The sequence below is a fragment of the Carex rostrata genome, chromosome 24 (genome assembly GCF_964058835.1).
Source record: "Carex rostrata chromosome 24, lpCarRost1.2, whole genome shotgun sequence".
Taxonomy (NCBI): domain Eukaryota; kingdom Viridiplantae; phylum Streptophyta; class Magnoliopsida; order Poales; family Cyperaceae; genus Carex; species Carex rostrata.
The window spans coordinates 3,380,138-3,448,906 of record NC_135941.1 but is presented as its reverse complement, the minus strand read 5'-3'; the positions used below and the strand labels follow the sequence as shown (position 1 = coordinate 3,448,906).

Sequence of the window (68,769 nt, the reverse complement as noted above, 5' to 3'; positions counted from 1 at the left end):
AAAACATAGAATAATGATAATTAGTTCAAATTTCCTTTTGGTTATGCTTTTTATTGTCCAGTTAATTGCTTCAGCAATTCAGCTTACCCAAAACATATACAAAAGAAAACTAACAACATATACCTTCCTAAAGGGTATATCACCACCAAGTTTCATCCCAAGCATAACCATGCGGGCCACCCAAAAGAACAAAATGTCATGACCTGTTTCCAAAACTGAGGTGGGGTAGAAAACCCTAAAATCAACAGTATCATCTGGCCAACCAAGAGTTGTTAAGGGAAACAGTCCAGAAGAGAACCAGGTATCCAAAACATCAGGGTCTTGTGCTATCTTAAATTCTTGCCCATGAAATTTTGCTTTTGCCTCAGAGAGTGCATCCGTTTCATTGCGGGCCACCACCCAGTGGTCATTATAAAAGCCCATGTCTTTTATTGGGTCGTCTTCTAGGGTCACATACCAGGCTGGTGTTCTATGGCCCCACCATAGCTGCCTTGATACACACCAATCACGTATGTTATTTAGCCACCTGTTAAGATAATAGTAAGGTTACTGATTGATGCAAATAAATTATTATCAGTTACATTCCTTGAAAATGGAAAATTACCACACATGCATCTCATCTAATTTCTTCAAAACATACCCAAACTATCCAAACTTCCTCTTTACATTGGAGAAGCATGGAAGAAAGGTGTCTTTCCATATTTTAAGGCCATGGTACTTATAAAATGTTAAGGAACTTTAGGTGTCTTTTACCTTTTCCAATCCTTTCTAACTATAATTAGGAAGGGAAATATAACTAGAAATCAACTGTTATTGTTACCTAAACCAATCATCTTGGTACTGCTGAGGAATGATCTCAATTTTCTTTGACTTGACAGCTTCCACAGCTGCTCTTGCCATTTCATCACAGCTAACAAACCACTGTGGCTTTAACATAGGCTCAACCACTTCATTACTTCTTGAGCAGAATCCCAGATTCATTTCATTCTTCTGACAATCTCTATAAAGCCCCTGGTTTTAACAAAATTCTTCAATTAGCCCAAAATTGCATCTCCGTATTGGAAGATTATACTTCCAGTTCAGCTCAGCTAAGGATAAATCAAACAATTAATTCCACATATCACCTATACCAAATCAACTCTCAATTTACTTTCAAGGACACAGCAAAGCAACAAAAAAACCAGGGTAGAAACTATAAACATGTAAAATGAGGCCAACCAAAAGGATTTCATGCCAGTATGGTAATATAATGCACTAGGGGATTCTAGTTGAAAGAAATACTATCACTTGCTAAATATAAGATCACAGCAAAAGAGAATTAAAAAAACGAAAGACAAGGGTACAAAGAGAAGTACCAATGCATCAAGTGCCTTAATAACTTCTTCACGGGCCGTGAAACGAAGCATTCCCTCAAATTTTGGGCCACCATTTACATTTATCTTTCCATCATCAGTGAAAATATTAATGAACTCCAGCTTATGCCGCTTCCCAACCTCAAAATCATTCGGATCATGTGCTGGAGTAATCTAAAAGCAAGAGGATAAAGCAATAAAAGAGAATGGAAATTAGCAGTCAATAAATGTTAGAGAAAATAAGCTTTCCCTGGTAAAAACAAGGGCCAAAAAGAGTATCTGGGCATGTCACATTGCACATAGGACCGCTGAGCACTCTACACCGAGTTTATCTGCAGTTGCTGTAGAATTTTTCTGCAAATAGTGATTTTAGCTTCCTAACTAATATCTGGCTATTTATATTTTAGTAGTCTGCCATATCAAGGGGAAGGGAGATGCCATCCAGAATTTCTTTGGTCCATTTATTTTTGAAATATAATGCAACAGGAATAAAATCATCATTGTATGCTAGTACAACTTGGCTAAAATGCCATTCTCATTCTTATACATACAAAGAAGGCACCTTAACCTAATTATTCAAAATAGAGCCAATTGAAACAACTTGTTGTGACCAAAAGATGTTACCTTGACTGCACCGGTTCCAAAACTAGGGTCCACCAACACATCATCACATATAATGGGTAGCCGCCGCCCATTGAAAGGATGCACAGCGTATTTTCCATGGAGGTGCTTGTACCTCTCGTCTTTTGAATGAATTGCAATTGCCACATCACCAAGCATGGTCTCTATTCGAGTAGTTGCCACAACAATCTCACCAAGACCTCCCTCCAACTGATATGCAAAGGAATGTATAACCCCAAACTGTACTGGCTTGGAGTAGCCAGGAACCTTTAGGAAAGTTTCTTCCTTTATTTCTTTATATTCAACCTGTAAAGAAAGCATTTAAGTTTAAGCATCACCAAAGCTGCCCCTTCTAGGTTTCTTGGTTCTCCTTTAATATGGAGACATAGGTTACCTGTTTTATATAACAATAAATTGGTAGTACTGGTATTTTATTGTGTGCTTCGGAAGTCTTTTCTCTCTTTTGATTTTTTTTTTCTACTTGTTTTTTTGTGAATGCATGTGTTTGCATATCAATGTAAGACCTCCAAAGAATCACACATTAAATCCATAAACACAATTAAAGAAACAGAACTTGATCAAAACCAACTCATATGTTAATAGTCAATGGCTTGACACAATGGACCAGGATGCCAAAAATCCAAGACCAATGGAAAATTTTGCATTGTAAATAATTGTATATTGCTTTATTGAACTCGATATGGTATGTCATACCTCAATATCTGATATTGCAGTGCGCAAGGTGCAATCCCAATTCACCAGGCGGTTATCCCTAAAAATTAGATGAAAGACAGAATGCTTCATTCGCATTGTCATTAACAAAAGTATAAAAGCAAATATGCTAAGTAAAAACAAAAGAAATGGGCATGGAAAATAACAGTTGAGCAAATCTGACCTATAAATTAAGCCTTCTTTGTGTAGTCTTACAAATGCCTCAGTCACAGCAATAGATCTCTTCTCATCCATTGTGAAGCACTGGAATTAATATATTATGGTTCATTTAAATTCTTAGCATACAACTAAAAATAGCACAACGAAGGAGCTACTAAATTGATAAAAAAATGAACCTCTCGTGACCAGTCAAGCGAAGCTCCAAGGCGACGCTCTTGAGTTAGAATAGTGCCTCCATACTGATTTTTCCATTTCCATACCTGTAAAAGCAATAGTTTCCAAAGAGAACAAAAAAAAATCCATTTTGAAAGAACACAAAAGCCAAACGGCAGATGAAAGACAATAATGTTTACATTTATATTTTTAAAAGAAAACATTAGTACTTACTTCTGACACAAACTCCTCCCTGCCAATGTCATGCCTGGATAGTTTTCTTTCACGCATCAACTTCTTCTCCACAACCACCTAAGATCATTATTTTTCTAACTTTAATTAGTGCAACAAGAAGTCAAAATGGCGGAATTTAGGAAGGTGGTCATCTTAAGGGGAGAAAAATTGTCAATTGAAGTTGCAAAAGAGTATGCACCTGAGTAGCAATACCAGCATGATCCATTCCTGGGATCCACAATGCATTGTAACCAGACATTCTCCTCCAACGAATAATTGCATCCTAAATTATAGACAATGCCATGGGAAAAATTGGGAATTGAAAGTAGTTACATGCACGCATCAAAAAATTAGAACTCCTAAATCAATTAAAATGAAAAAAATGTACACTTCAAGAGATCAAATTAGAATTATTAACAAGTGAGCCAGGATTTAGTAGACCAAGCGTTGATGGTTTCAGAAAAGAAAGAGACAAGGTTGTAAGGGATATTTCTAGTTTTCTACGTTTATTCTGAAGAGCTCAGTTGACAGATTACTCATGTTGCAGGGCTATACGAGGTAATTTGAGGACATGGAGGGGCATACAAGTAATTCTCCTTGTATGAAAAGGAGATGCCTGATAACAAAACTAGCATATACAGTTAAGTCGGAGAATTAAAAACTGCTAACCTGAATAGCAGCAGTAAGAGCATGACCGATGTGAAGTGCACCAGTCACATTTGGGGGTGGCAGAACCTATACAAATAAACAACAACAAAAAATTCTCTATTGTTTAGATCTATAATTATTTCCATCTAAGACATGTATATTGATATTTTCCACTCAAGGCAAAATCGCACAACGCACTTACTATGACAAAAGGTGGTTTAGAGCTGTTCTCATCAGCTACAAAGAATTTTGACTTCTCCCACCATCCATACCATCTGAAATAATTGAAAACAGTAACAAAGATTTTAAAAAGTACAGCTATTAAAATATGAATCATATGTATGTAACCTATTGGTGCTGTATGAGCCCCTAAGTTGTACTAATCTTTTGTATCGTTCTTCTTGTGGAGTTAATAATTCTTCTTCTTGCATAGGGCTTATGTAACATCTTATAAGAAAACCAATAGACAAAATAGAGGCACTAATTTCATCCCACAAAATAGCAGAAAATGTAGCTACTCGATACCAAAAAACATTTAAATTAGAGTTTATCTCTAATACCATAGTTAGTAATCACCAGTGAGAAAAGTAACAAAACAAAGAAAAATCTCATACGATTTTTCCACTATATTGGGATTGTATTGTTTGGCCATCTGAGAAGAGAGCTGCTTCTTCTCTCCATCAGGTGTCACAGGATCGACAAAATCCTCAGGATTCTCATCCTCTGTGCCCCTCTTTTTAACTTTCTTTTCCTTTTTCGACCCATCAGATGCAGTTGCTTGTGCCTGCATATCAAAATAGATCAAGCATGAGCGAGATCACTTTTGCATATTTAAATTACATTCTGGTGAATGTGATACTCATCCCCTAATTAAAGTTACATAGAGATCCTTCATACACCGTCAATGACAAATGGAAGAAGAAAGACATCAGAAAACATGGTGAAGTAAACAATGTGACCTTAATCATAAAAGGCACAAGCTTATCGGTGAGCAAGCTTTAAAGGTGAAGCCCTTTCATAAAAACTTTGGTTGACACTTGAAATTATTCTAGCAAAACAGCAATAGCACAATTGAAATGCAGAAAACAATAAACAATAAGGAATACTTTGCAAGTACGGTACTGCTTACATTACCTGGAACTTCTTTGCCTTTTCTTGAGCCTTAAGCTTTTTCTCTTCCTTCTCCTTAGCCTATCAAGGAAGGATTAAACAACCAATAGGTAAAGAAAATGTTGATAATAAGCATGTCAGAAAAGTATAGTTATACAAAACAGTTTGGCTGCAATCATATTAACCAAAACTTTGAAAAAAAAATATATAAAAACATTACTTTTTGGGCCTTCTTCATCTTCCTTTCTAGTTCTTTCTCATCAAGCTGCATTTGCAAGAAAAAAAACTATAGTCAGATATGCCAATTACATGAAATATATTTCAATTCTTACAAGTACTTAGATCTATGAGGAAGAGTTGTACTGAATTTGTACCTATACAAGAATTTTGTTTCATTTGTGTGCAATTGAGGATGTGAGGGACATAGCACACCTTAGTAAGGTCATAGTGTGATGCTCTACCTAGAATTCAACTAGGATCATGCTATGCTAGTTAAAAATAGATACTGGCCAACCTATTTGTTGCAACCTAATTTGCATCGTATCTAAATTGCACCATCTATAAATATTATACGATTAAAACAAAAAGGACATTGACAGTAAGTAACTAAAAGCACGCACCATTTCATCCATTTTCAAGACAAGATCAGTTGGCGTGCGAATTCGTTGGCCGCTCTTTCACCCACCAAATTCCGATCGGGAAAATCGCACTTCCTTGCCCTACTTCCCGCTTGGACGTTAGTGATATCGTTCCGATCAGTTTACTGCCTTTCGATCCCCGATTTAGTAACGGCGCGATAATGTAGAGAACTAGAGATGAGTGAGTTTAATGTAGTCGCCAATCGTACTGCGCGCTCTGGATAGAGAGAATAAAGGAGGAGGTCAGGAGGCCGGGTTAGAGATGATTAAAAAAATGGTCCAGTTAGGGTTTTTGTTAGGCTTTAAGACTTTTTACTGACTCGCTGAAAATAGGACCCACAGTCTAGGCTTTATCGTTCAAAAATTTTAGGGAAAACTTTTTTAATGCCACTCAAAAAAAAAAAAATTTATGAATTTGCACCTCAAAACTTTAAATTAACTAATTTCTACTCTAAAATCATTATATTTAACAAATTATCACAATTATACATATAATTCAGATATTTAATTAAATTTTGATGAAAAGTAGTGTATAATAAAACGTATTTTTATATTTCCAAAATTACCCTTTTGAACCAAAGAAAGGGTAAACAAGAAGAACTAAAAAGGGATAAAATAACGCAAAAAAGATGAAGAAAAATAGGAATTCAAACTCAGATAGATGCATATGGTAATCAGAGACAAAATCCCATACGTCCAGACATTGAAATTGAGCACCTTCATCATAGTCAACTATCTAACACGATCTGAAACTGTACGAGTTATAAACAGAAACAAATTTGCAAGAAAAGAAAAAATTTATCTCAGACAAATTGCATTCCTCCTGGAGGAAGCGAGTTGCAGACAATCAACACGGCAACAGATTCAGACCGCCCGTCTGCTTGTATTTCATCATCGAAACAACAATTTTGAAATTCCATTATAGAAAAATTCAGAAACGCTACGTACCTTTCTTACAAAAGAGGGTCGTGCTATCAAGCGCTAATGCGATAAGGCGGCCGTGTTGCATTAGGTCTGAATCTCAGGGCAATCCCATCTTCAGCGGGGCTATTTTGGTCACTATAAAATTTGTTGAATTTTCAGAAAAAAAATTAATTAAATATCTGAATTATATGTATAATTGTGACAATTTACGAAATATAATAATTTTGGAGTGATAATTAGCTAATTTAAGGTTTTAGAGTGACAAATTCTTAAATTTCATATTTTGAAGTGGTATAAAAAACAAATGTCTCAAAATTTTAATCAGACTGGTGAAATATATCAGCCTACAATTGTTAAATGGGCCTAAGCTGAAGAGTTTCAACTCAATACAGGCCTAAGTCCGTCTAAATTAAAATGTCTGGCCTACTAGTTAGTTGATTAGGAATAATAATTAGATCTTTTTCCTCTCTCTCTTTTTTTTACCAAGAGAAAAAAAATCTTTGAATAAGCAGCTTCTCTTTAATATAAAATATTATTTTACAAATAATAATTATGTCTGGTGGAAAATTATATCAATGTAATTTTTTATTTTTTATTTATTAAGAAGGATCCAATAGAGCCTACTATTGCATCACTAAAATACAAACATTATTACTTAATTAAAAGTTAATTACGTACAGAAATTATGTAAAGACTTACAGGAGTATTATCAGGTACCGCACTTGGTAGAATGAGCTCTCAGCCGAACAATTGGAATTCAGACCTATTTAGATTATAGGAAGATCTGCTTTAAGATTTGTAATAGATTAAAACTGACGACTCATATTTCATTCTACCGGTCAGGTATTGCACTGGGTCTGAATTCGAGTTAGAGGTAGTAACCTGATTCGATGATCTCGTTGTCTAGTAGTTAGACTCTTTGAATATTTATGCAAAAGTATAATTTGGTTTAAAGTCGGAATAAGCTGCGATGCGTATATATTTACAAGGATAGTTAAGATCTTGGAAACTTGGGCGCTCCGTTAGCAAAGCAGAAACTTGCCGCTCAAGTGATTAGCGTGCTAATTTTTTTTTTGTTTTCTTTTGGTTTACGAATGAGTAATGACGTCGTACTTTGCTTTCTGACTTTATTTCCAAAAAAGAAACAGAGAAATATCTATTAAGAAGGATGAATTTTTTAAAAGAGAAAAGGTTTTTGTCCACAGCCTTCTGTCCACTATTTGTCCACAGCGCTATCCACCCCATGTTTAACTAATTTTAACGGACACCGGTCCCCACTTCTAACCACTTACTCCACCTATTTAACCTTCCTTCCGTGCCTCTATTCCCTTTTGTGAATCTCATTTTCAAAATATTTCTTCTCCGATCAACTTGTTTCCTTTCTGAGGCGATTTCTTTCCGATATTACTTTTTTACTTTACGGAGATAAAAATTTCTGAATCTAAAAATCGATCGATATCTGAAAAATGATTTCTTCTCCGATATCTTAAATTTCTGAGGCGATTTCTTCTCCGTAAAGCTGAGGCGATTTCCTTTCTGAGGCGATTTCAATCGGTAACTTTTTTCTCTGATCTCTTATTCTTTACTCAAAAAAGGATTGGAACTTTTTTCTTCAAACAAACTCGCTCTTTTTCTATCGGCAAACAAAAAATATTTTTCTCTTCTTCCTTTTTTTATTTGACAGAGAGAAACAGATCGGATGCCGGTGCCGCAAGTTCAAGCTTTTTGAGGAGAAGTCTGGTGTGATGGCCGCAATCCCTGCTGAGATCATGGGAAGGATTCGATGCTGCTCCATTTTGAATTTTCGATTCTCGACTCTTCATCTAAATATCACTTTTGTTGATCAGAGAATATATCTTTCGAATCAGGTACGTGATCCATCGTAGGTTTCCATAGGTGTTTCTTGTAAATAATGATTTATTCCTCGTTTGATTTTGATGCGAGGCTTCAACTATGAAATTAAGGAAATTATGGTTTTGTTGTTTTCTCAATTCTCCTGATCGGTAGTTTTTCTTAGCTCATCTCCTATTTATTACCCCGAGAAAGTATTAATTGATCTGTTAATTTTACTGTATTGCCCCGTTAATTTTACAATATTCATCTTGCCATTTTACAGTATTCATCTTGTGGAAATTTGGAAGAAATAGATGATAGAGAGGCGATATGGAGTATTAATCTGTTAATTTTACAGTATTTCCTTGTTAATTTTACAGTATTCATCTTGTCATTTTACAGTATTCATCTTGTGAAAATCTGAAAGAAAGAGATGATAGAGAGGCAATATGGAGTATTGATCTGTTAATTTTATAGTATTGCCCCGTTAATTTTACAGTATTCATCTTGTCATTTTATAGTATTCATCTTGTGGAAATCTGAAGGAAAGAGATGATAGAAAGGCGATATGGAGTATTGATTTGTTAATTTTACAGTATTTATCTTGTAATTTTACAGTATTCATAGTGTAATTTTACAGTATTCATCTTGTGAAAATCTGGAAGAAAAAGATGATAGACATGCTTCTTACTCATCCGAACAATATTCAATTGAAAATTCTACTGTATACAAGATTCAATTTTACAGTTCTGCTGATTCAATTTTACAGTATACAAGATTCAATTTTACAGTATACAAGATTCAATTGAAAATTTTACTGTATACAAGATTTAATTTTACAGTATACAATATTCAATTTTACAGTATACAATATTCAATTTTACAGTATACAAGATTCAACCCAGTGCTAATAACCGCTAATAACTAACTCTAACTGCCAATAACTTCCTATAACTGTAATTTCCGAAAGTACAGTTTGAAAGTACATTTATTTTGTCCTGTTGTGCAAGTTGCAATCTTTTTTTAACTATCATGGGATCACTTCAAATAGTTGCTGGATGTTTTGTGATTAAGTGATATATTTTATGTGATATATTGTATAATTATACAGCATGTAGAAGTAATTTTACAGTATTCACACAAGTCAAAGCTGTGGACAAATGGTGGACAAAAGGCTGTGGACAATTAGACGCCTCCTTTTTAAAATGAGATAATTTCTAAAAAAAAATTGTATTGAAGTATTAAGTACATTTTCTTTTCAAATGTCAAAAAATATATATAATAAGAGTATAATTAGGGTGTTCTTAAGCTTGCCAAGGTTTTTGGTGAATTTAACTCTAAAATTTATTTGATTGATTCTAAACGACGAAATTCAAACCGTTAAAACTCATTTACTTCACAAGCGACGAGTTATGCATTCAGATGTAAATTTATAAAATTTTAAATGTAGTATGAATTCAAGCAGTAAAAAAAAAGATTTATCAGTTAATTTTAGTTCACTCATTTTTCATAAAACTTTTACCGCTTAACTTTATACTAAATTAATTTGAAAATTTATAAATTTTACGTCTAAACATATTACTCGTGATCGATGTAGATTGATTTAGACTGTTTGGATTAGTTGATTGAAGCTAATACAATAGGTTTTAGAGTTAAGCTCATGATTTTGAAAGTCCAAATTTCTAAAATGTAAAATTACTGAGGTATGAACTTTTACGTAAATTGACAATGTTTTACTATTAATTACCTCAATGGAATAAGGACAAATCGTTCCACAAACATCCTTACACCAATCAGACAACTTCTTAATTATGTTTCTGCTCTTACTGATTTTCAAATAAATTATGAAAGAACAATGAAAATTGAAATTCCGATTGATTGAAGATACAAAAGTTCAAACCGACAAGCAAATCTTGCTAAACTCTGTTATTAATCAGATAACAGATTACAAATATTTAATATTTACACAGTAAATTCTGCAAGACCAGACAATTGAGTAAAGAGGATTGTTGGTATACCCATTGAAATATTCTAAATTGCCCATTACCCCGTCATAACATTCAAATTTCTCATTTCACCATTTTATATTAGGATAATTGTTTGTCATGCCCATAAAAAACTTCTAATATCCAAATTCCCCATCAAAACTTAATTTCCCCAATAAAAACAAATAACATTTCTCATTTCCCCTTCTTTAACCTAAATTTACAGCCGTCCCACTGTTTTTTCTCTCTTAGGAGAGGAGGGGCCTTCCAGGAGGATGGTAGTATTTCTGGCCATATGGCTCTGCAATGGCCTGTATGCTGTCTATTTACTTCATAGGGTCAATAAACTCATGATGTCAATATAGAATAGAACATGTGAGCTAAAACACGCAGTAAATGTAAAACGAAAAGTAAGATAAATAACCTCTTCTTTAGGGTGAAACACAAGATCAGCTTCATCAAGTATAGGTCTGCATGATCTGTCAGGTCTACATCTTGCCTACAGGGCAGACCCATGTACATCCGGGGGATGCCCCCTTCTGGATTTCGAGTTTTAGTAGAGATTTGGATGTTTTGATCGACTTTGCTCTCCTTTGAAATTTTTCTTGCCCTCTGAATGTTTTATTTGTAATTCGGGTTAAATTTAGAGTTAAAACTAAAATAAATTTATTGAATTATAATTGGTAATTAGAATTATAGGTTAGAAAATTAGAAATTACAAATGAGAGTATTGGAAAGTATAAATTAAAGAGAAAAGGTAATGTCCCCCGGGCTACAGTCCCCCAAAAATCCCCGTGTATAAAAGTCTTCCCTTTTTAGCTTAATTCTGACACGTTTTTAACTGTCATAACTGTCATAACTGCCATAATTTCAACTGCTATAATTTTAAGTACACTGTATGTTTACAAAATTATATGTGTATGTTTATAGGATAATATGTGTATGTCTACAGGATAATATGTGTATGTTTACATGATATTTCAACTGCTATAATTTTAAGTACACTATGTATGTTTACAGAATTATATGTGTATGTTTATAGGATAATATGTGTATGTTTACAGGATAATATGTGTATGTTTACAGGATATTATGTATATGTTCACAGAAGGTGATCCCCAACAGCTGTCACTCGTTTTCGACAGCTGTCACGCGTTTTCAACAGCTGTCACGCGTTTTTAACCGCTTTCACGCGTTTTTAACAGCTTTCACGCGTTTTTATGTTTACAGGATTTGTTGAATTAGTTTACAGGATTTAGTATTGATGTTTACAGGATTTAGTATTGATGTTTACAGAATTAGTTGAAAATCTCTGGGGATTTTTGGGGGACTGGAGTTGGGGGACTGTTAGCTGCTTCCCACATGACGAAAATTCTGAGTCCGCTTCTGACAACCTACTCAATATTTGTACACGAGGAAACCATAAACACTCAAGAACAAATAGAAGAACAAGAAAGAGAAAAATATTAACCATAGAACCTGGACCTTTTTGGCTGATAATTAAATATGGTACAATGCTGGAGAGTGGTTTAGATAATCAAATTAAATAAATGGAACAAATTGGACTGTGGAGACCGAGCACGACTGATGCCATAAACAGAAAACAAATTTTAATTTTGAAAAACAAAAGCCATAATAATAAAAATGACCCCAAACGCACCCCTAAATTTCTAATTTCACAGAAAAAATAACAAGAAACGAAACCTGATCTGGTATGTCTTCGTCCTCAGAGTCAGAGATAGTATAGGTCTCATTGTAATTAACCCATGGTCTATCACGAAGCGACTTCCTCAATTTGTCACTATTTGCATGAACAGACAGCACTGGAGCTGTACAGTAGTGTCCTTTTGGACCATCTGCAGAGTGAAAGAAATGGCATGTCATCTATCATTGCTGAAGAATGAAAAAAATAATAATAAAGTGATGAAAATATCATACAGAACTTTTTTGGCAGAGAAAAGTTGCCAAAGCATCCTCATGCATGTTTGAACGGTCTATGTGCCAGAGTATGTTCTTATTGATATACAAAAAGGATACTTCATAAAATGATCATGAGTAGAAAATAACTCACAATTTTAAACAAATTAAAAAAATATGTAGGATGTCATAAAAAAAATGCAAATGAAATGTGCAACGAAAGAAAGAATCATGCTTAATCGTAATAATAACTACTAATCAGACAATGTTATATCGCCTCTTTAAATAGCACAATTTAAATATTGCAGGAGATACATGTCATCTAGCCTGTAGTATTTAAGAGGTATGGCTATTTTGGTTTATGATGTCTCTGTCTTTGGAACGCATGCATAAACATTTACTAAATGTGATTGTGTAGGTGCCAAACATGATAATGGATCAGAGACTGCTGGGGAGTTCTTTTTCTTTTTTGAAGGTTCGAAGCAATTGCTCCAACATTTCGATATATCCTCCTATGCGGCTGCAAATGGCAATCACGCCTGGAACAAGAACTTGGTCTCTAGAGAAAGCGGTACAAAATGGATTGCACCATGATTTAACCATCAGAAAGCGGTACAACAAGAACTTTTTAGTTTACGATTCACTGGTCCTTCTATTTGTAAAATGCTAACGAAATATTTTCCCATCAGAAACTTTAGAATTCCTTTCATTTTGGAAAATTTACTATTTTTCATAAGACGGGCATCAATCGTTTTCCCCAAAAAAAAAATAACTCTGCTAATGTCAAGTAACTTAATTACATGAAGATTATCCTCTTTTAGAGAAATCGAAAAAGGTTATAAGCTCCTTTTTTACATAAATTACGGTCTCTGTATTTTAAATCTGTAATCTCTCATATGGGTGATATTATTTTAACCACTAGATATTAGACGTAATTTTTACTTTTTACATGAAATTGTTAAGCTGAATTTGGATATATACAATTTGTAAATTAGAAAGCACAAGTAAAACGAGTTAATTTATTAAGTCATCGATCTGTAATGTACGCATCAGAGAGAGAAAAAAAGAAGCCTAAACATCCTCTCTCTCTTTTTAAATCTTGAAAGTGATTATCAAGTATTCATCTCTCTTAATATTCTTCTTCTCATTATTATACTGGGAGATATCTCTAGCTAACAATTAATTACAATTTTTCTCCAAGCTGAATATAATATCCACTTTAAATCTTAATTAATTATTTTAATTTGCTTCTCAAGAATTTTGCCGCTCAGAACACATAAAATTAAGAAGGGTGCACACTAGAAGAAAAAAAAATAATAATATAAGAAGAAGAAGAAGAAAGCAAGATATAGCAAGCAGCAACCTCAATCTAGCTATAATACAACTAAATAAAAATGCATCTTGCATTTTCCTCATGCAATTATCTTGCTCTTAATAACTACTTAAACACCAATTATGAGACTAGTACTTCCTTTGCACACACCTCCAACAGGTTTTGTTTTCTTGTATATGGAATCCAAAGAGCGATACCGCTTCCTTTTGGCTGCATTAATCAATGGTGTTTCGCATTCAATCTCCTCTACCTTTCTTTTTGAACTCAAATTCACCCTATTTTCCTCCAGCATATCGTTGCAAACAAGCTTAATAATGTTCTTCAATGGCGAATTAGAAGGATTATCTTCTCCTTCTTCCCCTCTGCCACTTAATTGCATGAGTCGCTGCGCCGCAATCATGTCAGGTAAACTAAGTTCCTCCATTTTTGCACACTCAAACATTTCTGGGAAGGTTGAAGAAATTAATGGAGCAAGCGAGGCACTTTTATGTGCAGTTCGCGCGTAAATAAATATATACACGAAGCGTTTGGGAAGCGCGTGTGCGTCATTTTAAGGTTTTCATAGAAAAAAATAAGAAAGTTAAACGCGTGATTTTGCTTTTGGGGGTGGGGCAGGGGGGACAGAGAAAGAGGTAGGTTTGTTGTTGATTATTTAAATAAGATAAAAAAAAAAATAAGACATTTATTGTTATTTATTTACTTTTTAAATGAAACATTGAGAAAGAGCGACGCGTGGAAGGAGGTAGGAAGGCGCCACGAGTTTTTGAAGCATCGATCCTTCGTTCCAGGGCGGATCTAATGTAGCACAGGGTAGCAGCCGTCTCTCCTGAGTTTCGAAATTTAGTAGTAATTTATTAGTATTGATTGACTTTGTTCTATTTTGAAAAAAATTTGTCTTTTTTTGGATGTTTGATTTGTAATTTGGATTAAATTTAATGTTAAAATAAAAATAAAGTTTTTGAATTATGATTGGTAATATTAATTATAAGTTATAGATCAGAAATTATAAGTCAGTGTATTAAAAAATATAAGTCAAAATATTATTTTTTTATCGAGTAGCCAATTAGTTAATGGATTTAAATCTGATAAGCTATTTAAACCCAATTCGATATTTTTTTACCCTCCTCTGACTAAAATCCTGAGTCCGCCCCTACTTCATTTTCTTCATTTTGTTAGGCACCATGAGTTTTTGAAGCATCGATCCTTCATTTTTCTTCATTTTGTTAGGCACCACGAGTTTTTGAAGCATCGATCCTTCATTTTCTGCATTTTGTTCTGAAACACGCATCCGTGATGCGTCTTGTACGTATTTGACTCGCAATATAATCGCCTAGGGTCGTACGATTAAGAAAACAAAAAGAAAAGGAGGACTAGCGGTAGACATGCTATTAAAATGGACGGCGACCGTCTTATTAATTTTAAAAATTATATGTCTTAAAGACTCGTAATATATAATCTTACGAAAAAGTAAGGATATGGTATTATACATGACGATTTTTGGTATATACTATGAATTAATATTTTTATTTTTAGAATTTAAATAATAGATCTGAATCGTTAAAAATGATATTTATATAAAAATATAATTGTAAATCAAATTTTATATATTTTTAAATGGTTTCACAATTTTTAAGATAATAAGAAAATTACTCGATCTAAAGATTCAATATCATTCAAAAAGTTGTGAATTTCCTCCAATAAAAAATATAAAAATAAAAATATAAAATTCAGTCTGCAAGTACAGTTTCATATACAAAAAAAATCATATTGAATAATTCAAATTGACTATTTGATTTGAAAATAAAAATATTGAACCGTAGTAAAGACCAATCTACGCTATGCATACTACCATAGTCTCACTCTATTACCAAAAATGTATTAAGTCAACCCTCTCTAAATTTTGAGTATTTAAATTTAAAGGTTTATTTTAGACACTGTACTCGTGCTATATATTGGCCATCTCTGAAGTTTGGTTCAAATTTTATTGTGCATCAAACAAAGAAACAAACATATCCACACAACTCTAGCTATGTGATTTCCAAAATAGTCCCTTATTGGTTTTCACAAGACAAAAAAAAATAGAGTATTAAAGGTTAAAACCTCGTGACAAAATAAAATAAAACAATGAGTTAATAAATGGCAAAGATATAAAATAGCAGAATTCCGGTTACATTCATGAAATTAGACTAAAATTAGAATACAAATATCTTAATTAGTTTAAAGTTTATTTCAAAAGCACTTCACTTAATTTTGATTACTTTTAGTTTTCAGAAAATGAAAAATAATTTCTCATATATCTAAGAAATTAATTTTTGAGAAGATGTTTTAAAAATAATTTTATCAAACATATTTATATTATAAAATTATCATTCATATCTGAAACTAGTATCATACCCATTCGTTGTAACGGAGATATATTATAAGAAACAAATATATCAATGAAAATAATAATTATCTAAAAATTAAGACACATGCTAATAGAAAATTAATATGATTATATATTTTGAATTAACTTTAATCGTGATCTCTAATAACAATTTGATGATGTGATGATTCTTTATTTTTAAGTATCAATAATATCAAATAATAGCTCGATTCGAATATAATATCAAATATCATACAACAATTCAATATCGACATAAAATATGATATAAAAAAAACATAAATAAAAAGTGTTATCGTGTGTATGTATAGGATATATATACACACACATATTATAGGGAAATATATATTCACACACACGTTCTAATTTATATTATTCTTTGTTTTCAATTTATATTATTCTTCTTCTTTGTTTCCAATTTATAATATATACACACACATTGATATATTCTATATTGGAAATATATTCTAAATTGCCCACACCAATATGTATAGAAACAAATAAAGAGAAATAAGGAAATAAAAAAATTTAATTTTCATTGTGATCCATATATAAACTAAGAAGAAGTAAGGAAACAAAGAAATAAGAAAACGAAAGGTGAAGTCTTCTCAATTGAAGAGGAGAAATATGGAAATAAAGAAATAAGGAAACAAATAAATATATCGCTAAATTTCATAATTTGTTCAATTTTAATTGCAATGTATCATGTGGTGAATATGTTTTACTAAATTTAGACTTTTGTACATAAAACATATGCATTTAATCAAAAGAAGACAAATTATGTAATTGAAGGACTGAGATTAAATCCGAAGTTTCATCTTTCAATCGTAGCCGTTGGCGGATCAGACACCCAAGTGCTTAATAATAGAATAAAGATTATAAATGAAATTGTCATCTTAAATTTGAAATTGGAATGAAATTATCAATGTTGATGCTTTTGTAGAGTCAGTTACACCATGATAAAATAATATCAAAAGGAAAAGTGGGCGTAACTTCCACCAAAACCAAAATAGTAAACGGAGAGCCAGTACGGCTTTGCACCTGAATTACACGCTAATTGCGTAGCTTACAAGTCAGGATCGTCTATGGTCATCCCGATAGTAATATGGTGTGGTTAACAATCATTTTCCTAGTATTATATTAGAAATGGAGTTGGTTCTCTGTCATTAAAAGTTTGCTATCAGCCTATCAGTGCATCCAGCTCGTCTCTTGTTTCTCCTATTGGAATTTGAAGAATTCAGATCCAGTGAAGTAAAATCCAATCTTTGAGTTTTAATGGGGACTGTCCGATTCGAATCTCCAATAATCTATCCGAAGTGGAGCACATATATTCCGAGAGATGAATTCAAATCACAAAGCAATTTCGAGTGAAGGATTTTAATCGGATGGCTCCGATCCAAAACCCAAAGATTGAGTTACTTTAGGTGATCCGAACTCGAATCTGAATCGGTAGAATCAACTAGAAAAAAAGAAAAAAAAAACATATATATGTACTCATCATAACTTTTTCATTTAGATATTTTCATTAAAATTTTAAAATTAACTATTTCTTCATCTAAACTCACTTGTATGTTATTAATGTGATAATATTCTTGATTATTTCACAACAAACATTGTTTCTCAATGTCAAGTCAACATGTAGTTTTTTTTAATGAGAGAGTTGGAGAGTCAAACTATTCAATACTCTTTTCAAATTCTTCTTATTACAATAAATAATTTTTTCATCCGAATTTTAAACTCATAACTTCATACATAAGAGGACATATGTCTTTGCAACTAGATCAAACATTCTAGCCACCTTTTTCAAACCCTTGTTATTGTAATATTTACATACAAATATTATAATATTGTAGAAATTGAGATTAAGTGGCACTGATTAAGCTGCCAAAAACCAATCTAAGTAACGATGTACTTTGTATATTATTAGATAAAATACAAACCAGCAGCTTTCTTTAGAAAATATATGAAAAACATACTATATTCTAATAATTATTTATCTGATAATACAGTACAGGTATAACACGGTACTTAAAAAAAAGAATATTATTGGCATAATTCAAATTAATCCCTCTTTTATTAACAAGTTAATCTCAGCTCTTGTAACATTGAATGCAGATAACCTATACACTATGGAACTATTTGAACTTTTATATATCCGCATGCTTTCTGTTCTTTCAATTATTTCCAAGAATTTCAAAATTGGTAACTTCTATACCTCGCTACATCATTTGGGGTGGAAATTTACATGATAGCCTAACCAACTGCATATTACATTAATACTTTTAGGGTTTAGGAGTAACCTACTCAAGTGTTGACCATAAAGTTGAAGTCAAGTGATGTTATTACATGAATTGAAAAATATCAATTCCTTCAAATTGTACTTCAAAGAATTCAGTGAAGTCAAGTGATGTTATTACATGAATTGAAAAATATCAATTCCTTCAAATTGTACTTCAAAGAATTCAGTGAAGTCAAGTGATGAATTCTAGATTTTTTGGCTATTTAATTGAGTTAATTCAACTATGTCCTCGGTTTGCTGGCTTTTATTTTCAAACTTCAAGTAGAAGCTCTCATAACCAAATCAATTTCAATTCTAATGGAATTGAAGAATAAGTCCTTAAGGCTATTCATAACATCAATTGACCGGTGTGTCGGCTATAAATCTCAAATTGTAATATTATAGTGATCAATTGAAACTGCTTGATTTGATTTACGTATTGAAATATTATGTAATACCAAAATAGCACCAGTTTACTATTTGTTTAGAGGAATAAAAACTATTAGTTTTAACAGTTCAGGCCGCTTAATAAGAATATTTGTTTTTTCCGTATGGAAAAACTAGTGAATTTTTTTTTTCCGAAAATATATTGTAAAATTTGATTTACTATAATTTATAATATTTGAAAGGGGAGGTAGCACAATTGGCTAAGAAGATGTCCTAGAGTTGTTATACCCAAAGGTCGAGAGTTCGATTCCCCCTCACGAACCTTGGTAGTTACTACCAAGTTTTCAAAAAAAAAAAAAATTTATAATATCTAGATTTAATATAAAATACCGTCAAGTCGTCATTCGTCAACTTCCTCAGGATTGACTTGATTGTCAAGAGTCCAACGGTGGTCCAGATTGACTTCTAAGCTGCTTGTCTAATAACGTGTTCAAAAGGCAAATTATTGTTTTTTTTATTATTTTATTTTATTTTAAGATTTTAAATCAGTTACAAAATATTAGGATATCAGAATGAAATAGGAAACCCAAGTCTATACCGTATTACAGAAATAAACATGACAGATGTCGAAAACAATGTTATAATTTTCCATTGAATTGGGCGTTGCGCTAAAACAAAAGAACAAAAGTAAGGCTGAACACAGTGCTTAGCATATTGTATATATCATCGTATTGTCGCGTACAATCCAAAATGAATACAAAATAACCTCAATTTTAATAGAATTTTACAACTTTCCCATATCTCCATTTCTATCAACCAACTTTATCCGGAAATTCAAAATCCTCGATAAAACCATTCTACATGGCACGAGAAGTCACAGAACAGAGATAAAGACTACAAAAATAACTAACATGTAGTGTCATGTAGCATATTTTCACAATTACCTCAAACTTAACTCATATTCATAGAAGCCAATCTAATATAACTACAAAACTTAAGAAACTTTTCTAACCCAAAATAAGCCCCATTTCTTTATTACTACCAATGGCAACAAGGAAATTATCCAGCAGAGTGGCAATGATAATATAACAAAGACTGGATAAAAGGCAATTTCCTTGGACCTAGCATATAATGCCGACTAATTTTTTTTTTTTTTGTAAAACCAATATGTTGAGCGGAATTCATGACAAAACCTGTGTAAGAAATTCAAACTCATCCCAATTTCCACTGCAACTTTTACGCCCAAATTCAAACCTACAACTCTACAAAAGGACTTCACCTAACACCATCATCTAACCATGTCAGGGGAAAAGCTAATAACAGTGTTACCAGGCTACAATTCATAGAAAACTAATGTACAAATCGACCTCCGAAGAGTCCCAATCAATGGCAATGATGAAAAAACAAACCTGTACATGAGAAAGACAAGATGGCCTTGCGCCTAGGGTTTACAGCTGCACTCATAAAAGGGTATGCTGCCCAAGAGCTCCAAGCAAGTGTCATTCCAACAACAACTATTTTAAGGATAACATTGTCTTTGAGCATGCAAATAACAGTACATATGTCAAACGGGAAGAGGCAATAACCAAGCAGACTCAAGCTTTGGAAGAATATTATGTGACCTCCCTACAAGTAATCATATAAAAAGATAATTCATACTTGTTGCCAGAAAAAACTGGTAAAGGACATTACCTAACTGGTACAACTAAGATTTTTGTATTTTTTTAATCATGTAATCCTATTTTACCAGAAGGCAGAAATTCTTTTAAAAAAATGTTCGAGGATGTATGTTTCAAAACAAATTAACCAAAAAACTAAACAGAAAGATAAAGAAGGAAAAGGAGGTGAGAAGAGGAAATACCAGGAGAAGAACATTTAGAGCGAGAATAACAGCTCCAGTACTAAGCACCACAAAAGCAACCACAAATACTTCAGACTAAAACAAACAAAAAACAGAAACATAATACATGTCGATTAAGTATATATGTATCACTCGGTGCCCAACTTTAAGAATACATCAGTGGCAAAAATCAGCATTCGGTCAACCCAAACCATTAATTGAACCAATTGCTTAACAATAGTTCAATTGACACAAAAAGGTAGAACTTGCACAATTCAGCCTAAAGTTGTCAAGAAGCTTGATAATCATATCCACAGCTCGTACACTGCCATGCCATTTAATGAACTTCAACTACTCTGAATGCCTATTCAATTTCACCCTTCTTGATTATGCAGCCCATTCATAAGAGTCCTATAGGTGACGACATCAGGGTCATACCCTTTGGATATCATGACATCTAGAAAATTCAATGCCTTGTCAATTTCACCATTCTTGCACAGCCCATCTATAAGAGAGCTGTAGGTCATGACATTAGGCTCATGCCCTTTGGAAATCATGACATCTACAAAATTCATTGCCTTCTCAATTTCACAATTCTTGCACAATCCTTTTATAAGAGTGTTGTAGGTCACGACATTAGGCTCATGCCCTTTGGAAATCATGACATCTACAAAATCAATTGCCTTCTCATTTTCACCCATCTTGCACAGCCCATTTATAAGAGTGGTATAGGTGATGACATCAGCCTCATGCCCTTTGGAAATCATCACATCTACAAAATCCATTGCCTTTTCAATTTCACCTTTCTTGCACATCCCATCTATAAGAGTGTTGTAGGTCACGACATCAGGCTCATGCTCTTTAGAAATCATGACATCTACAAAATCCATTGCTTTATCAATTTCACCATTCTTGCACAACCCTTTTATAAGAGTGTTGTAGGTCACGACATTAGGCTCACTCCCTTTGGAAAACATGACATCTATAAAATCAATTGCTTTCTCAATTTCACCCATCTTGCACAGCCCATCTATAAGAGTGGTATAGGTGATGACATCAGGCTCATGCCCTTTGGAAATCATCACATCTACAAAATCCATTGCCTTTTCAATTTCACCTTTCTTGCACAGCCCATCTATGAGAGTGCTATAGGTCACGACATCAGGCTCAAGCCCTTTGGAAATCATGACATCTACAAAATCCTTTGCCTTCTCAATTTCACCATTTTTGCACAGCCCTTTTATAAGAGTATTGTAGGTCATAACTACAGGCTCAATCCCTTTGGAAATCATGACATCTACAAAATCCATTGCCTTCTCAATTTCACCTTTCTTGCACAGCCCATCTATAAGGGTGTTGTAGGTCACGACATCAGGCTCATGCCCTTTAGAAATCATGACATCTACAAAATCCATTGCCTTATCAATTTCACCATTCTTGCACAACCCTTTTATAAGAGTGTTGTAGGTCACGACATTAGCCTCACTCCCTTTGGAAATCATGACATCTACAAAATCAATTGCCTTCTCAATTTCACCCATCTTGCACAGCCCATCTATAAGAGTGGTATAGGTGATGACATCAGGCTCATGCCCTTTGGAAATCATCACATCTACAAAATCCATTGCCTTTTCAATATCACCTTTCTTGCACATCCCATCTATAAGAGTGCTATAGGTCACGACATCAGGCTCAAGCCCTTTGGAAATCATGACATCTACAAAATCCATTGCCTTCTCAATTTCACCATTCTTGCACAGCCCTTTTATAAGAGTATTGTAGGTCACAACATTAGGTTCAATCCCTTTGGAAATCATGACATCTACAAAATCCATTGCCTTCTCAATTTCACCTTTCTTGCACAGCCCATCTATAAGAGTGCTGAAGGTCACGACATCAAGCTCATGCCCTTTGGAAATCATGACATCTACAAAATCCATTGCCTTCTCAATTTCACCTTTCTTGCACAGCCCATCTATAAGAGTGTTGTAAGTCACAACATTAGGCTCATGCCATTTGGAAATCATGACATCTAGAAAATCTAATGCCTTATCAGTTTCACCATTCTCGCACAACCCTTTTATAAGAGTGGTATAGGTGATGACATCAGGGTCATACCCTTCGGAAATCATGACATTAACAATATCCATTGCTTTGTCAATTTCACCTTTCTTGCACAGCCCATTTATAAGAATGCTATACGATACTACATTGGGTATACATCCTAACTTACACATTTTGTAGAGCACTATAGTAGCGGCCTCATCAGTTCGTTTCTCCCAACAGAGGCCTTTGAGTATAGGACTGAAGATCATGGCATTAGCTCTGCGACCCTCTTTGAGAAACCGTCCCAAAAAACCAAATATTAGGTTGAGCTGATTCATTCTTGCACAATAGTCCATCAAGATCTCATAGGTATATCCATTAGGACTGATTTCTTCGGCTTGGTTTAAGCGGGTGAAGAGAGAAAAGACGGTGGGGTGAGGGTTGCTTGCGATTTTGATGTAGTCCTTGAGGTATTGATTGATTTGACGGAGGTTCTTGACAGCCAACAGCTGTTCAAACTGGTGAAACGCTTCTTGGTCAGAAATGACATCCGCCTTCCAGCGCCACCTTTTCTCCTCCTTGTCCTGCTTACCCTTCCAACGCGGCTGACGCCATGGATTTGGTCTGTCGGGTTGAGACTGGGGGAACGCATAGCAGACAAAGCAGAGGCCTCGGCGAGAAGCACCTGGGGATTGGGATTGGGGAGCTGAAGGTGAAGGTGAAAAGAAGGGGGTAAGAGATAAGGTTGACGCCATTTGATTCTTGTTTGGTTTGGTTACAGTATCCTTTTTCGCTTCGCTTCGCTTCCAGGTGCAAGCGTTCAACTACTGCCTTAGCAAGTAGGGGGAATTTCGTGTATACCCCTCAAAAACGTTGAAATTACGTATTTCTCCCTCTAAAATTCATAATATCATATTTACCCTTCTAAACTTTGAAAATTGACATATTTACCCTTTGCAATTTTAATATATATCAAATATACCTAAAATTTGAATTAATCATGTTTAATATTTTAAAAAGTATAATTAATCACATAACTCAGTTTCTAACCTCTCTTTTGTCATGTTTGAACTCTATTTTTATGTTTGACTCATGTTTTCTTTCGTCGTCTCTTTGTTGCTTCGCTTGTTCTTTTTCTTTTTGTTCTATTTCCATTGTTCTTCTCTGTTTTCACTTTGGGTCTCATCAACAGAGTATGAGAGCTTGCAAAATAGTATGATTGGCTTTAGCGTACTATTTGGTTCATGTAGCATAGTGTATGGAAGGTATTAATGAAGGTAGGTAGCAATGTCATGTATAGAAAGGTTTTGAGAAGAAGATAGTAAAGGAGAAGAGTAGAGAAAGGTGAGGGTTGATAGTCCCGGTTTCATAGAGCAGGGAAGGAATGGTCGGACATTTCAGCGAACAGGTGGTATGCATTCCTCTCAATCGACCTGGTGAATTTCAAAGGCAACGATTTCAGCAGGCTTGCTTCTCCGGGTTTCTAGCATGAAAATGTCACGTGAATTTTCACCCAAGGCACGTACAGTTTTAGCGTCAAAGAAATCGTAATATTAATTAAGTGATTAATTAATCATATTCTATAGAAGATTAACATAATTAAGCTGGGTTTTAAGTAAATTGGGTATATTTGTGAGTTTTGTAAGTTTAGAAGGGTAAATATGATATTATGAATTTTAGAGGGGGGAATACGTAATTTCAACATTTTTGAAGGGTATACACGAAATTCCCCCTAGCAAGTAATACAGAGAGAAATGTAACCGAGAATACGGACTCATTGACTTGAAATGACAAGGGAGTGCCAGTGCCCCCACTGACTCTTGAGCGAGGGAAATAAAATTGAAGGGCACTGAAATTGCGATAAAACAAAATGAGAAATCAGAAAATCAACAAAATATCTATTTTCAACGCCGTATCATCACGAGGGTAACTTAATTTCTTTTTCAATAATTTGTCTCAAAAAAAAAAAAAAAATTTCCATAACGATCCAAAATATCTATTTCCTCCAACAGGTCAGGAGGCCCAAAATAGATTCAGACATTAGGCATCAAAACGGGTCGATTTACTAAGCAAAGTAGTCTTTCATTGCTCCGAGATTTTCATTAATACACCTTATTGATAAGATTTCGAAAACTGTTTAGACAGCATATTTATTTTGCGGTTTTAGACCGAATTATCGCAGATTAATTCTCCAGTATTGGAATTCTAGAACTGAGAAATAAATTTCCGATTTTAAGTTTTTTAATTAAATAAAAATGTTATAATTTATTTATTTTTTGTATTGAAGTATTAGAATTATTTTATATATTTCTTTGAAAATAGATAAAATACTATATGATTTCATTTATTAGAAAGACTGCGACAAATAACTTGGATTAACATTTTTCAGGCCAGATTTTTATGGTTGTAAGAAAAATTAAAATATTCCTTTGTGTTATTGAAAAAAAAAATGTCTTGAATGTGAGTTATTGATCTTGGTTCAAAAGTCACTTATAGGTAAATACAAAAAATATTGTTATCATTCAATTTTTGAAAAAAAAAATGTGAGAAAATGTTTTCCAATGAAAATTTTGTCAAAACTGTTATGTCAAAGAATTTTTTATCATTTCGAAAATAGAAGGATTACAATATTTTATATATTTATCTAGAAGTGACTTTTGAACAGAAATCAATAACTCCAATTCAAAACATTTTTATTTTTTCAATAATACACGAAAACATATTTTAATTTTTCTTACCGCCATAAAAAATCTGTTCTGAGAAATGATGATCATTAAATAATTGTTTGAAATGCATCAAAATCTGGGCCGAAATAAAGTTTCTGTTTATTGGTTTTGTAAAGCTTGAATATGTGCGTACTCGTATCATGTTATCATTGAATAGATATCGGGGGTTTTTTGTTGCTGGGCCGATCTCTATCATTTCATCCTCATACAAATTATTGACGCTGGCCCATTTAAAAGTAGCTGATTATACTTTCAGGCCGAAAAGAAACTCGCCAATATAAACCTTAAAAATAAAAATAAAACTCGCAAATAGCTGAAAAAAAATCTCCATTTATAATGACTTAAGCCAAGATATTTTTATCAAATGCACCAAAGATCATGTAAACTAACTCAAATTTTTAGTTTAGGTCGGACAGTTCGATCTTCTTTGGCATAAAAAATGGCCCGTGCACATTACCACCGGATTGGTCTGAATTTGATCGGACGTCCCGATCTAAATACAAATTTTGAGTTACTTTAGGGTTCTGAACCGCTATTCACACAAAACACGCCAAAATGGAATTGGTGTAGGTTTAATGTCCATCAGATCTAATTTGATTCCAATGAGCAGCATTCACCGTGGACTCCATGAAAGGCAGATTTAACAGTGTGGCAATTTAACTAATCAAATCTAAACATATTTGATTTTATTCGATTCTTAAACCCGTTAACCACTAAAAATCCCAATGCCCAATTCCTCGCCTCATCTCTCTCGCTCTTTCCCAATTCCCACGCAGGTGGGGTCTCCTCTCTCCCTTCACGAGTGACTGACAGTGCAAGAGTGACAATCAATTTGGGGCGAGTGTTAATTATTGGACGAGATAGGTTGGAGATGACACGTGCTAACTTTGCCAATTGGTGTTCACAGTACCCATAGAGGTGCTATCGGGTCGGGTCCGGATACTATTATATTTGGACCCGTACCCTAAAAGTGTTCGGGTCCAAATTTTGATCCATATACTTATTTGTTTCAAATCGAGTCGAGTCTGAATCCGGATACCTATCTACCCGTAGATATTTCGGGTCCAGTGTTTCGGTTCCGGGTAGATAGATATTCATAACTTATTTGTAGATTATCGGGTCCGATTCTAATACGGGGCGGTTCCGAATCCGTAGCGGGTATATGTCACAAAAAAAATCAGAAGGATGGAGAGAAAATAACTTTTGAAAATAAAAATATTGAAGAAGAGATATAATTTTTTGAAAGTAAAACATTGGAGATGAGGATTTCCTTTTCTATGGTTTAAAAAATCTATGAATGAAATACTAATAATTTGTAGAAATGACATATCAACAAGAGCAATAAATTTTCATTATTAATTAATGTGGCTATTATGGAAGGAATAAATTTGGCATTCATCCGTGTGTATAAACATAGCGAATATATTAATATGCAAAGTTGTATTTTTTATATATTAATAGTAATTAATATATGTTTCATCGGATATTTATACGGGTATCGGGTCAGGTTCGATTATGGGTCGGATAATTAAATGAAATCCATATCCTACCCATTAGAGTATCAGTTTCGGTTCGGATCCAGATCAGATATTAAATTATTAATTTTGTAACCGTACCCATAATTTAACCGGTTATATTTTTTAAACCATACCCTATCCAAATTAATCGGATCCGGGTCAGTTTCGGATCGGATCCGGGTAATCGGGCAAAAGTAGCACCTCTAAGTACCCATTTGGAGCAATTTCGGGTACTTAATATAAACTTCATTTTTTCTATCTTCTTTTTTTTTTTTGATGTTTGATTGTGAGTGTTTGAATTGAACTCCCAATTTGGTTCTAGCTTTGAAACTGTGAGAATTGTAATTACAATACTCATTTATGATGCTTCACTGTGAGCACTTGCTCACGGCACCTACTTGAACTCAGCAAAAGAGGAACAATTTTGGTCCCCCAACTTTAATACTAGAAATGGAAGTTCATATATAATTTTTTATCCAAATATTATGGATTATAATTTTATTTATAATTAAAGTGGTGATAAAAATTATAACACTATATTTTTCACTTTATTTTTTATCAAATGTATCTCAGTGCAACACACAAGTACTTCTCTGACAACAAATGAGAAATATGACTCAAATGTTCAGACTGACACAAAAACATTCCTTAATCAAATCATGCTAGAGGTATTTGACTAATATGTTAATTTTGTTTCTTCGTGAGTGTTGATAGTGCAAGAGCTTCAAAATGAGGTGGTAGCAGCAGCGGGGCGTGTGACTCAGGCTGCCGGCTCTCTTTCGTGCACCATGCAACTCAGTCCGAGAGGTGATAGTTCACCGTGCTTTGCCACATCGATGCCTACACTGTCTGGGTTGTTGTCTTCCATGATTCCATTCCAAATCCAATCAATCGTTTCCAATTCCGTTGTATGCTTAAAACCTTAACATCTCCTTTTCAATCACTGATAATTGATTTCAAGTTTAATACCAATCATTATCCCATAGTTTTTATGAATTATTTTAAAAAATTGGAGGGAGAGAGAAAAGAGATTATTAATCATGCATTTTCATCAGTAGTTGTCATGAGTTGGGTGGCTTTTTTAGTAATTTTTTTTTATAACCTTATCAAGCCTGTTAAACTAAAATTTATCTTTCTGTATTTTTTTTTAAAGCACTTGCCTCTGTAAGTGCTCAAAAGTAATGGTGAAACTTGCAAAATGAGATGTCTCATGTATACCCTCCTAAACATGGAATATCTGCATTTGTTTCTATACTCTGTAGTTCCTTTACCACAAATTGTCTCTGTTTTCTGACATACATGGACAGAAGCTGGGAGGAATATAGTTTATTTTTGGGTGCCTTTTGAATGAATATGTAGAGATTTAGGATTTTGGTTCTAATACAACAATTTTTGGATCACAAGTAATTTTGTATAGCATGTGCATGCATGTTCATAAATTAGTCTCTAGGTTTTGCTGGCATAGATATATGCATTTGTGTCTTTTATTTTTACTTGTGTTAAAAGTTTTCTGATTATTGATCCGAAGATATCATCTTGACTATTAATTACACTTGTGGAGGTTCAACAGAGCTTCTATTGCACCTTCGGTTGCATTCTAATGTTAATTTGTCTGGTCACAGGTTGAGGCACCTATGGATCCTACAAAGGAGCTGGCTCGATTGATATCTAAGAGGAAATGTAAGGAGGCATTTAACGCAACGCTGCAATTGACTGACGTTCTTGGTTATGCTCCCAGATAAGAAGAATCTTAATCAACTGATGATATGCTGATATGACTGTCATGCCTAACAGCTAACCTATGACATGGCCAATGGTACTGCACAAAATGCCACATTGATGACAGATGTGGCCGTCATGATCAATCCAAGTGACCCGATAATAACAGTGCACTCGATCAGGTATACAAGATAGTCTCTAATCATTGAGCTGCCTCGGCCCCTTATGCTGCCAATATTAAGCTTGTTATCTATGTAATCAATTCAATTCTTGTGGGCTTTAAATGATTGTCCAATTTCTATGTTTTGGATTTTGTCGAAACTTCCTTAAAAAATTCATGTGTCTAGAGGTCAGCAATTGTTTTGTCTATGAATGTTGTACATATTGCTCTCTTTTCAATATATGTTGATGAAATTTAGTTATATGTAAATTTACAAGTCAATGTTATCACCGGTTTTACTAATGTACCAATGTTATTACTTTTTGTGTTAGTGTACCAATGTATTTTGCAAATGCATCAATTTCAATGTTATCACTTTCATTTTTTTAGATATGTTGTCATTTGTTAGTTGTATAACAAATCAAAGAAATTGTATTAGAATAATGTGAACATTAAAGATGATAAACAATTCTTGTATTTTTTTTTATAAAATTGATATTATGTACTGCAGAACAACTTCTTGATAAACTACTGAAAGTTTGAAACAACTTGTAATCAATTCTGAAATCATATTATTACTGAGAGAATTAACTTGCTAAGCATTATTTTTAACATAATTTGAAATAAAATATTTCAACAGTATTTCCTTTTCATCAGGGCAACAACATTCAATAGACATCAATCATCATTTAACTAGGAACACTCAAAATAGTTTAACCTTTCAACATGAGATGGGATCATGTACAACTTGAGAATGTTATACATTTGGTAAATTTTATCTAAAGACCAAAAAGTTTAATATAATTACAAAGAAATAAGAACCAAAAAGCATACCAAAGGGTAGTAAAGGAAAAAAATATACAGGAGGGGTTTTTGTTTCACTGAAACAAGATTAGGCCCGTACTTCAAAACAAAGGGAGGCCTCAACCCTTTTTCAAATGAAAAAAATGATGGTTCCAGTTAGCTGTGAATTCAAACAAATTATAAAGCCAACTCTTCATAAAATTAACAGAATTGTAAACTCAGCATTTGATAGGAGTTGTAAATTGTACCAACAGTGGTACAATACTAGTGATGGTACCGTACCAACAGTAATGTTGAGTTTGATAATCATATCTACAGTATTGTAAGAAAGATGGATGTAACACCCCTGATCATAATACAATCACAGAGTGATAAAATTTAACAACAACAAAACTATTCAAATCAAATTTCACTACTTTATAAAATTGGATACAAAAATGGTGAAATAGCCAAGTTTAGGTGGAACTCTTACAATTACTCAATAATTCGCTCCATTGACTTCACAGTTACATTCTTTATTTATACACATGCTAACACAACAAGAATCACTAAATTTTATTAACTACATCTCTTTATTCACTCGTGGCGTGCCAACTCTGCAGACAAATCACCAACAGACTACACGAGTTGCTCTCCAATTACCCTTGTATTGGCTTCTCCCAGTGCTAACGACACGGGCCCCTTGTTCAGTGGTACATTGCTCCAATATTGATGAAGTTTTTGCGAATCCAATCTAAAGGTAAAATGATCTCAAACTTACTGAGGAAATAGTTATCTCATGAATATCAAACCAAGAGGGCATTATGACACCATCCGCATTGTGAAATAAATAAAATTGTAAGTAAGATCCTTGAGTATTGAATTAGGAGTTTAACCTAGTGCTTCTGATGCCTATATAAAATATCAAGTGTTGAGTTTGTTATTATTGCGAGCCATCATATCAGGTATGGGTACAACGGCCTAATTGGCATATCAGAATGACAATAAAATCACTCTATATGCATCGCTATCATGATAAGTATAAAACAAAAAACAAAATTAACATATCAATCAAATTACCTCTAACAAAATTTGATTAAGGAATGTTTTTGTGTCAGTCTGAACATCTGAGTCATATTTCTCATTTGTTGTTAGAGAAGCACTTTTGTGTTGCACTAAGATACATTTGATAAAAAATAAAGTGAAAATATAGTGTTATAATTTTTATCACCACTTTAATTATAAATAAAATTATAACCCATAGTTTTTTGATAAAAAAATATATATGAACTTTCATTTCTAGTATCAAAATTGGGGGACTAATATTGCTCCTCTTTTACTGAGTTCAAATGGGTGTCGTGATAGGGTGGAAATCAATGCTAATAATATTTATAACCCTAATTGTCTATTTTACAATCGATTCACAAGCGCATGAATCTATCGTATAGTATAGATCGAGGTGTCAATCCGTATGGATAGTGTATTAAGAGATCTAGGTGCAAGCTAAGTCTAGGTTATGGTTCTTTTAGGTTGGTTGGTTGTGGTTGATTGATTGATTGTTGGTTGTTTTGGTTGTAATGTTGAGTTACAACAGTGAAGTAGTATTGGATTAAGTGTCCAGAGAATGGGCTTTTAGGGGATCAGACAGTCTATCATTCAAACTAGTTTAATTTTGGTTCTAGATAACATAACAATTGCATATGGCCTGTCACCAACTGCATGCTACTGCTAATACCTGTCAATGTAAAGTCACTCAGTAGCATGCGGTTCTGTCACCATCCACACACAACGGGGTAAACCGTACAAGGGCTGGTTTCTACTCTAGTCGAAATCACACACGGTTTGATCAGAATCATACACGATCTATACTGGTATCAATTGCAATCTGAGAGTTTCTAATCCTGTTCTGGTGTTGATTACTGGTCAGTCTCACAACACCCTAATTGAGTTTGAGTAAGTCCTAGTTGAGTACTTAGTACAATTGCATGAAAATTTATGATAAGTCCTAACTACTAATATTTTAAAAGGGTCAAGTTCACAGTTACGTCCTTTCTATATACCTTTCATAATAATAACAATTAAGATTACTCCACGATTAGTCATAGGATGTGACGTTCGTCTACTAAACTATATCCTAATAGGTTTCTAACTGAAGTTCGAATACAAGTGGTCACCCTTTTGATCTATTCTACTTGTATCTTAGATACTTATATTCTTTGGTTATTGGTTAACCCTCCCCAAAGGTATACAAGGAGCGTACGTCTCAATGCATATGAGGTCACTTTAAGCACACAATAAGTAAGAACGTAAGGAGTAAATCTCAGTAAGAATTCAGATCATAGTGCAATGACAAATATAAATAAACAACTAAATTAAACTCATAAGAATTCAAGATTACATGTCTTCACCCTAGAAAAGGGTTGTTCAGCCGCTCATGGCGGGCTCAACAACAAAAGAGACAAAAGACATTAAGAAAGAGAGCAATAAAGAGAGAGAGATGGAAGGTGGACACCTATGCTACCTCTTCTCTAATGTACGTTGTCTTCTTGTCTTGTCTCTACTTATTTCTTCTAATGCAGACCTTGTTATCCTATTGATCTCTCCTTAGCATAGCCTCCATAAGATAAACCCTAAGTGCTCTCAATGTAAAATGTCTCTTTGTGGCTTCAGAGATTCGAGAGTTGGGAGAGATGTTCTTTCCTGGGAAGTTATATCTATAACTGTTGTTCTGACAGTTTCTACGTGCGGATGGCCAAGTCACATGCGATTTGGAGTTAAATCACACGGAGGCATAACTTCCTGCGGTGGCTGATCTGGGTAGCATGCGAATGAGGGCATCCGAATGGCTGAGGCTGAGTGTCAGAATTGCTTCATTTTATGCCTGTTTTAACTCGAATATCATCAAAATCTACAATTCTCTTAGATCAAGTAAAATAACAAAAATGAATCTGATTCTTTAAAAAGTAGACAATTGTAACTCGATAAATAACAATATTTCAGACTAAGTGATAGGGAAAATAACGACTTATTTCACCCCTAACATGTAGTTGTAACCCTAATAAAATACTCAAATTGAAGGTGTTTGGAGCACTCTAGTAGTGTCTCCAGATGGCAAGATAATAGAGCATCTACAACTCTAATACAATACTCCAATTAAAGGTGTTCGGAGCAGTCTAGTAGTGTCTCTATATGGCAAAATAATAGAGCATTTACAACCCTAATACAACACTCCAATTGAAGGTGTTTGGAGCACTATAGTAATGTCTCTATATGGCAAGAGAAGAGAGTAGTTGCAACCCAAATACAACACTCCAATTAAAAGTCTTTGCAGCACTCTAGTAGTGTCTCCATATGGCAACATAAGAGGGTAGTTGTAACCCTAATAAAACACTCCAATTGAAGGTGTTTGGAGCACTCTAGTAGTGTCTCCATATGGCAATATAATGAGGCATTTACAACCCTAATACAACACTCCAATTGAAGGTGTTTAGAGCATACTAATAGTGTCTCTAAATGACAAGATAATAATGCATTTACAATCCTAATATAACACTCCAATTGAAAGTATTTGGAGCACTCTAGTAGTGTCTCTATATGGCAAGACAATATGACATTTACAACCCTAATAGAACACACCAATTGAAGGTATTTGGAGCACTCTAGTAGTGTCTTTATATCGCAAGATAATAGGGCATTTACAACCCTAATGCAACACTCCAATTAAAGGTGTTTTGAGCACTCTAGTAGTGTCTCCAGATGGCAAGATAATAGGGTATTTACAACCCTAATACAACACTCCAATTGAAGGTGTTTGGAGCACTCATGTAGTGTATCTATATGGCAAGATAATATGACATTTACAACCCTAATACAGTACTCCAATTGAAGGTGTTTCGAGCACTCTAGTAGTTTCTCTATATGACAAGATAATAGGGCATTTACAACCCTAATACAACACTCCAATTGAAGTTATTTCGAGCACTCTAGTGATGGCTCTATATGGCAAGATAATAGGCCATTTACAATCTTGAAATATTAAATTTTCACAAGGGTTAATTTGCAAAATTTGTAAGATTAGATCTCATTCTTTCATTCATTGGTTTTTAGATACGAAAGATTTTGCTTATTTTGAAAATTATTTCATAAGGAATTCAACTTCAATGATGGTCATGCTCTTTAGTACTTTATGTAGATGTCATCTAGTAATTTTAATTCAATAATGTTATATCTATACGTCTAACTCTATCATAATTGGAATATAGCACATGCATGTAATTGAAATTATAGCACATGCATCATTTTAATGGTTCAAATATTTTATTTGAATATACTTAATCAACCATATCTATTTAGATATATACTAGTCAAGATTATTAGCACATGCCTTGAATTTATCTCCCCCTCAAGAATTTTGAAATTGGAATTTATTGGGGAGACAATTTGACCATCTAGTTATTCTTTTCTAGATTTAGGCATCCAAACAACATTCGACATATTGTTCTTCTTCCTAAACCTACACTCTAATGAAGTATGTCCAATCTTACAACAATAATTGTAAAATGTAAGAGAGGGTTTGAGAGGTGTTGAGGGGTAAGGTAAGTTCAAGGTTGAAAGTGATGTTGAAAGTGACACTTTAATTCTTGAGTTTGTTTTCAAGGTTCATTTTGACTCCAATTCACTATTTTAGGTGAAACATTTTTATTTTAGTAGGATATAACTTTATTATGATGTTGGAAAATATTCCTAATTGAATTCTTAGTTTGAACTTTATTTTGTGAGATATTTTTATCTTTTAAATCATGAACCTATTGATTTGATCTTTTAAAATAATCCTTGTTTGATCATTGTGAATTGTCGGGTACCCTATTATCCTTATAACTTTTATTATTATATCTATACTTAAATGCATAGTTATGTGACTTTTGATTATTATTAACCTCTGAGTTTAGTGTATGTTTCTCTCCTTCTTTAGTGCTCTTGGTATTTTTGCAATTCATGGTCAAATTACCTACCTTGTCTTCCTCAAGATTAATTAAATTTCTAAACTTGTTACATGATTTTAAAGTCTTATTTTTGGTTTCTAAGGTTTGTATTCTAACTTTTAAAATCTCTATTTCACTCAATTGTGATTGACAATTGTTACTTTTACTAGTCATTTCCAACTCTCCAATTTTGGATTCATAACATTTTATTTATAACATTAGTTGCTTTTAAGGTTCTATTCTCATCTTGTAATTGATTTGCTCTTATTCTCACCGATTCTAATTCGTCTAAGTGTAATCTACAATTGTGTGATTCAAGGGTCATTGACTCAAATTTATTTACCTTAGATTCTAGATCAACAATCTTAGACCTCAAATTTTGTATAATTTCTTCTTTCCTAAGTAAGGTCTTATATGATTTATCAAGAAGAAATCTCAATTTAATTTCATTCCTATGTGTTTGATTCTTATCCAAAGAGCTACTTGTATCATCAATTTCTACACATACATTTATCAATTCAATTTTTGACTCACGATTATTATTGTCGAGTGCTAGAGTTACCTCATTGGCGGAGCTTGTTGATACTTCACTTGAATCATCCGAGTCCATCTTCTTGTTATTGGTTGTGGCAATGTTTGTTGGACCCTTAATGGTTTTCTTGTTGGTGATGTTCTTGCTTGTGATAATCGAGTTGACATTCACCATCATTAATCTTTCATTGCCCTTTGACATCAACGCAAAGTTGAGATCTTGACCATTCGACTTTGTCTCACTCCTTTTAATCTGAGTATTTACTTCATACCGATTTATTCGACCCTCTCATAATTCATGGGCACTATCCACATCTTTAAGTAATGAAAAGACAGGACCACTAACCGAATTAATTATATAATTTATTGCATAAATGTTATCCTTCCTTTCAAGTTTGGATTCTATAGTCAATTCATTATTTTCATCAAATTTCGGTATATAACCATTTTCTACAATATCTCAAACCTCATTGGTTTTGAAAAAATAAATCATGTGCTTTTTCCAATGGCTAAAGTTATTTGTCTCTTGACCAAAGATTGGAGGTTCCTTAACATGTCTTGGTAATATTGGTGCCATTTAAAGATCCAAATAAAAATTTCAAACTAAGTGTGCCTTAATTTGAATTTCCTGCTCTGATACCACTTGCTGTTCCCAAAGGCACCTAGAAGGGGGATGAATAGGGCATTTTTAAATTTTAATCTAAGTTATAAAGTTCGGGTGTGTCCTAAAGTTATTCTTGGCGGAAACTTAGAATAACTTTGTCCTAAACTAAAAGTATGAAATAAATAAAGTAAAGAGTAGAGTTTAGAGACACTTGACACAAGAGTTGTTTACCGAGTTCGGCACTAACACCTACATCTCCGGGGCCCGTGACCTTCAAGATGGCGTGTCTTTCTTAACCCAATGAGAAAGGATTACAAAGTGGAACCAGTGAGCCCTTACAATCTTCTGTGAAGTCACACGGCCTGAACAAGGAGCACTAAAGGCTCAAGAAAGACAATCTGATTCGCGAGGACTCAAGGATTACTGGGTGAGCACAAAGGCTCAAAGTAGTAAATGGTTTGATCACGCATGATCACTCTAGGAGTTGTGTCATTGATTGAATAAGCTTGAGATTGATTGTGAGTATTGAAGTTTAAGCACACAAGCAACAATGGCTTTATCTAGATCTATAAATATGAAATATTTAAGTTGGGGGCGACTAGAGTGTCAATCCAAACCTTGGAATAGCTTCTATATATAGAGAGCTATCAAAAAGGAAGTAAGTGGTCCTGACCGTTGTAACGTTACATGGACCGTTACAACGGTAGGGTAGTTCGAACAGGTTTGGATATGCAATGGTCAAGGATCGTTGTAACGGTCTCCATAACGGAAGTCTCTATCTCAACCCGGCTGGAGTCGCTTAATTTGATTTAATATGGCATCGTCATTTCTGCGACCTGATTTATTCCGTTGCAATGGTTCCTGGACCGTTGCAACGACAGGCCTCACTTAGTTCAGTCTCAAGCTTATTTTACCAATTTTACAGATTAATTGTCCTTAATCTCCATTCTATTATTAAGCACGTTGGGTGTCCGATCCGCCAACGGCTACGATTGAAAGTTGAAATTTCAGATTTAATCTCAACCATTCAATTACATAATCTGTCTTTTTTTATTAAATCCATCTGAATAATGTGTAGAAGTCTAAATTTAACTAAAAAATACTCGCCACACGTACCGCCACACGATACATTACAATTAAAATTAAATAAACTCTGAAATTTAGCAATATAATATGTTTCCTTATTTCATTCATTTCTTATTTTCTTCCTCTCCAATTTAGCGATATAATTATGTTTCCTTATTTCTTTCATTCCTTATTTCTCTTCTATGTTTCTATAGCTATTGCCGTGAAAAATCTAGAAATATTATCAAATTTTTTTTCTATACATATCATGATATTTGATAACAAGTTATCTGGCTTTTAGCGATTTTTTTCTTTGTTTTCTTGTTTCTCCTCTTCAGAATTCAAATATCTACATGCATCTCTTGCACCTTTTATTTGTATGAGAATACATTGGCATATTCTTTTATTGTTGAATCATTATTTTTTATTAGTCTATTTTTCATAAAAATATGTCATTTTGTATGAGGTTTTTTTTCTCTTATAATATATTCCATTGCAACGCACGGGAATGATACTAGTTTTGACTTATGCTTTTGCTATCCAACTCTTGTATCTCCAATTGTCATGAACCTGCACATGTCTCAAGAAGGAAAGCTGTAAAATGTAATTATGTATGTTACTATAATTAAATGAATTTGCAGCACTCTAGTAGTGGAGGCAAGATAATAACAGATTTACAACCCTAATACAACACTCCAATTGAAGGTGTTTGGAGCACTCAAGTAGTGTCTCCAGATAGCAAATTAATAGGACATTTCCAAAGCTAATACAGTACCCTAGTTGAGGTGTTTGGAGCACTATAGTAGTGTCTCCATATGGCAAGATAATAGGGCATTTACAACCCTAATTCCACACTCTAATAAAAGGTGTGGGGAGCACTGTAGTAGTGTCTCAAGATGGCAAGATAGTAAGGGAATTTACAACCCTAATACAACACTCTAATTGAAAGTATTTTTAGCACTCTAATAGTGTCACTAAAATACGGCATGTACTACCCCAATACAACAATCCAATTAAAGGAGTTTCGAGCACTCCAGTAGTGTCTCCAGATGGCAAGATAATAAGACATTTACAACCCTAATACAACACTCCAATTGAAGGTGTTTAGAGCACTCTTGTAGTGTCTCTATATAGCAAGATAATATGACATTTACAAAATTAATACCACACTCCAATTGAATGTGTTTGGAGCACTCTAGTAATGTCTCTATATGACAAGATAATAGGGTATTTACAAACCTAATACAAGACTCCAATTGAAGGTGTTTGGAGCACTCTAGAAGTGTCTCCAGATAGCAAGATAATAAGGCATTTACAACCTTAATACAACACTCCAATTGAAGGTGTTTGGAGCACTCTAGTAATGTCTCTATATGGCAAGATAATATGGCATTTACAACCCTAATACAACACTCCAATTGAAGGTGTTTGGAGCACTCTAATAGTGTCTCTATATGGCAAGATAATAGGGCATTTACAACCTCTAATACAACACTTCAATTGAAGTTGGTTGGACCACTCTAGTCGTGTCTCTATATGGCAATATAATAGGGCATTTACAACCCTAATAAAACACGCCAATTAAAGGTGTTTGGAGCACTCTAGCAGTGTCTCTAGATGGCAAGTTAGTAGGGCATTTACAACCCTAATACAACACTCCAATTGAAGGTGTTTGAAGCACTATAGTAGTCTTTCCAGATGGCAAGATAAGAAGGCATTTACAACCCAAATTCAACAATCCAATTGAAGGTGTTATAATCAAACTAGTAGTGTCTCAAGATGGCAATATAATTAGGGCATTTATAACCCAAATACAACAATCCAATTGAAGATCTTTGCAGCACTCTAATAGTGTCTCTAAATGGCAAGATAATATGACATTTACAACTCCAATTGAAGGTGTTTGGAGTACTCTTGTAGTGTCACTATATGGCATATAAAACCCTAATACAACACTCCAATTGAAGGTGTTTGGAGCACTCTAATAGTGTCTCTATATGACAAGATAATAGGTTATTTACAAAATACAACACTCCAATTGAATGTATTTAGAGCACTCTAGTGATGGCTCTATATGACAAGATAATAGGGCATTTACAACCCTAATACAACACTTCAATTGATGGTGTTTGGAGCACTCTACTAGTTTCTCTATATGGCAACATAATAGGGCATTTATAACCTATTAAAACACTCCAATTAAAGATGTTTGGAGGACTCTAGTAGTGTCTCCAAAAGGCAAGACGATTGGGCATTTCCAACCCTAAAACATCATCCAATTGAAAGTGATTTGAGCACTCTAATAGTGTCTCTATATGGCAAGATAATAAGGCATTTACAACCCTAATACAAAGTGAAGGTATATTTGGAGCACTCTAGTAGTGTCTCCGTATAGCAAGATAATATTGCATTTATAACCCTAATACAACACTCCAATTGAAGGTCTTTGGAGCACTCTAGTTGTGTCTCTATATGACAAGATAATAGAGCATTTACAACCCTAATAAAATACTCCAATTAAAGGTGTTTGGAGCACTCTAGTAGTGTCTCCAGTTGGCAAGATAATAGGACATTTACAACCCTAATACAACTATCCAATTGAAGGTGTTTGAAACACAATAGTAGTGTCTCCAGATAGCTAGATAATATTGCATTTATTACCCCAACAAAACACTCCAATTGAAGGTGTTTGAAGCACTCTAGTAGTGTCTCTAATTGGCATGATAATACGGCATGTACAACCTCAATAGAACACTCCAATAGAAGGTGTTTGAAGCACTATAGTAGTGTCTCCAGATAGCAAGATAATATGGCATCTACAACCCTAATGCAACACTCCAACAGAAGCTGTTTGGAGAACTCTAGTAGTGTCTCTAGATGCCAAGATAATAGGGTATTTACAACCCTAATACAACCCTCCAATTGAAGGTGTTTGGAGCACTCTAGTGATGGCTCTATATGGCAATATAATAGGGCATTTACAAACCTAACACAACACTTCAATTGAAGGTGTTTGGAGCACTCTAGTAGTGTCTTTATATGGAAAGATAATATGGCAGTTACAACCCTAATACAATACTCCAATTAAAGGTTCTTAGAGCACTCTAATAGTGTCTCTATAGGGCAAGATAATAGGGTACTTACAATGCTCATAAAACAGTCCAATTAAAGGTATTTCGAGCACTCTAGTATTGTCTCCATATGGCAAGATAATTGGTCATTTGCAACCCTAATACAACACTCCGATTGAAGGTGTTTGGAGCATCTAGTAGTTTGCAACCCTAATACAACACTCCGAGTGTTTGGAGCTATATAAGGTTAGATAATAGGGCATTTACAACCCTAATAAAACACTCCAATTGAAAGTGTTTCGAGCACAAAAGTAATGTCTCTATATGACAAGAGGAGATGGTACTTGCAACCCTAAAACAACACTCCAATTAAAAGTCTTGGCAGCACTCTAGTAGTGTCTCCAGATGACAACGTAAGAGAGTAGTTGTAACCCTAATAAAACACTCCAATTGAAGGTGTTTCGAGCACTCTAGTAGTGTCTCCAGATGGCAAGATAATAAGGCATTTACAACCCTAATACAACACTCCAATTGAAGGTATTTGAAGCACTCTAGATGTGTCTCTAGATGGCAAGATAATAGGGCATTTACAACCTAATACAACACTCCAATTGAAGGTGTTTGCAGCACTCTAGTGGTGTCTCTATATGGCAAGATAGTAGGGCATTTACAACCCTTATACAACACTCCAATTAAAGGTGTTTGGAGCACTCTAGTAGTGTCTCCAGATGGCAAGATAATAGGACATTTACAACCCTAATGCAACACTCCAACAAAAGCTGTTTGGAGCACTCTAGTAGTGTAGAGACACCAAAATAATAAGGTATTTACAACCCTAATACAACACTCCAGTTGAAGGTGTTTGGAGCACTCTTGTAGCGTCTCTACATGGCACGATAACATAGCATTCACAACCCTAATACCACACTTCAATTGAAGGTGTTTGGAGCACTCCAGTAGTGTCTCTATATGGCAAGATAATACGACATTTACAACCCTAATACAACACTCTAGATTAAGGTATTTAAAGCGCACTAGTAGTGTCTCTATATAACAAGATAATATTGCATTTATAACACTTATAAAACACTCCAACTGATGGTGTTTGGATAACAATAGTAGTGTCTTGAGATAGGAAGATAATAGGGCATTTACAACCCAAATACAACATTCCAATTGAAGTTGTTTGGAGCACTCTAGTAGTGTCTCAAGATGGCATGATAATACAGCATTTACAACCCCAATAAAACACACCAATTGAAAGTGTTGGAAGCACTCTAGTAGTGTCTCCAGATGGCAAGATAATAGGGCATCAACAACCCTTATTCAACACTCGAATTGAAGGTGTTTGGAGCACTCTTATAGTATCTCTGTATGGCAAGATAATAGAGCATTTACAACCCTAATACAACACTCCAAATCAAGGTGTTTGGAGCACTCTAGCAGTGTCTTTATATAACAAGATAACAGGGCATTTACAACCGAAATACAATACTCCAATTAAAGGAGTTTGCAGCTCTCTAGTAGTGTCTCCAGATGGCAACATAAGAAGGTAGTTGTAACCCTAATAAAACACTCCAATTGACGGTGTTTGGAACACTCTAGTAGTGTCTCCAGATAGCAAGATAATATTTCATTTATTACCCCAATACAACAATCCAATTGAAAGTGTTTGAAGCAATGTAGTAGTGTCTCTAATTGGCATGAAAATACGGCATTTACAACCGTAATGTAACACTCCAATAGAAGGTGTTTGAAGAAGCACTCTAGTAGTGTCTCCAGATGGCAAGATAATAGGGCATTTACAACCCTAATACAACACTCCAACTGAAGGTGTTTGGAGCACTCTAGTAGTGTCTCTAGATGCCAAGATAATAGGGCATTTACAACCCTAATACAACCCTCCAATTGAAGGTGTTTGGCGCACTCTAGTGAGGGCTCTATATGGCAATATAATATGGCATTTACAATCCAAATACAACACTCCAATTGAAGGTGTTTGGAGCACTCTGGTAGTGTCTCTAAATGACATGATAATACGGCATTTACAACCCCAATACAACACTCCAATTGAAGGTGTTTGGAGCACTCTAGTAGTGTCTTTATATGGAAAGATAATAGGGCAGTTACAACCCTAATACAACACTTCAATTAAAAGTCTCTGCAGCACTCTAGTAGTGTCTCCATATGGCAACATAAGAGGGTAGTTGTAACCCTAATAAAACACTCCAATTGAAGGTGTTTGGAGCACTCTAATACTGTCTCCATATGGCAAGATAATGGGTCACTTGTAACTCTAATACAACACTCCAATTGAAAGTGTTTGGAGCACGATAGTAATGTCTCTATATGACAAGAGGAGATGCTACTTGCAACCCTAAAATAACACTCCAATTAAAAGTCTTGGCAGCACTCTAATAGTGTCTCCAGATGACAACGTAAGAGAGTAGTTCTAACCCTAATAAAACACTCCAATTGAAGGTGTTTCGAGAACACTAGTAGTGTCTCCAGATGGCAAGATAATAAGACATTTACAACACCAATACAACCCTCCAATTGAAGGTATTTGGAGCACTCTAGTAGTGTCTCCGGATAGCAAGATAATATTGCATTTATAACCCTAATAGAATACTCCAATTGACGGTGTTTGGAGCACTCTAATAGTGTCTCTATATGGAAAGATAATAGAGTATTTACAACCCTATTAAAACACTCGAATTAAAGGTGTTTGCAGCACTATAGTAGTGTCTCCAAATGACAAGATAATATGGCATTTACAACCCTAATACAACACTCCAATTGAAGGTGTTTGAAGCACTCTAGAAGTGTCTCAAGATGGCAAGATAATAATTGCATTTATAACCCTAACACAACACTCCAATTGAAGGTGTTTGCAGCACTCCAATAGTGTCTCAAAATGGCATGATAATACGGCATTTACAATCCCAATACAATACTCCAATTGAAGGTGTTTGGAGCACTCTAGTGTTGTCTCCAGATAGTAAGATAGTAGGGCATTTACGGTCCTAATAAAACACTACAATTGAAGGTGTTTGGAACACTCTAGTAATGTCTCCAGGTGGCAAGATAATAAGGCATTTACAACCCTAATGCAACACTCCAACAGAAGCTGTTTGGAGAACTATAGTAGTGTCTCCAGATGCCAAAATAATAGGGAATTTACAACCCTAATACAGCCCTCCAATTGAAGGTGTTTGGAGCACTGTAGTGATGGCTCTTTATGGCAATATAATATGGCATTAACAATCCAAATACAACACTCCAATTGAAGGTGTTTGGAGCACTCTAGTAGTGTCTTTATATGGATAGATAATAGGGCAGTTACAACCCATGTAAAACACTCCAATTAAATGTGTTTGGCGCACTCTAGTAGTGTCTCCAGATAGCAAGATTATTGGGCATTTACAACCCTAATGCAACACTCTAATTAAAGGTGTTTGCAGCACTCTCGTAGTGTTTCAAGATGGCAAGAAGATGATGGCATTTATAATACAACACTCCAATTGATGGTGTTTGGAGCACTATAATAGTGTCTCTGAATGGCATGATAATATGACATTTACAACCCCAATACAACACTCCAATTGAAGATGTTTGGAGTACTCTAGTAGTGTCTCCAGATGGCAAGATCATAGGGCATTTACAACCCTAATACAACACTCCAATTGAAGGTGTTTGGAGCACTCTTGTAGCGTCTCTACATGGCACGATAACATCACATTCACAACACTAATACCAAACTTCAACTGAACGTGTTTGGAGCACTTCAGTAGTGTTTCTATATGGCAAGATAATACGGCATTTACAACCCTAATACAACACTCTAGATGAAGGTATTTAAAGCGCACTAGTAGTGTCTCTATATAGCAAGATAATATTGCATTTATAACCCTTATAAAACACTCCAACTGAAGGTGTTTGGATAACAATTGTAGTGTCTCGAGATAGGAAGATAATAGTGCATTTACAACCCTAATACAACAATCCAATTGAAGTTGTTTGGAGCACTCTAGTAGTGTCTCAAGATGGCATGATAATACGGCATTTACAACCCCAATAAAACACACCAATTGAAAGTGTTGTTAGCACTCTAGTAGTGTCTCTAGCTGGCAAGATAATAGGGCATCAACAACCCTTATTCAACACTCGAATTGAAGGTGTTTGGAGCACTCTTATAGTATCTCTGTCTGGCAAGATAATAGAGCATTTACAACCCTAATACAACACTCCAAATCAAGGTGTTTGGAGCACTCTAGCAGTGTCTTTATGTGACAAGATAACAAGGCATTTACAACCCAAATACAACACTCCAATTAAAGGAGTTTCCACTCTATAACTGTCTCCATATGGCAAGATAATGGGTCATTTGTAACCCTAATAAAACACTCCAATTGAAGGTGTGCACTCTAGTAGAGTCTCCAGATGGCAACATAATAAGGCATTTATAACCCCAATACAACCCTCCAATTAAAGGTAGTTGGAGCACTCTAGTAGTGTCTCCGGATAGCAAGATAATATTGCATTTATAACCCTAATACAACACTCCAATTGAGGGTGCTTGGAGCACTATAATAGTGTCTCTCTATATGGCAAGATAATAGAGTATTTACAACCCTAATAAAACACTCGAATTAAAGGTGTTTGGAGCACTCTAGTAGTGTCTCCAGATGACAACATAATAGTGCATTTATAACCCTAATTCAACACTCCAATTGAAGGTGTTTCCAGCACTCCAATAGTATCTCAAAATGGCATGATACTTCATTTACAACCCCAATACAACACTCCAATTGAAGGTGTTTGGAGCACTCTTGTGGTGTCTCCAGAAACCAAGATAGTAGGGCATTTACGACCCTAATAAAACACTCCAATTGAAGGTGTTTGGAGCACCCTAGTAATGTCTCCATATGGCAAGATAATAGGGGCATTTACAACCCTAATGCAACACTCCAATAGAAGTTGTTTGGAGCACTCTAGTAGTGTCTCCAGATGCCAAAATAATAGGGCATTTTCAACCCTAATACAGCCCTCCAATTGAAGGTGTTTGGAGCACTGTAGTGATGGCAATATAATATGGCATTAACAATCCAAATACAACACTCCAATTGAAGGTGTTTGGAGCACTCTAGTAGTGTCTTTATATGGATAGATAATGGGGCAGTTACAACCCTTGTAAAACACTCCAATTAAATGTGTTTGGCGCACTCTAGTAGTGTCTCCAGATAGCAAGATTATTGGGCATTTACAACCCTAATGCAACACTCTAATTGAAGGTGTTTGCAGCACTCTAGTAGTGTTTCAAGATGGCAAGAAGATGATGGCATTTATAACCCTAATACAACACTCCAATTGATGGTGTTTGGAGCACTATAATAGTGTCTCTGAATGGCATGATAATATGGCCTTTACATCCCCTATACAACACTCCAATTGAAGATGTTTGGAGTACTCTAGTAGTGTCTCCAGATGGCAAGATAATAGGGCATTTACAACCCTAATACACCACTCCAGTTGAAGGTGTTTGGAGCACTCTTGTAGCGTCTCTACATGGCAGGATAACATAGCATTCACAACACTAATACCACACTTCAATTGATGGTGTTTAGAGCACTCCAGTAGTGTTTTTATATGGCAAGATAATACGGCATTTACAACCCTAATACAACAGTCTAGATGAAGGTATTTAAAGCGCACTAGTAGTGCCTCTGTATAGCAACATAATATTGCATTTTATTACCCTTATAAAACACTCCAACTGAAGGTGTTTGGATAACAATATTAGTGTCTCGAGATAGGAAGGTAATAGTGCATTTACAACCCTAATACAACATTCCAATTGAAGTTGTTTGGAGCACTCTAGTAGTGTCTCAAGAAGGCATGATAACACGGCATTCACTACCCTAATAAAACACACCAATTGAAAGTGTTGGAAGCACTCTAGTAATGTCTCTAGATGGCAAGATAATAGGGCATCAACAACCCTTATTCAACACTCCAATTGAAGGTGTTTGGAGCACTCTTGTAGTATCTCTGTATGGCAAGATAATAGAGCATTTACAACCCTAATACAACACTCCAAATCAAGGTGTTTGGAGCACTCTAGCAGTGTCTTTATATGACAAGATAACAGGACATTTACAACCCAAATACAACACTCCAATTAAAGGAGTTTGCAGCTCTCTAGTAGTGTCTCCAGATGGCAACATAGGAGGGTAGTTGTAACCCTAATAAAACACTCCAATTCAAGGTGTTTCGGCCACTCTAGTAGCATCTCCATATGCAAGATAATAGGGCATTTACAACCCTCATACAACCCTCCAATTGACGGTGTTTGGAACACTCTAGTAGTGTCTCCGGATAGCAAGATAATATTGCATTTATTACCCCAGTACAACACTCCAATTGAAGGTGTTTGAAGCACTATAGTAGTGTCTCTAATTGGCATGAAAATACGGCATTTACAACCCTAATACAACACTCCAATAGAAGATGTTTGAAACACTCTAATTGTGTCTCCAGATGGCAAGATAATAGGGCATTTACAACCCTAATACAACACTCCAACAGAAGCTATTTGGAGCACTCTAGTAGTGTCTGTAGATGCGAAGATAATAGGGCATTTACATCCCTAATACAACTCTCCAATTGAAATTGTTTGGAGCACTCTAGTGATGGCTCTATATGACAAGATAATATGGCATTTACAATCCAAATACAACAATCCAATTGAAGGTGTTTGGAGCACTCTCTGGTAGTGTCTCTATATAGCTAGATAATATTGCATTTACAACCCTTATAAAACACTCCAATTAAAGGTGTTTGGATAATTCTAGTAGTGTCTCGAGATAGCAAGATAATAGGGCATTTACAACCATAATACAACACTCCAATTTAAGTTGTTTGGAGTACTCTAATACAACACTCCAGTTGAAGGTGTTTGGACCACTCTAATAGTGTCTCTAAATGGCATGATAATACGGTATTTACAGCCCCAATACAACACTCCAATTGAAGGTGTTTGGAGCACTCTAGTAGTGTCATTATATGGCAAGATAATAGGGCATTTACAACCCTAATACAACACTCCAATTAAAGGTTCTTTGAGCACTCTAATAGTGTCTCTATAGGGCAAGATAATGGGGCATTCACAATGCTCATAAAACCGTCCAGTTAAAGGTATTTGGAGCACTCTATAACTGTCACCATATGGCAAGATAATGGGTCATTTGCAACCCTAATACAACACTCCGATTGAAGGTGTTTGGAGCTTCTAGTAGTTGCTCTATAAGGCTAGATAATAGGGCATTTATAACCCTAATAAAACACTCCAATTAAAAGTGTTTAGAGCACGATAGTAATGTCTCTATATGACAAGAGGAGATAGTACTTGCAATCCTAAAACAACACTCCAATTAAAAGTCTTGGCAGCAACTCTAGTAGTGTCTCCAGATGACAACGTAAGAGAGTAGTTGTAAGCCTAATAAAACACTCCAATTGAAGGTGTTTTGAGCACTCTAGTAGTCTCTCCAGATGTCAAGATAATAAGGCATTTATAACCCCAATACAACCCTCCAATTGAAGGTATTTGGAACACTCTAGTAGTGTCTCCGGAAAGCAAGATAATATTACATTTATAACCCTAATACAACACTCCAATTGAAGGTGCTTGGACACTCTATTAGTGTCTCTATATGGCAAGATAATAGAGTATTTACAACCCTTATAAAACACTCGAATTAAAGGTGTTCGGAGCACTCTAGTAGTGTCTCCAGATGACAAGATAATAGGGCATTTACAACCCTAATACAACACTCCAATTGAAGGTGTTTGAAGCACTCTAGAAGTGTCTCAAGATGGCAAGATAATAATGGCATTTATAACCCTAACACAACACTCCAATTGAAGGTGTTTGCAGCACTCCAATAGTGTCTCAAAATGGCATGATAATACGGCATTTACAATTCCAATACAACACTCCAATTGAAGGTGTTTGGAGCACTCTAGTGGTGTCTCCAGATAGCAAGATAGTTGGGTATTTACGACCCTAATAAAACACTCCAATTGAAGGTGTTTGGAACACTCTTGTAGCGTCTCTAGATGGCACGATAACATAGCATTCACAACATTAATACCACACTTCAATTGATGGTGTTTGGAGCACTCCAGTAGTGTTTCTATATGGCAAGATAATACAGCATTTACAACTCTAATACAACAGTCTAGATGAAGGTATTTAAAGCGCACTAGTAGTGTCTCTGTATAGCAACATAATATTGCATTTATAACCCTTATAAAACACTCCAGCTGAAGGTGTTTGGATAACAATATTAGTGTCTCGAGATAGGAAGCTAATAGTGTATTTACAACCCTAATACAACATTCCAATTGATGTTGTTTGGAGCACTCTAGTAGTGTCTCAAGATGGCATGATAATACGGCATTTACAACCCCAATAAAACACACCAATTGAAAATGTTGGAAGCACTATAGTAGTGTCTCTAGATGGCAAGATAATAGGGCATCAACAACCCTTATTCAACACTCCAATTGAAGGTGTTTGGAGCACTCTTGTAGTATCTCTGTATGGCAAGATAATAGAGCATTTACAACCTTAATACAACACTCCAAATCAAGGTGTTTGGAGCACTCTAGCAGTTTCTTTATATGACAAGATAACAGGGCATTTACAACCCAAATACAACACTCCAATTAAAGGAGTTTGCAGCTCTCTAGTAGTGTCTCCAGATGGCAACATAGGAGGGTAGTTGTAACCCTAAGAAAACACTCCAATTCAAGGTGTTTCGACCACTCTAGTAGCATCTCCATATGGCAAGATAATAGGGCATTTACAACCCTAATACAACCCTCCAATTGACGGTGTTTGGAACACTCTTGTAGTGTCTCCGGATAGCAAGACAATATTGCATTTATTACCCCAATACAACACTCCAATTGAAGGTGTTTGAAGCACTGTAGTAGTGTCTCTAATTAGCATGATACGGCATTTACAACCCTAATATAACACTCCAATTGAAGGTGTTTGGAACACTCTAGTTATGTCTCCATATGGCAAGATTATAGGGCATTTACAACCCTAATGCAACACTCCAATAGAAGCTGTTTGGAGCACTCTAGTAGTGTCTCTATATAGCTAGATAATATTGCATTTACAACCCTTATAAAACACTCCAATTAAAGGTGTTTGGATAATTCTAGTAGTGTCTCGAGATAGCAAGATAATAGGGCATTTACAACCATAATACAACTCTCCCATTTAAGTTGTTTGGAGTAGTGTCTCAAGATGGCAATATATTAAAGGCATTTATAACCCTAATACAACACTCCAGTTGAAGGTGTTTGGAGCACTCTAATAGTGTCTCTAAATGGCATGATAATACGACATTTACAACCCCAATACAACACTCCAATTGATGGTGTTTGGAGCACTCTAGTAGTGTCTTTATATGGCAAGATAATAGGGCATTTACAACCCTAATACAACACTCCAATTAACGGTTCTTGGAGCACTTTAATAGTGTCTCTATAGGGCAAGATAATAAGGCATTTACAATGCTCATAAAACAGTCCAATTAAAGGTATTTGGAGCACTCTATAACTGTCTGCATATGGCAAGATAATGGGTAATTTGCAACCCTAATACAACACTCCGATTGAAGGTGTTTGGAGCATCTAGTAGTTGCTCTATAAGGCTAGATAATAGGGCATTTACAACCCTAATAAAACACTCCAATTGAAAGTGTTTGGAGCACGATAGTAATGTCTCTATATAACAAGAGGAGATGGTACTTGCAACCCTAAAACAACACTCCAATTAAAAGTCTTGGCAGCAACTCTAGTAGTGTCTCCAGATGACAACGTAAGAGAGTAGTTGTAACCCTAATAAAACACTCCAATTGAAGGTGTTTTGAGCACTCTAGTAGTCTCTCCAGATGGCAAGATAATAAGACATTTACAACCCCAATACAACCCTCCAATTGAAGGTATTTGGAGCACTCTAGTAGTGTCTCCCGATAGCAAGATAATATTGCATTTATAACCCTAATACAACACTCTAATTGAAGGTGTTTGGAGCACTCTAAAAGTGTCTCCATATGGCAAGATAATAGAGTATTTACAACCCTAATAAAACACTCGAATTAAAGGTGTTTGGAGCACTCTAGTAGTGTCTCCAGATGACAAGATAATAGGGCATTTACAACCCTAATGCAACACTCTAATTGAAGGTGTTTGCAGCACTCTAGTAGTGTTTCAAGATGGCAAGAAGATGATGGCATTTATAACCCTAATACAACACTCCAATTAAAGTTGTTTGGAGCACTCTAGTAGTGTCTCAAGATGGCAAGATAATAATGGCAATTATAACCGTAATACAACACTCCAATTGAAGGTGATTGAAGCACTCTAATAGTTCCTCTAAATGGCATGATAATACGACATTTATAGCCCCAGTACAACACTCTAATTGAAGGTGTTTGGAGCACTCTAGTAGTATCCCTAGATGGCAAGATAATATGTCATTTGCAACCCTAATACAACACTCCAAATGAAGGTGTTTGGAGCACCCTTCTAGTGTCTCTATATGGCAAGATAATACGACATTTACAACCGTAGTACAACACTCCAATTTAAGGTGTTTGGAGCACTCTTGTAGTGTCTCTATATGGCAAGATAATTGGGCATTTACAACCATAATACAAAACTCCAATTGAAGGTGTTTGGAGCACTATAGTAATGTCTCTATATGGCAAGAGAAGACGGTAGTTGTAACCCTAATACAACACTCCAATTGAAGGTGTTTGGTGCACTCTTGTAGTGTCTCCAGATGGCAAGATACTAAGGGAATTTACAAATACAGCACTCCAGTTGAGGTGTTTGGAGCTCTTTAGTAGTGTCTGTAGATGGCAAGATAATAGGGCATTTTACAACCCTAATACCACACTCCAATGGAAGGTGTTTTGCAGCACTCTAGTAGTATCTCCGAATAGCAAGATAATATTGTATTTTTGACCCTAATACAACACTCCAATTGAAGGTGTTTGGAGCACTCTAGTAGTGTCTCTATATGGCAAGATAATAGGACATTTTCAACCCTAATGCAACGCTCCAATTGAAGATGTTTAGAACACTCTAGTAATGTTTCTATATGGCAAGATAATATGGCATTTACAACTATAATACAACACTCCAATTGAGGGTGTTTGGAGCAATCTAGTAGTGTCTCCTGATCGCAAGATAATTGGGCATTTACAACCCTAATACAACACTCCAATTGAAGGTGTTTCATGCACTCTAGTATTTTTTCTATATGGCAAGATAATAGGGCATTTACAACCCTAATGCAACACTCCATGACGTTATTTCGAGCACTCTACTGATGGCTCTATATGGCAAGATAATAGGCCATTTACAACCCTAACACAATACTCCAATTGAAGGTGTTTGGTGCACTCTAGTTGTGTCTCTATATAGCAAGATAATATTGCATTTACAACCCTAATAAAACACTCCAATCAATGGTGTTTTTGGAGCACTCTTGTAGTGTCTCTAGATAGCAAGATAATAATGGCATTTACAACCCAAATATAACACTCCAATTGAAAGTGTTTGGAGCACTTTAGTAGTGCCTCAAGATGGCATGATATTAATGACATTTATAACCCTAATACAACACTCCAATTGAATGTGATTCGAGCACTCTAATAGTGCCTCTAAATGGCATTATAATACGGCATTTACAGCCCCAGTGCAACACTCAAATTGAAGGTGTTTGGAGCACACTAGTAGTATCTCCAAATGGCAAGATAATAGGGCATTTACAACCCTAATACAACACCCCAATTGAAGGCTTTTGGAGCACTCTTGTAGTGTCTCTATATGGCAAAATAGGATGGCATTTACTACCCTAATACAACACTCCAATTGAAGGTGTTTGGAGTACTCTAGTAGTGTCTCTATATGGCAAGATAATAGGGCATTTTTACCCTAATACAACACTCCAGTTGAAGGTGTTTGGAGCACTCTAGTAGTGTCTCCTGATCGCAAGATAATTGGGCATTTACAACCCTAATAAAACACTCCAATTTAAGATGTTTGGAACACTCTTGTAGTTCCTCTATATGGCAAGATAATATGGCAATTACAACCCTAATACAACACTCCAATTGAAAGTGTTTGGTGCACTCTAGTAGTGTGTCTATATGGCAAGATAATAGGTTATTTACAACCCTAATACAACACTCCAATTGAAGTTATTTGGAGCATTGTAGTGATGGCTCTATATGGCAAGATAATAGGGCATTTACAACCATAATACAACACTCCAATTGAAGGTGTTTGATGCATTCTAGTAGTGTCTCTATATAGCAAGATAATATTGCATTTACAATAATAATAAAACACTTCAATTAAAGGTGTTTGGAGCACTCTAGTATTGTCTCTTGATAGAAAGATAATAATGGGATTTTTAACCCTAATACAACACTCCAATTGAAGGTGATTGGAGCACTCTAATATTGCCCCTAAATGGCATTATAATACGGCATTTACAGCCCCAGTACAACACTCCAATTGAAGATGTTTCGAGCACGCTAGTAGTGTCTCCAGATGGCAAGATAATAGGGCATTTACAACCCTAATACAACACTCCAATTGAAGGTGTTTGGAGCACTCTTGTAGTGTCTCTATATGGCAAGATAATATGACATTTACAACCCTAAAAGAACATTCTAATTGAAGGTGTTTGGAGCACTCTAGTAGTGTCTCTATATGGCATGATAATAGGGCATTTTCAACCCTAATGCAATGCTCCAATTGATGATTTTTGGAGCACTCTAATAGTGTCTCTATATGGCAAGATAATAGGGCATTTACAACTATAATACAACACTCCAATTGAAGGTGGTTGGAGTACTATAGTAATGTCTCTATATGGCAAGAGAAGATGATAGTTGTAACCCTAATACAACACTCCAATTGAAGGTGTTTGGAGCACTCTAGTAGTGTCTCTAGATGGCAAGATAATAAGGGCATTTACAAATACAGCACTCCAGTTGAGGTGTTTGGAGCACTTTAGTAGTGTCTGCAGATGGCAAGATAATAGGGCATTTACAACCCTAATACAACACTCCAATTGAAGGTGTTGGGGCACTCTAGTTGTGTCTCAAGATTACAAGATAATAAGGGCATTTGTAATCCTAATACAACACTCCAATTGAAGGTGTTTGGAGCACTCTAATAGTGTCTCTAAATGGTAAGAGAAGAGGGTAGTTGTAACCCTAAAACAACACTCTATTTAAAAGTATTTGCAGCATTCGAGTAGTGTCTCTAGATGGCAACATAAGAGAGTAGTTATAACCCTAATAAAACACTCCAATTGAAGATGTTTGGAGCATTCTAGTAGTGTTTCCTTGTGGCAAGATAATTGGACATTTACAACACTAATACGACCCTCCAATTGAAGGTATTTGGAGCACTCTAGTAGTGTCACCGGATAGCAAGATAATATTGCATTTATGACCCTAATGCGACACTCAAATTGAAGGTGTTTAGAGAACTCTAATAGTGTCTCTAAATGGCAAGATAATATGGTATTTACAACCCTAATACAACAATCCAATTGAAGGTGTTTAGAGCACTCCAGTAGTGTCTCCAGATAGCAAGATAATAGGGCATTTACAACTCTATTACAACACTCTAGTTGAAGGTGTTTGGAGTACTCTAGTAGTGTCTCCAGATGGCAAGATAATAGGGATTTGCAACCCTAATACATCACTCCAATTGAAGGTGTTTGGACTACTCTAGTAGTGTCTCTTTATAACAAAATAGTAGGACATTTACCACCCTAATATAATACTCTAGTTGAAGGTGTTTGAAGCACTCTAGTTGTGTCTTCAGATTGCAATATAATAAGGCATTTGCTATTGTTTGAGCAATAATTTTTTTTGTCTATTTGACTAATTTGCAAAAACATACAATTATTGAATTTTACGATTTTTTTTCTATTTTTAGAGTTATGCAGGTTCAAGCAAATTGGAATGGCAATATGGATTGTTTGAATGAAAAAATCATGAAGACATTTATCAAGAATTTAAATTGTAATATTTTAAACTTGGTAAAGTGTGTTGGAAGTTGTTTCAACAGGATACAAACGTTGGTAACATTTGGAAAACGTTGTAATGATTTAACCTGTAAGAAAACGCTGAGGAACAACTTGATCAAACTCAAAAGGAACCACAAATGTTGGTAACGTTTGTCAATCGTTACAATGATTTAATTAATTTAGCGTTGTAACATTTGATAAACGTTGTAATGATTTAATTAAATCCAACTTTCAGAAATTCTTGTCTTTGATCAAGTTTTTACAGAGTAAAATGTTACATAATGTTTTAGAATCATTGGTAACGTTTTGATCAATCTCACAGAAAATGAAAACCTAGAATTCAAAATTGAACTAAAACATTGTAACGTTTTATAAATCGTTAGTAACGTTTTAACTCAAATTGCTCTTTCTGGAGCTGTCTCTATAAATAGAGCTGTGGAGTCTTCTCCCCACTGATTACAGCCGACCCTAACTTTCTAAAAAGTGATTTTCTGTGAGCTTGAGTTGCTCCATTGTTGATTGAGCTTAAAACTTCAATATCTCTCAAATAACCTCAAACCCACTTCACTAATCTTGAGTTAGATTAGGTTAGAGTGAGATTTGGAGTGTTTCTCTTGAGGATCTAAACTTTGAGACCTTGTTCTCTTTGAGTTGGCCGTGTGACTTCCCGTTGGTGTATAAGGGCTCACTAGTTCACAAGTTGTAAACCTTTCTCGTTGGGTATAGAAAGGTGCACCTAGAAGAGGTTGCGACTCCCCATAGACATAGGCCTTTGTTTTCCCAAACTCCGTTATCACCCCGCGTGTCAAATTTCTCTAAACTCATCTATTTACTTTTAATCGCATTTATTTTCAGTTTTTGAGCGATTAGTGGTGCGTTTAGTATAACATTTACAACCCTAATACAACACTCCAATTGAATGTGTTTGGAGCACTCTTGCAATGTCTATATGGCAAGATAATAAGGTATTTACAACCCTAATACAACACTCTAATTGAAGGTGTTTCGAGCACTCTAGTAATGTCTCTATTTGGCAAGATAACATGACATTTACAGCCCTATACAACACTCCAGTTAAAAGTATTTGGAGGACTCTTGTAATGGCTCTATGTGGCAAGAGAATAGGGCATTTACAACCCTAATACAACACTCCAATTGAAGGTGTTTGGAGCACTCTTGTAGTGTCTCTATATGGTAAGATAGTAGGGTAGGTGGAACCCTAATATAGCATTCCAATTGAAGGTCTTTGTGTTAGTTTGTAATAATCTAAAAGTCAATAATACAATAATTTATTATATAAAGCTTTGTTCATAAATTGGATGTTTAATTATATATCATTTTGTTGCCTTGAGTATTATTGCATTTATGAATCATTCCAAGTTCATGACTGGAATTGTAAAACTTCATAATACATATGATATATACTCTTAAAAGTCTCTAACCGAGGTAATTAGCAGGAACACTAATTAACCGCTACAAGGTTAGTATGTGGATTAAAATATGGTCAAGTTTTACAGACCACTGACAAGAGATGTTATTTTAATCACATAGATACGTGTTCTAGGAACATGATATTTGACAGACCACGAATGAAACATTAAGTAGAATTGTGTTTGTGTCATTAATGTTTTCATTCAATGTTAAGTTCTACAGTATGAGGTATTCATCTTTCCTACTAAGATATGTGTATGTGTGATTGTTACCTAATGTTATCTGTAAAAAGTAGCTATAACGGTAGCTCTTCGGTATACATAGCTTAGCTGAGAAAGTGATGGTTTGCCAATAGTACTATTTTCTCTCGTATCTCTATACGAGTTATGGTATAACTGGGCCCCTTGATAGAGTAAGATTATTTGCATGTGGTATGATTACAAAAGTAATCATATTTGATAATCTGCTCAAGATCAAGAAAAGATTAAGTTTGCAAGGATGACACACACCTACCTTGAAGCTGATCTGATAGCTATAAGACAAAGAATTAACACGAGTAAAATAGTTTACTGGATCATGGTATTGTATAGTACAGCATCATCTGTGTAATTGGATGGTCATAGTGCATTCTGCCAGGTGCCTCCTATGATTATAGAAGTTAGAATTGTTTTAATTCTATTTACCAACATAACACATATCCTATTAGGTCACACTGTATAGGAGCTAATCGGAGAATCTTGTGAATTAATTATAAATTGATTATAATTAATAATAAGATGGTTATAATTAATTATACATGATATAATTAAATTATAAATGTCATGTAAGATGACAAGCAGAAACACAGGTTAATTTATAAGCGTACACGGTACGTTGTATAAAAGTTACCGAAACAACAACCGAGAGAAATATAATTATATATGACAATTATATATGTTTGATTGGATTTTTAATTGTTAATTATGGATTTAAATTATGGGCTTAGAACCCATTAACAATTAAAGCCTTAATTAAGATTAAAGCCCAAATCGATTCAAAGCTTATTGGGCCAAAGTGCAAAAATCAAATTTGGTTTCTTCCACTCAAAACCAATTTTGCTTCTTCCACTTTGAAACCGCCACATATGAGGGCATTTCGGTCATTTCCCAACCGACTTCATACCCTATAAATAGAGAGGTGAGGGTGAAGAGAAAACTTGCTAATTCACTTTGTATCGTATCGTGTTAGATCGATTCGAGTTTCTATTTTCTCTCTTTCTCGGTTACGAATGTTACGGAATCAGGAAATAATATGTTTGTGAAAGTCGCGGTATTTCTGTTGTTGCTTATTAGTGAATCAGAATAACTGCTGGTCATGAATATTGTAATTTTGTCCTTTTCTTGGTGAATAGTGTTTTTGCATAATCCCGCGGTTTACGGTATTTCTGGCAAAAGAAATAAACCGCTCTCTGGTTAGTCCTGGTGGATAACCGATAAAGGTATCAGAAGTCTGATACTCTGAGGCAAGCACTTCCCCAAATTCGTTCTTCTCGGTCGGTTGCATTCCAATTGGAATTTGGAGACAAGGTATAAATATGTTATATTAATCTATTTAATTGGTAAGTAGATTAAAGTTTTAGAAATCAATCATGGAGTAGATCTGTAATGGATTAAAAGGGTCTTGCAATGAAAGACTTGTGAAGGAACTCACCTTTAGAATTTTCGGCATGTCCCTTTTAATCAATGGCTTGAGTTACAAGTAAAAAAAAAATGTTTTACGATCTTTCCGCAGCTTAAGCCTAAACGGCTTTTAGCACCTCCGAAAGCCAACACTTTGCAGCGTACTAGTATTGTCTCCATATCAGGACTACTATAATAGAGCGTTGAAAAATTTAGGATCCAAAGCTCTATTCACCCAGAGAGGATCTCAGCCGTTGATTGAGTAAATCTCAGCCTATCATCAAAAACACAGATCAATCAGAGCCATTAATGAATAATTTTGATTTTATACACCTGTTTCATGTAGTCAAGCGTGTAGAAACCTAAATTTAATTAACGAAGTATACACCACATGAAAAGTCACATAGTAATGGTTTCATTTATCTACGTTTCCTTCCCTTCCCCACGCGTTTTCCTCTTCTCTCCACGCGTTTTCCTTCCGACGCGTCTATTTTTTTTTCTTCCCGACGACGCCACACATCGAAGAACACCCTAAACCCTAAACAGCGCTGCGTCTCCTCTTTTTTCCTTCTGTTCTTCGATTTCTCCTCTGAAAAAAAGAAAATAATTGTCCCGCCATTGAAAGTTCAAACGACATTGGTTCTTCGATCTCTCCTCAATGGATTTGACAGGTAATTGTCCCGCCATTGCAATTTCAATTGAACCGACTCCTTTGTCTTTATATATCAATCAAATTCGCTCCTCTCAAATTGCAAACTTGATTTTTCATTTGTCCATTTGTAGTTGCACAATCGCCCTCTTCACTCAAACCCGGTGCTGCCCCTAGAATTTTACTGAAATCAGAGATAGGGGTTCTGCAATTAGCAAAAAAGCTCAACCAGGTATTTGCTTTGTTAACGTTTTGAAGAATTGTAATTTTAGTTGCTTCTTTGTTTTTTGGTTTTAAGAGATTGGATGAAGAGAGGATATGTAGGTTTGTCAAAAGGGTATCTCTTTTTTAGGATCAACTATATAGCTGTTTGGAGATGGAATTTTCCATTTTTGGGATCAACTACTGCATGCGATATTTTTTTTTGTATTACACCATCATATCTAATACAACAAGGGGAGCAATTAATAAGGTATGAAATTATCTACAAAACTGATGATGTCTCCCCTTTTCAGATGGAGGCTATGGCACTTCTATGTGCGATGCAAGCTGCGGTACAATTGGGAATTAGAAAATGTGTTTTCTATATGGACTCACAACTCTTAGCTAACACCTTCATGCCAGGAAAGAGACTACAACAGGTTCAAGCGGAAGATTGGAGAGAATACCCACAACTGGTTCAGATTGCGATCGAAATAACAACAATCCAGATCTCAGCTGTGTTCACATACCAAGAGAGGAAAATTGCAGAGCTAACCAATTAGCCATCGGATATCATACACTGGATACACATATCCTCTCTTCCTTGAAGATACCAGTGCAAGCTACAATTACCTGTAGATATTTTTTAGTTAATTTGAATTGTAATAGGAGTTTTGACAAGTACTAGGGTAGGGTGCCTTACTGAACTGTTTACTGGTAAAAGGGAGTGCCTACAGGCTTAGAACAAAAAAAAGTAAAAAAAAAAGACACCACTTAGCAGTTCTTGACCAGAGCATCGCATCGAGCAGTATTCTATCTACAAGTTTGGAATATAATTCCCTACATTTTATGATGATATTATTTAATTTGTTAAATATTAAATTAAATAGTTCGTTCATTGGAATATAAATTCCCTATAGCTTTTTATATGTGGTTGCACCGAAATCTGATTGATGTTATGCACTATAATAATAAATCAATTAATATTAGTTATTTCCATCATCTTCCATAACATCAGATGCAATTATAAATAAATAAATTTCAAGATTTAACTTATCATTGTACTCATAAAATTAAAGACATATTCTTAAGTCATTCTTCATGCAATTTAGAAATTAAAAAACTATTTTTGGTGACATTGTAAGTTTATAATCTAAATATTAGTGAATAAATATTTGATAACTAAAATTTTTGTTTTTTCGTTGCAAAGCACGGGTACTTGACTAGTAGCAAGAAAAGAGGGTAGTTGCAACCCTAATAGAACACTCCAATTGAAGGTCTTTGCAACACTGTAGTAGTGTCTCCAGATGGATACAAAATAGTGTTGTTGTAACCCCAACACAACACTCCAATTGAAGGTGTTTGCAGCACTCTAGTAGTGTCTCTATATGGCAAGAGAAGGGGTTAGTTGCAACCCCAATACAATACTCCAGTTGAAGGTCTTTGTAGAATACTAGTAGGGTCTCCTGATGGCAAGAGAAGAGGATAGTTGAAACCCTAATACAACACTCCAATTGAAGGTCTTTGAAGCACACTAGTAGTTTCCCCATATTGCAAGAGAAGGTGGTTGTAACCTTAACACAACACTCCAATTGAAGGTGTTTACAGCACTGTAGTAGTGTTTCCATAAGACAAAAGAATAGGGTAATTGCAACCCCAATACAATATTTCAGTTGAAGATATTTGCAAAACACTAGTAGTGTCTTCAGATGACAAGAGAAGAGGGTGGGTGTTGTTGAATGTATGTGTAACAATATTTTGTGATGTATTGCACGGTTACATTCTTGTGCTTATATTTTTGTGTAATTCTTTTGTAGAGGAATCTAACAATAGAAATTGATGTTAATATATATGATGTGTATTCATTCAACGCCTATGTATTCAATCCCTACTCTCAAAAAGTAAAACGATAATCAGGTTCATCTTTATTACAGTTGTCAAAATAAAATGACATCAATAAGAGATATGAAAACTTTCTTAAAATATTATGAAAAACTTCATTAAAGAAACCTAATATATGGACAATACAGGAAACGAAACACAAATATCCATGTCTCATATAACGACGCTCCACAACAGCTTCCTCGCTCTAATAATAATTACTAATTACTAAAACTACAAAATTTAAACTTAAAATAACATAGGAGAAAGCACTGCTAATTTAGAATGAAACCCGTGTTTCAAATGGTTACACAAACTAATACAAATAATATAGAATATAATAATTGCACCCTTGAATCAGTTGACATAGAGTTCTGGGAAAAATATTATTAAGTAAATGTATTTGGAAGTATAGAAATACCATACGTCAACACCAAACAAACTTGGCACTGGAAAAATTTGTGGAGAATAACCGTTAAGCCTCAACATAATAAACATGTAGAAGAGGCCTTCTAATGGGCATCGTGCCATAAGTAATCACATTCACGGAATAATTTTTGGAAATAATATTATACTTCAATCTTAAAACTCTGTCTATATATCAACATCAGAAATTACTAAGAGAAACTCAAACTGGAAGATGATTGTGTTAATTAATTAAGAACAAACCAAACAGAAAAATAACAAAACATTAAACCACGAAAAATAGGCAACTAAGAAAACATGAAAAACATCCCCACACTAATAAGTAACAAACAGGCAATGCAATTTATTTTTTTAAGCATCTCTACCAAAAATGAGCATGTAAAACAAATTCTTAGATATCGTTCAATAGTGATCTACAGTTGCTTTGTACTAACTGCACAGGTACTGGTAGAGTTGTCATGCACAATTGATGTTCTCAATTGAAATCTTATTTACATTTAAGTTATGAGGCCCATAATCAGACGATAAAACAGGTACATTTGAAGTAGTGAAGGCGTACTATCGTAGCAAATTAGAATTTAGAGTCACTAAGTGAAATGGTCAAAACATAATGCACTTGATGAACGAGCGACACCTTAGTTATACTCGAAAATTGCAGCGACTCGGGACCGACATTTGCTCTGTGGATGCAACCTCACCTAAACCTGACACGTGAACCAAGTAGAAAAGCTAATTCGTTAATGTCATTGTCCGTAGATCGAGAGCAGGAGAGAATTGTCGACAATGGGATAAGTCAGGAATTCACGATAAATAGTCAACCTTTTTAATCGAGAAGGAAAAAGATTAAAAACATAATCGACTACACTACACATATCCTGCAGCGACAAGATCTGCATGATGGTCGTTAGATTATAATCGGACGACGAATTAGCAACCATTGTTCAAAATTACGGAAACACATCTCCTGTGGTTACTCGGTTAGTGCTCTATGACTATGTGTCCACTAAGATACATCTCATTTGGCACGTCCGACATGTCCGCTGCCTATTCGGGTATGAGTGATGAGGTGGCATGTATTATTCAACACTTGAGATGCGCGTATCACGTATTAGAACGGTTGACATGAGATTATCCAAATAGATACACAAATTATCACATATCTCACGGAATGTGAAACGTTCCTATCGGGGATGAGGATATAACGACCTTGAATTCTCTGTGACGACGTAACAAAAAATGAAATAAAAAATAAGGTTTTATGATTTAAATGTATCAAAAATATATATCTCATCTTACCTAAAATTCATGGTTCAGTGTGTCTTGTTCCCTCCTTTCAGAATAAATAATTGATCATATACCACTTGAGGTACGTAAAATTTTAATTTCTGATACAAAATTGCAATATATATTAATTAAGTCATTTTCACGGATACAACTACGACAAATCGAATCACTCACATATCCATACAATCAACGACAATTAGCAATGACAAAATAAACAATAGATATCCATAATGAAAAAAAGGAAAACTTATATGTGTCTTATCCCTAAATTTCATTTAGATTAATTAATGAGTCCTCCCTTGATCTGAATTTTTAATTTAAAATACAAAATTTTCAATTTCCATGTTCCTTTTAAGGAAAAATACAAAGCAAATTGCATCCCATGATGACGATTAAAAACAGTAGCATCAACATAAAAAATATTAATAAACCTAACAATTATTCATAATTCAAAAATGTTGAATTAAAAAAAAACACGCTCCGAGATATAGCTATAGGAAATAGTGTTACCACATCCCCAGTCTGCTAGGTAAATCAAACAGAAATTTAATGGCAAGCTCCTATTATTAGATATTTTAATATAATTAACAAACAAATATTAATATTCACCTCATTTTGTTTGGCAAAAGATTTTTAAATGGACTACTCCATCATTTAAGGTATAAGGCTCATTAGAGGATAAATTAAAGAGGTAAATTTCAAGCAGTGAAGCGGCACTGTTGTACCAGATAAGAATCTAGAGTCACTAACTGAAATAGTCAAAACTAGTGCACTTGATGGATGAGCAATATCTTATTTATAGTGGCAAACTAGTGCGACTCAGAACTGTCTTTCGCTCTGTGGACGAAACCTCACCCGAACCTCACACTTGAACCAAGTAGAAAACCGCAAAACACACGTTATTTATATTTCTCTTAACTTTTGAATATCAAGGATGATTTTCATTAACATGTATCTTCTGAATGTCATTAGGTGGTTATAAAATTTATCTCATATTCTGAAGCTTATACTCTCTCTATTTTGAAGTGAAATCATCGTCTCAAAATAAATAGATAAATCATCTCCTCAACATAATAACAGTTGACACATTAAAATTGACGCCTCAACATTCCGTACATCCACATAAAATTTTCGAAGCACCAAATGTTTAACATACAAATCATATTCATCTCCATAACATAATATCAGTTCATACATCATGATTGAGGTCTCAACACTCTATACATCCATATAATTGAACGAAATAAAGCAACATTCCACCCAAACAGCAACGAAACAAAGCTACAGAAAAATGAAACATCAAACCTAACCACCGTATCGATATCTAGACCCACAATCATCATTCAGCTCCACCACAAAGTACAATTAAACAGGAATGTTCAATCTGTCAAAATAAAATAAATGTTTTAATCATAAACATGATCGATCAATTCAATATTTTATGATTTTAATTGTCAAATTACCTACGTCCCAGGACAAATGCTTCCGGCCTAATTGGATAGGATTTAACAGTGAAAATATATGTGGCTAGCAGGATATTAACTGCACATAAGAACATTTTAGAGCATTTTAACTTGTTAAAATAGGGTAATTAGAGGGGACCAATTGAGAATAAACAAAATTACAGCTATGAATATCATACATGGTGATCGCAGAATTACTTTAACCCGAGTGACAAAGATGATAGATTTATCCTGACATGCACGAAGAATACGGACGTGGTTGGTCAGAGGTAAGCCTATCAAAACCAATGCAATCACATTGAATCTGAAAAAAAAAATAAACAAACGTAAGGACTCCGACACCAAACTTAAATGCAAGACATCTATAAAACATATATATTTTGCGAGTAATATTAAATTTCTGACTCACGTTCAGTCAATCAGATAAATCTCCATGGCAGGTTGTAGACATCCCAAATTGTGTAGTCTTGGAAAAAATATATGCTTACATAAAACTCTGAGTAGTGAAATTAATGACGAATGAAGAATGCAATCTCAAGGTATCTACAAAAGAAGTATGTTGTGTAATTGATTTTTTTATTGTTAGTGTCATTTATTGTCTATTTTTGAGTTGAATATATATGTGCACTATAAGGTGAAAATTAATGCAGCACGAGAATATTATATAATTATATCCACGATAAAAAAAAAATTATTACTGACGGTATCATATTCATGGGTACTTATTTTTGTCGACTTATTAATGACATTAGTCGTTCATTTATCTACGATTTTGAAATAAATTTTATTAGTATAATCTCACAAAATTAAAATAAAATCCAAACATATGACGAGAAAAGATATACTTCTCAGATATATTATCTCGCAAAATTAAGATAAAATCTAGAAATATGACAAAAATCAGTTGTTTTAAAGTGGCTAATTTAGCCCTGATTAAAGAAGAACGTCAAATTTTCAATATACAACAAAATACTGGTTTTAACATGTTATTCTATTAAGACGCGAATTAAATTATGGTAATATCTTTAATTTAAATTATGGATGGTGCCATCCTATACCAACATCTAATAACTTATTAGAATTGCATTTTTCAGATGAAGCCTTATGACTAAAATTTGTTTTTTTCTCCAGTACACCCTGCATAGGTAATTATAAGGATTACTATTCGGCAAATGTAGGACCTATCGGTAGTGATAAGTCAAATCCAAAGTCTTACTTAAAAATATATATATATAAATAAATAAACGATATGATAACTTATAAAAGAATGGAAGGCTGATGCGCTCATCGTTGGATTCTTTCAGAAATTAATCGATGCACATACTTTTACATATAAGAAAATCCAATGATGACTAACTATATATCAGGTGCAATATGAAATACAAATGATGGTTAGGACAAAGATTGAACTAAACTCTTGTTTACGCAACTGAACTCCAAAGGAAATAGCCATACCATTAATGTGTTCTAAATGATAGTCTTATTTATATCTATTATAGGAACCAAGTTTTTTTTGCCATGTAAAATTAATGTTAGGTTGCACGCAAAGAAGTGTGTTACGGTTTATGTCAACATATAGCTATACTGGATAAATCACAAACATATCTTCCAAGGAAAACATGAATGATTTTATAATATCAAAATTAGTTTAGAAAATATTACGAACCATTAGAATAATTTTAGAGTCAATTCTTTACTTTGCAAGACATTATTATTTCTATCAAGCATATGTTATTTTCATCACCAAAATGAAACTTTTTAATATGAAAATGATAGTATTTGGTGTACAAGTCATTTTACTTAAGTGTTCTAGAATTAGCAAATATATTTTATAATGTCACAAAAATTCAGAAAAATTACATTTCATGAAGCTTCGTGCATGATTATACCATGTTTTAAAGCTTAGACAAATTCAAGGAAGTCTCATGAATGAATATGACAAGTTGTGATTATAAAATATATGTTAAAATCACCTTTCCAAATGGTAGGACCAGCCAAGGAACAAGTTGTAACTCAGTTTCAGCTAGATTCTAGCTCTTCATGTCATTTCAAGTCAAAAGATCAAGTTGCACCTGAAATTTCAGCACAATCTTTGCCTATTTCACATGATGTTGTTCTTAGATATTAATTGAATTAATTTTCCTTGAAGGGGAACATACCTACTGAATTTTGTAGGTGTAAAACATGCTATCCATCTGCCCAAAAATTTTATTTCACAAGAAGGAAGTTGTTGATCATATGCTCCTAATAAATTAGATAATTGCAAATCAAAACACCAAAAACATATAAAAAATCATCATTTGGGACCTAAAATTTAAAATCCTAAATTATTCACTTGTATTTACATATATTAAGAATGTTTTATGACTTCATTTCAACTATAGGAAAAATTCCAGCAGCTAGAAAAATCAGCAGCAAAAAATTCAGCAACAGCACCATTTTTTTCAGCAACAAATTCAACAACAAAAATTGAGATTTAAAGCAATAAAATTAACTCATTTATGCATATGGTCTAGTCATATCCTTGCTGCAAATTTTCAGTTTTTTATTCTCTTGGAATTGATCAAAGAACAAGGCAAAACCTTCTAAGTACCTGTAGGCACAGTTTGGATTCTTCTCCTGTATTATAATCATTATATTTCAATGTTTTCACAGCCTTTTTCTAATTCTAGTCAAATCTGTTCAAAACAGGAACAGCTGTGGGGCATGGATTCTTGCAGCAGATTAAGCATGATTTTAAGCTTCAAATGGCTTCCAACTCCACCTATAAATAGCCCTTTACATCTTCACTTCATTTTCATGGTTGGTTAGAGCATCCAAAGCACAAAAAAGAGAGCAAAAACGTTCATAATTCAGCCCCCAGAAAAAAAACAGCAAGGAAGAAAAATAGTTTCTCCACAAATATCCTCATGAAACCCTAACATAATGAGCCTCAAAAATCATGAGTGACATCCTTGTTATGTTATTCCATTAACCAAGTTCTAAAAATACTAAAACAATCCATCCAAGCCATCGAAAAAATTATCATGACGTTTTAATAACAAGAATGAAGATCATTGTGGCTTGAAATCTTTTTTATTAATTTTCGTTATCTTTTAGTTTGTTTGTTTCTGTTTTTTTCTTCTTTCTTCCTTCTTTTTATTGTTGTTGTCAAGCTTGCTTATCTCATTTTGTAACATACATTATCGTTGAAATAAATTTTTGAAAGCTAGAATTAGTAGAGACCAATCGATCGGGTGAGTGTGGTGCCTAACACCTTCCACATTCATAACCAAGACACGAACCTAGCTTATCCATGGGCATAAAAGAAATTAGATTGTGTATTTCCCGTTGCATTACGGGTGGCGACTCCGAATAAAATTTAAATCATATTTAAAAGGTTGAATCGAGCGTTGGTTCCGTAGCACGATAGCTACAGCTGGCGACTCCGAATAAAATTTAAATCATATTTAAAAGGTTGAGTCGAGCGTTGGTTTCGTAGCACGGTAGCTACACAGGTAAACAATATCCTCCATCAGGATTTTTCAGGAACTCCATGGAATGACCATAACAGACTCGACTAACCACATCTAAAGAAAGGCAACAAAAATTGTAAGGTGTTCATCAAATACACCTATTCACATTTTGAGAAACACATAATTCGGCATGTAACTATCTGTATAAACATGAATTACCTATCAGATGAGTGGCGCATTGCATATCGTAAATTTGAGCAATAGATGGCACCATGGGGTAAACAAAAAAAGTACTTATGCTTTGAGAAGTGGAATGATAGAGCGTCACCATCAAGAACAATTTGAAAATCTCCACTCAGTAATTCATTTTCTTGAAAAGTAACACGTCTCTGCCATGCCGGTTCAACTTTGAAATTCTTCAAACAAATCAAATTCGGACTCTACTTTTTACGTATAATTTGATATCGTCTCGAACTCTGACTAACATTTTTGCTCTCTAAATAACCAAATCGTTAGAACACAACAACAACAACAACAATAACTATCTAATAGTATAAGTTGGTAGCAAAAACAAAAGAAGCACGTTATTCTTACTGTATAATCTAGAAGGATCAAATATAGTGTCCTTTTACGGCATGTCCTCGCCATGAAATGCACTTGCACGTCATCCATATCCCACCAGAAGCAAGTAAGATAATCAAGTTGAGCAAATTTTTCTACCTTGACATAACCCATTGCGTGACTGCTTCAGAAAACAAGTCTTATTGAGCTTCACAGTATCAACCTTACCCGATTTTTTCGGATAAAGACAGTCTAACTGAGGCAGATATTGTAAATGCAAACAACAAACAATAAAAGTAAACCACCTGCAATTTGGAAGCAGCGTATCTCATAGATCACATAGATATATATATATAGACAATAGTCAGTTCATTTCAATTTGCACTGACAATGACAGTTGGACATGCAAGTGATAATGGATGACACAACGAAGAAGCATTTCCTGGAAGAAGAATAGAGGAAAAAGTTGCAACCGTAACATGATATTTTTGGAACTTGGCTAATCTGAATTTCCAATTATACTGACAATTGGGCATGAAAAAATATGTTGGACCAAAGAACCAAGAATTATTTTCGACAAGCAAAAAACAGGAAAAAAGCGGGAACTGTGAACTTTCAATTTTTTGAACCTTATCCAGCGGGAAAAAGATGGAACCGGACTTATTTATGAACTGACCGAGTCATATCCACAAAACAAGATTAATGAACCGGCATTGATGACATAAGTGATGAGGATGATGTTGATGATCATTATGATGATGAATAACCTAATTTAATCTAGTACTTTTAAGAAGGGTAATTTATGTTTTATGTTTCATTTAAGTAGAAGGGTAATATAGTATTTTTATTAAGTAGAAGGGTAATATAGTACTTTTTAGCTCTAACTTATGTTTCATTTATGTTTATTTGTATTGTGCGTTGCTGGCTTGTTCTCATCGAATTTTAATATTTCTGTCATGGACTTTCTAGTACTTTGCTAAATTTGTTTGTACTTGATTAATTTGATAATTTGGTTGTGTTTAAATTAGAATTTATATTCGAATTTACATGGAAATTTCTTTAATAAGTGTTGCTTGTAAATTGAAATTAGTCCATGTGAGATTCTGTCATGAGATTGAATTTATATTTGCATGAATGTGTATTATGTTATGAGATTCTGTAGGATTAGTCCGTGTGAGATTTCAAATGCAGCATATTACAGATAATATTACAGATAATGCCTATGATCTGCTTAATGTCTTTGTATAATTTTGTATAATTTTCTATAAATTGTAATTTCATATGATATGATATGCTTAATGCCCCGTGTGTACATAATTTGCGGGATATAGCTTTGTCTCTTATGTAAAGTCAATCATTTAGTAGATATTAGATACTTCATTTGCATACAAATTAATATGAATTCTCATTTGAAAATCCACATATATAAATCTGAATAAAAATCTGTATATGCGGCTGCATACCGTATATGCGCTATGCAGTGGCCTTCCGCATACCGCACGACAATCGAATAATAAAACATTGGATCTCAGAGGTAACAACAATTGATCATAGATAGAACTGCAATACAATTCACTACACCAATAGGCCAGTACAGGACCTTTGTACCATACAATCAGTTGCAAAAGAAACACAAACCTTGTATAAAATTTGAAGAGAAAAATGGTACAAACGATACTTGTGGCCAGACATAGATCAAAGTAATAACATAAATATGCTTACAAGTAAAGATGGTAGGCAAAACGACATGATGAGTTATGTACTTATCTTTGCTGTCTCCCTCGTTGAAATTCATTACGCCTCGGGAAGAAAAATGGTGTGTGAAACAATGTGTGTCGGGAAGACGTGACAATAGGGTTTTTCCTAAAAAAAAAAAAAAGGAAGACATG

The 68,769-nt window shown here is 34.5% G+C and overlaps 3 protein-coding genes across 4 annotated transcripts in view; all 3 read right to left on the bottom strand.

Annotated features, from left to right (window-relative positions):
• TWN2 (valyl-tRNA synthetase / valine-tRNA ligase (VALRS)) overlaps positions 1-5,922 on the bottom strand; it is a 9,179-nt gene extending 3,257 nt beyond the window's left edge. The window contains exons 1-15 of the mRNA XM_078325405.1: positions 5,630-5,922; positions 5,230-5,274; positions 5,034-5,090; positions 4,514-4,683; positions 4,102-4,174; positions 3,921-3,986; positions 3,451-3,534; positions 3,252-3,329; positions 3,041-3,124; positions 2,869-2,948; positions 2,688-2,745; positions 1,977-2,279; positions 1,356-1,526; positions 821-1,011; positions 124-526 (exon numbers count right to left, since the gene is read on the bottom strand). Of these exons, the coding sequence (XP_078181531.1) occupies positions 124-526; positions 821-1,011; positions 1,356-1,526; positions 1,977-2,279; positions 2,688-2,745; positions 2,869-2,948; positions 3,041-3,124; positions 3,252-3,329; positions 3,451-3,534; positions 3,921-3,986; positions 4,102-4,174; positions 4,514-4,683; positions 5,034-5,090; positions 5,230-5,274; positions 5,630-5,641 (1,875 nt within the window). The 5' untranslated portion in view covers positions 5,642-5,922. The remainder of the gene's footprint in view (positions 1-123; positions 527-820; positions 1,012-1,355; positions 1,527-1,976; positions 2,280-2,687; positions 2,746-2,868; positions 2,949-3,040; positions 3,125-3,251; positions 3,330-3,450; positions 3,535-3,920; positions 3,987-4,101; positions 4,175-4,513; positions 4,684-5,033; positions 5,091-5,229; positions 5,275-5,629) is intronic.
• A 13,464-nt stretch (positions 5,923-19,386) lies between these two features.
• LOC144575434 (uncharacterized) lies at positions 19,387-23,357 on the bottom strand. Of its 2 annotated transcripts, XM_078325583.1 has the most exons (3): positions 20,549-23,357; positions 19,876-20,313; positions 19,387-19,825 (listed from the first exon to the last, which is right to left on the bottom strand). In XM_078325583.1, exon 1 carries the CDS (start codon positions 23,326-23,328, stop codon positions 20,902-20,904), a length of 2,427 nt encoding a protein of 808 aa, XP_078181709.1. In that variant the 5' UTR covers positions 23,329-23,357; the 3' UTR covers positions 19,387-19,825; positions 19,876-20,313; positions 20,549-20,901. The 2 variants fall into 2 exon arrangements, with proteins under 2 accessions (XP_078181709.1, XP_078181708.1); XM_078325582.1 differs by having other exon boundaries at positions 19,387-20,313.
• LOC144575274 (protein YIP4b-like) lies at positions 19,963-20,742 on the bottom strand. The gene is made up of 4 exons (XM_078325368.1): positions 20,704-20,742; positions 20,549-20,623; positions 20,097-20,313; positions 19,963-20,000 (listed from the first exon to the last, which is right to left on the bottom strand). Exons 1-4 carry the CDS (start codon positions 20,740-20,742, stop codon positions 19,963-19,965), a joined length of 369 nt encoding a protein of 122 aa, XP_078181494.1.
• Positions 23,358-68,769: the final 45,412 nt, after the last annotated feature.

Excerpts from the sequence above, each read along its gene's own strand:
- LOC144575274 (XM_078325368.1), bottom strand. The coding sequence starts at position 20,742 with ATGGTTTGGGTTGACCGAATGCTGATTTTTGCCACTGAT. Across the intron at positions 20,624-20,703 it reads TGCTGATTTTTGCCACTGAT|TCTGAAGTATTTGTGGTTGC; the intron begins GTATTCTTAAAG and ends TGTTTGTTTTAG. Across the intron at positions 20,314-20,548 it reads CTCTAAATGTTCTTCTCCTG|GGAGGTCACATAATATTCTT; the intron begins GTATTTCCTCTT and ends GATTACTTGTAG.
- LOC144575434 (XM_078325582.1), bottom strand. The coding sequence starts at position 23,328 with ATGGCGTCAACCTTATCTCTTACCCCCTTCTTTTCACCTTCACCTTCA.